The sequence below is a fragment of the Paramormyrops kingsleyae genome, chromosome 19, assembly GCF_048594095.1.
Source record: "Paramormyrops kingsleyae isolate MSU_618 chromosome 19, PKINGS_0.4, whole genome shotgun sequence".
NCBI lineage: Eukaryota > Metazoa > Chordata > Actinopteri > Osteoglossiformes > Mormyridae > Paramormyrops > Paramormyrops kingsleyae.
The window spans coordinates 29,237,748-29,298,695 of record NC_132815.1 but is presented as its reverse complement, the minus strand read 5'-3'; the positions used below and the strand labels follow the sequence as shown (position 1 = coordinate 29,298,695).

The following is a 60,948-nucleotide window of genomic DNA, read 5'->3' as shown; positions in this document are numbered from 1 at the left end:
ATTCACAATTCACTCCTAAAGAGACAAGGATAGATAGTAAATCCACAGGTTGTAGTACTGGGGTGGTAACAGATTTCTCCGGTAGATCCACAGGTCGTAGCATTGGGAATAGTTAGTCAATGAACAACCCCTAGGCAGAGTTGACACATACGGGCTGCTACTGCACTGGTAAACAGGTTATCGGGCCAGCGGCCAGGTAGTCATCAGATTAGTCCAGATCTGATCCGGTATGTCCCTTAAGCATGTTTGACCGGTTCACATATAAGTCGATATAAAAGCCAGTAATAATAAAATAATAATAAAATGAATAAAATTAATAAAAAATGAATAAAACAGTGTACTGACTTTAGATGCCTGCACATACAATGCATAAAATATTTAAGCGCAGTCAGACAACAAACAAACGCAAACGACTCCAGGGAGCAGCAGCAGCCAGAAAAGCTGCCTTCGAAAAGTAAACATATTGTGTGATGTGGATGAGACTTTGTGGCCTGACCCAGCCCAGAGACACGAAGCTGATGAATAATGTCTGTAATGTACAGTATTTACAGTAACATACATTTATGAACTTCATGCACATTTTCTTTTCTTTTATGTTCTTTGCAGCATGGATAGAACTTTTTTTTCATAGTTCATGAGTCTACATACTGTTGATTTTGGAGCAGTGCATTTGAGAAAAAGAAAATATTTGAAACATGATCATGCATGTGGTGTTTTTGTACACTTTCAATATTGTATGTTGAGTACTTTAAATGGAAATTTTGATACATTTGAAATATATGGTTCCTGGTTAACTGAGTAGTGTTCTGAATTGATCCTTGTGTTTTGTGATCATTGTGTGAGTGATCATTTTTGCTTTTTTGTGTGTGTCATCTGAGTGAAATATGTGCTTTAAGTGCCATAGTGAATGATTTTGAGTTAACTATTTGGTTTTGCACTGTAAATCTGGGATTTGCACAGTTGAGTGAGATATTACAATGTTGTGTTTCAACTTTTTAGAATTTGAGGGCACCTTCAGAGAAATATGTTTTAGCAGTTGGGAAAACTGTAAATGTGTTTCAAGAAATCTGCCAAAGAAGTTGAGAAAAACTGTATATTTATGTTATGTTTACAAGTGACTCAATGATTGTGGAAGTTGGTCAAGTAATTTTGAGAATTCCAATTCTGATCTGAGAAATGAACCAAAGCGAGTGAGAAAAAGTATACTGTGGCTTGAGGCATGTGTATGTGAGTGCATTCTCTTGCCACTGAACTTCTCATACTACAATGCAATGTTGAAATGGGTGTCTTTGACAAAAATAAGTATCTGTTTCCTAATGAAAAATTATCAATCCAATGAGAGTGACAGTGACAATGAGAAAGTGGGAACTGATTATCATTCAAAATTGTGGAGCTCAGGTGCATACTTACACTGACATTCTGACAATGATATAAGCATTTTAACTGTCTTAATTAAATGATGCTAACTGTACTTTTCATTTTGGTGGCATTCACTAATTCATTGGTGGAATTATTTGAGACAAGAAGTTCACCCCCGAAGCCTTTTGCAGCTAAACCATAGGGTTGTGTTATATGCATGAACTGTTCTGAGAAATGCTCTTACAGTTGTGATAATATTAAATATGTTTCATGAAATGTGCCAAAGTATTTGAGAAAAACCGTAATACAGAAGTTCTGCCTTCATTGATAGCTTGCTGCCAACGCAAAGCAGCAGCAGGCCAGACAAAGGAGTCAACAATTTACGTGACACTCATACTCAGGGTTAGACAGTGACAAGCACATGCACTCGACAGTAAAACATTACACAGGTATAACACTTTCCATTTACAGCATATTACACATACAGTATAAACACATTCATCAATCTGAATAAATAAGCATGACACTTGCAAGCCATAACTGTGGTTTCACAGTATTTTTACAAATGTCCATTAAAATGATGTAATAAACAAATGTATTGCTTTGAATTTATAATATAACATCATCATTTATGTACAAAATCCACTTCAACATTATCAAAGAAAAAAATATTTTTATATCCATCCATCTACCCACCCATCTGTCACATTGAGGGCAAGGACAGAAGTGAAGACAGGATTGGGGGAAAACCAATAGGGGCCACAGGCTTGGGGGAAAACCAATAGGGGCCACAGGCTTGGGGGAAAACCAATAGGGGCCACAGGCTTGGAGGAAAACCAATAGGGGCCACACGAGGGAAAGAACAAGGAGGGGGAAGAGATGCAGGGCATGACACCTCCTGTCCATCTTGGTTTAGCCACCGTGAGACAGTGGTTAAAATTTAAAAAACACAGGAAAAAAACATTTTATGGCTGTTTGAATAAGCATTAGTTACCTAGTGTTTACTTACACAATGTTCAGTGGAGACTGAGAGCGTCATGTGAGCCGTATTTTCCAGTGCCAATTAGATTTAGAGAGTAATTAGATAGTGAGGTTCTAATCCCATACTCTCTGTATCTGCTGTACTTCAGCATTCCTCACTGAATCAGCATTCCCACCCAGGCAGCTAGACAATTTATAATGCAATAATACACACACACAGACACACACACATCCACCCCGGGGTCTGGCCACCAAGGAGCTTTTTAACCACCTCAGCGACCTCCGCCCCTGAGATAGAGGAGTCCACCCCCGAGTCCCCAGACTCTGCTTCCTCATTGGAAGGCGTGTCGGTGGGATTGAGGAGGTCTTCGAAGTATTCCCTCCACTGACCCAAAACCTCCTGAGTTGAGGTCAGCAGCACCCCATCCCCACCATAAACAGTGTTGATGCTGCACCGCTTTCCCATCCTGAGCTGCCGGATGGTGGACCAGAATCGCCTCAAAGCCGTCCGAAAGTCATTCTCCATGGCCTCGCCAAACTCCTCCCACACCCAAGTTTTTGCCTCAGCGACCGCCGAAGCCGCATTCCGCTTGGCCTGCCGGTAACTGTCAGTTGCCTCTGGATTCCCACAGGCTAAAAAAGCCCGATTGGACTCCTTCTTCAGCTTGACGCATCCTTCATCACCGGTGTTCAGCAGCGGGTTCAGGGACTGCCGCCGCGACAGGGACCGACCACCTTACGGCCACAGCTCTCATCAGCTGCCTCCATAATGGAGACGCAGAACATGGCCCATCCGGATTCAATGTTCCCCGCCTCCCCCGGGACATGGGAGAAGTTCTGCCGGAGGTAGGAGGTGAAGCTCCTTCTGACAGGGTATTCCGCCAGACTTTCCCAGCAGACCCTCACTATGCGCTTGGGCCTGCCAGGCCTAACCGGCTTCCTCCCCGTTCAGCGGAGCCAACCCATCACCAGGTGGTGATCGGTTGACAGCTCCGCCCCTCTCTTCACCCAAGTGTCTAATACATGTGGCAGCAAGTCTGATGACATGACCACAAAGTCAATCATCGAACTGCGGCCTACGGTGTCCTGGTGCCAAGTGCACATATGGACTTATGTTTGAGCATGGTGTTTGTTACGGACAATCCGTGACGAGCACAGAAGTCCAATAACAAAACACCGCTTGGGTTCAGATCGGCGGGGGGGGGGGGGGGGGGGGCATTCCTCCCAATCACGCCACTCCAGGTCTCACTGTCATTGCCCACATGAGCATTGAAGTCCCCCAGCAGAACAAGAGAGTCCCCAGGAGGAGTGCTCTCCAACACCCCTTCCAAGGACTCCAAAAAGGGTGGGTATTCTGAACTGCTGTTTGGCGCATAAGTGAAAACAACAGTCAGGACCCGTCCCCCAACCTGAAGGCAAAGGGAGGCTACCCTCTCGTCCACTGCGGTAAACCTCAATGTACAGGTGCCTCTCCCCGCGAGCAACTCCAGAGTGGAAGAGGGTGCAACCCCCCTCAAGAAGACTGGTTCCAGAGCCCAAGCTGTGCGTCAAGGTGAGCCCGACTATATCTAGTTGGAACCTCACAACCTCGCGCACCAGCTCAGGCTCCTTCCCCACCAGAGAGGTGACATTCCATGTCCCTAGAGCTAGCTTCTGTAGCCGAGGATCAGACCGCCAAGGTCCCCGCCTTCGGCCACTGCCCAACTCACACTGCACCCGACCCCTTTGGCCCCTCCTACAGGTGGTGAGCCCATTGGAGGGGGGACCCACATGCCTTCTTCAGGCTGTGCCCGACCAGGCCCCTTGGGTGCAGGTCTGGCCACCAGGCGCTCGCCATCGAGCCCCACCCTCAGGGCAGGCTCCAGGAACATTTTAGGGGCCCGGTGACCTGCGTCCGAGCGAGAGAAATCGTGGATCCAATATGTTACTCTTCATAAGGGGTCTAATGAGCCGCACTTCGTCTGGTTCCTCACCCAGGACCAGTTTGCCTTGGGTGACCCTACCAGGGGCATAAAGCCCTGAGCAACTTAGCTCCTGGGATCATTGGAACACGCAAACCCCTCCACCACGATAAGGTGTCAGCTCCAGGAGAGGCTGTTGACTATTGTTATGGAATGAATCTTTTTCACTTAGAACCATTAATTTCAAGGTACAGTGGTGTCAAAAGGTATTTGGAAAACAAAGTTTCACAGCACTCTGAAACTGAGAAGTGAAGAGCAAGTGATGCAATTTATGATTATTTCACCTCATGTATTCATGTATTTCATCCTCATCACATGGAATGCTCTCCCTTTCAATGCAGGCTGGGACAAAGTATCTTGCATGGATCACCCAACTCAAAAAGCTTCTGCAGTTATGTCCTCACAAGCAGAATTCAATGCATCTAGCATCAGCATTTGATCATGAGGTCAAAAACTTCCCACCTCCACATTGAAAAGAGCTCCTCAATAGGACTGAGGAATGGAGAGTTAGGGAGGGGGTAACTCATCTGCAGTCTTGGGTGGGATATGTTGTGTGGAAACATTGACATTGTCCCAAACAATCGCAAATTATGGCAAGTCATTATTGACATTTCCTGAAATGGGATCTACACTCACCTAAAGGATTATTAGGAACACCTGTTCAATTTCTCATTAATGCAATTATCTAATCAACCAATCACATGGCAGTTGCTTCAATGCATTTAGGGGTGTGGTCCTGGTCAAGACAATCTCCTGAACTCCAAACTGAATGTCAGAATGGGAAAGAAAGGTGATTTAAGCAATTTTGAGCGTGGCATGGTTGTTGGTGCCAGACGGGCCGGTCTGAGTATTCCACAATCTGCTCAGTTACTGGGATTTTCACGCACAACCATTTCTAGGTTTTACAAAGAATGGTGTGCAAAGGGAAAAACATCCAGTATGCGGCAGTCCTGTGGGCGAAAATGCCTTGTTGATGCTAGAGGTCAGAGGAGAATGGGCCGACTGATTCAAGCTGATAGAAGAGCAACTTTGACTGAAATAACCACTCGTTACAACCGAGGTATGCAGCAAAGCATTTGTGAAGCCACAACACGCACAACCTTGAGGCGGATGGGCTACAACAGCAGAAGACCCCACCGGGTACCACTCATCTCCACTACAAATAGGAAAAAGAGGCTACAATTTGCACGAGCTCACCAAAATTGGACAGTTGAAGACTGGAAAAATGTTGCCTGGTCTGATGAGTCTCGATTTCTGTTGAGACATTCAAATGGTAGAGTCAGAATTTGGCGTAAACAGAATGAGAACATGGATCCATCATGCCTTGTTACCACTGTGCAGGCTGGTGGTGGTGGTGTAATGGTGTGGGGGATGTTTTCTTGGCACACTTTAGGCCCCTTAGTGCCAATTGGGCATCGTTTAAATGCCACGGCCTACCTGAGCATTGTTTCTGACCATGTCCATCCCTTTATGACCACCATGTACCCATCCTCTGATGGCTACTTCCAGCAGGATAATGCACCATGTCACAAAGCTCGAATCATTTCAAATTGGTTTCTTGAACATGACAATGAGTTCACTGTACTACAGTGGCCCCCACAGTCACCAGATCTCAACCCAATAGAGCATCTTTGGGATGTGGTGGAACGGGAGCTTCGTGCCCTGGATGTGCATCCCACAAATCTCCATCAACTGCAAGATGCTATCCTATCAATATGGGCCAACATTTCTAAAGAATGCTTTCAGCACCTTGTTGAATCAATGCCACGTACAATTAAGGCAGTTCTGAAGGCGAAAGGGGGTCAAACACCGTATTAGTATGGTGTTCCTAATAATCCTTTAGGTGAGTGTATATGAAGCACGTCCAAGGCGTTCTGGAGTTGATGCATATTGTATGGCCCAGTGATGGGAACATTACTAACTGCTCCGTTTTCTGATATAGTTGCACGCATTGTGATATTTTTTTCGAAATACATGATTTAGTAATATTATTTGATAATGTAAATTTTATAAATGTTACTGAGAGTCCTAATCAGCATTGAGATATGGGGGATTGAAAGAGGCTGAAGCTGAGAAAGCGTGGAAAAGTTCATGGGCTTGATAAAGGCTTATCCTGTTGGAGTACCTGTGCATAAATAGGTTTAAACATTCACCTACCTGCTAATCAGATTTGAGTATTTACCCAGATCCAAGTATAATGTCCTTATTTGTGACAGTTATTTGTGACTGTTTTGGTTAGCCAACCTTGGGATATTTTGATCTATCTATCTATTACATTTAGAAAATGTACATTATCAGACAAAATTACTGCATTATCCATTTGGAAATGATATTTTTTTGTAATGTCATAGCATTCATTTATCAATAATATTATATTACATTATTAGGCAAGTTTTTATTACTTATTAATCATGTTAAGGGCAGCATTTATTTTTTTGGTGTCATTGCATTATTGGGAAATTATTGGCTCCTTGTCTCTAAGCTTCTGTACATGGTCATCTCAGGGCATTTTGGGGGATAATGTTAGGAATGTGCTATGTGACGAAAATGAAGGGCTTTGGGGCGGAATTAAATTTATTCACTTGTACACTGTGATGATTCTAATGTGGCCTTTTCCCACATTTTGCTTTGAATTAAAGTCTCCTTGAACCACACAGTACTGTACCTGCACTCCACACTTCTTGCAGACCCCTGGCCCATAGTTATCATGCTCCTACATTTGTGCATGTGTGTGGATTTTGTGTGTGAGAGAACCTCAATGCCACGGTAACAGTTGCTTATGTATTATGAATGCTTGTGTTGTTGATCATGTGCATTTGTTTAAAGCCATACTTCATGTAGTGTCAGAGTGGTTCAATTAACATTGCTGGTATCTAGGGGAAAATCTGAAAAACCCTAATGGTATCTATAGTAACCGCGAAAGAAATTCCAATATGGCTAAAGACACAATTGATTTTCAGTCTGAGTAAGAGTCTTATGATTGTAATAAGACCAATTATGCAATAAACAGTAAATTGAGGACAAATGGTGCTGTTTATTTGGGACAAGTGTAGAAAAGGAACTATGCCTGAGTTCCTCCTATGACTCATATATCCTAAACAAGGTAAATATGCATTTCATAAAATGCTAATCCCCACAACAGAGAGAGTTATCTGAAAAAATGACATTTGATGGCATTTTTCAGTTCTTTCTAATTCTTTTTAATTTGTATGCCTGAATATATCCATGGATATTTTTGTTGAATTTTTTTTTCAATTAATTTTATACAGAATAAACAAAGAACATAGATCTTAAACAAAACACTTGTTGTTCTAACAAAAATTCTCTTCTTTTGGTGGATATATTTCAGCTGTATAAAGCCCAGGAATACGATTTTAGGTTGAGATGTGAGTATGATATCCCTGCTTACATAAGGGTATTATGAGGGTCATTTTTTTGGATAGAATCAAATTCATTAAATTTTAACTGATTATTTTCATGTACATTTGGAATTGAAAAGCATAAATGAACTGATACTCAGAGACAGCAAGTCGAACATTCTAATGTTAAAGTGAAACTACCCCAGATGCTATGTGTGAAAAATAGGCCTTTATGTCACTGGGAGTGGTTTTTTTCAGGGCTATAGGGAACTATAGGGAACAAGGAGGGGTTATGCATAACACTGGAATATAAGTGTGTTTTGGATTTGGACACTTTATGATTTGAACTGAAGACCACTACAGCAACAAGTAGGTAAATGCTTTTAGAAGAATTATTTTTATTTGAATTTTACGTTTTTCTTGATATGATGTTGAAAGCTTTAGTTAGACTTGTTTAAACGGCATGAGTACATATTATGTTGTCCTCTTACAGAATAAGAGTATGTCATTTTTGGTACTTTAGTACATGAATCAAGGAAAGAGCAAGTACCACAAAATGATAATTTATAAATTAATAGATTTGCTTAATTTTTTGAAGATAACAATGGTATTACTTAAAGAGAGCTATACAATCATAATTTGTGTATTGCATATGTCATAAATGTGAATATTATCTCTGTCCTACATAAAAGTATTGGCACTGAAATTATACATTCACCTGAAACACTGTTATTATAGCATAATTTACATATACACACAATACTGACATATTCCCATTCAACAATCACATCCCTCTGAACTATCAATTTCAGAAGCTGCAGACCACGTTCCAGTATGTTATCTTTTAATACTGGATTCGGTAGCTAATGTTGGCTGGTTGTCTACATCAAACCTGGCTGTCAGTGTTTCTGTTCTGCTGTGATGCTCTGGATACTCAGCATTCTGCACAAAGCTGGACCGAGACTGGCTGTCTGTAGTACTGTGGGTCTGCTTTTCACCCCCAGCTCTCTCCATGGCCACATGCTGACTTCCTCATTCTGTCTGGAGACTTGTGGTTTGGTTAACTGATGTAGTGTGCCTTTGAGATGGACAGACATCACATCCAAGGTGTTCTGTGCTTTCTGCTGGTCATTTTAATGTATTATGGAAAAGGAGTAAGTGATGTGTGTGTAGTTTACTTTCTGAAACATGGAAAGGATCTTAGTGTGATTACTGGCAGTCCCTGAGTTAAGAACATCTGACTCACAGACAACTCAATCTCACAAATGGATTGCCATAAAGCCTGTTACAGTCAACCCTTCTGCATCATTACTTTGCCCATCACTGTTTTCATACATCGTGGGGTCAGCAAAATGGAAATGGAAAATTTTTGGAAGTTTTGTTTAAGCTGAGGATGACAGATGAAGTTCAGCAGAGATACACAAACACTTTCACAGGGTGGCGAACTTCAGTCAGCTGGCTGGGGTGACATTTTCAATTCTACATAAGTCCGCACACACATTTACATGTATGTAACCATTTTATTACCTTGTAAATAGTCTGTAGGGTTGGTATTCTACCCCAACTCTTTTGATTTATCAATTTTTAGGTTGGTAGGTGCTGTATTATTACTTTTAAGAACTTTTAATTATTATATTTATGTGTTTCTTAAGTGTTTTATATGCATAGAAAGGTAAAATATATACAAATATTTGACTGACACTAAAGAAACATATGTACCTATTCCAACTTACGTGCAAATCTGACATAAAGACAGACTTAAGGAGTACATGTCCTTTATAACCTGGGGACAGCCTGTATTACATTACATTATGTGCATGTAGAGTAGTACGAAGAAGCTTTTTATGTTCTCCTTCTGGGTTCTAGGAATCCTCTGTTCCTAAATATTTCAAAAACTATATGAGAAATGTTTTATTTATAATCCAAGCAATATAAGCATTGCTTTGTAATATTGTGCAACACATTTTCCTTGCTTTAGGGAAAGGAGTGACGATCCATGGAGCAGGTCACGAGACACTAGGTTTATTAACAAACAGTACAACAAAGGGAAAAATCACAAAATAAAGAGGCCTCGAGGGGTCAATACCAAAAAAGGAAAAACAAGCAGTAAATAGAAGAAACTACAAAGTAATACTACAAGGGAACAGAGCAAAGCTACAACACGCAGTAACATAAACACAATGACTGACTGGGGACTTTCACAGTGTCCAACAAATTAAATGTGTAAGTAGTTTTTAGTTATTGTATTTATCACTTGAATGTAGTATTACATTTCATAAGAACATAAGAAATTTACAAACGGTCCATCAAGCCTGTTTCTTGAGAACTTAACTAATAGCTCAGAGTTGTTAAAATCTTATCTAGCTCTGATTTAAAGGAACCCTGGGTTTTAGCTTGCGCTACACTAGCAGAAAGACTATTCCATACTCTAACTACACGCTGTGTAAAGAAGTGCTTCCTCAAATTCATTTTAAAATGTTCTCCCGCTAATTTCCACTTATGGCCACAAATTCTAGTATTGAAACTAATACTGATATAGCCATTTGGCTGAACAGCATCCAGACCCGTTAGAATCTTATAGACCTGAATCATATCCCCCCTTAGTCTCCTTTGCCTGAGGCTAAACACATTCAACTCAGCTAACCTCTCCTCATAAGGCATTCCTCTAAGACCAGGAATCATTGTTGTAGTCCTACATTGCACCCCTTCCAAGGCAGTAATGTCCTTCTTAAGGTATGGTGACCAAACCTGCACACAAAATTCAAGGTGGGGTTTATCAAGGAATTATATAATCGTAGCCTCACCTCCCTTGACTTAAACTCCACACACCTAGCGATGTAACCCAACATCCTATTGGTCTTTTTTTTTTGCTTCCCCACACTGGCAAGAGTGAGACATGGACGCATCAACATACACACCAAGGTCATTCTCATAATCAGCTATCTTTATTTCAGTGGAACCCATAAAGTAACTGTACTTTATATTTCTGCATGGATTACCTTACATTTATCTATGTTAAATTTCATCTGCCAAGCTTCAGCCCAGTCGCTAATTAAATCAAGATCCCATTGTAGCCTCTGTGCTGCTAGTTCAGTATCTGCTACACCACCCACCTTGGTGTCATCTGCAATTTTAAGCAGTTTACTGTATGTATTGTTGTCAGTATCATTAATGTAAATTAGGAACAATAGTGGTCCTAAAATTGAACCCTGTCTGTTAACCAGTTTTCAATCCACCTGCTGTAATTCCTAAAATCCTTGCAGCTTTTATCTTAAGCAAGAGCCGTTTGTGTGGAACAACATCAAAGGTCTTCTGGAAATCTAAATAGATCACATCGTAGACCTTTTGTGATCAATTTCTCTTGTAGCTTCCTCAAAGAACTAAAGTAAATTAGTTAAACAGGATCTACCTCTTCTAAATCCATGTTGACTATCCCTCAGAATATTATTTGAATCTAGGTAATCTGTATTATATGAATCCAGAATATTATTTGAATCCAGGTTTTCACTTGGATTATAGCTTCCATTATTTTATAATGCTAGTTAAACTGATAGTTTGCTGGATTAATTATGTCCCCTTTTTTGAATATGGTGTTATATTAGCATGTTTCCAATCAGAAGTACCACACCAGTTAAAGGTTGGCTGATAATATCCCTCATCTCTTTTAAAACTATAGGTAAGATGCCATCAGGGCCCTACGATTTATTTATTTTGAGCTTAGCTAGGTTTTGTACCAGATCAGTGTCAGTTATACATATATTGGTCATAGACAATGCTGTATTCGTACTAAATGGTGGTAAGTTAATCGTGTTCTCTACTGTGAACACCCGTGTAAAATAATCATTAAACTCATTTACTATATCAATTTCATTTTCAATTATAAGGCCTTTACTATCCTGCAGATTAGTGGTTTCAGCTTTTAGAGCTCTTTTGGAGTTAAAATATTGGAAGAAACTGTCATCCTTAGCCTCCAATGCAATCTTTCTTTCTACATTCCTCTTGGAGTGTCTAATGTTATTTTTTAAGTCAACCTGTAGACTTAGATACTCCTGCTTTATTTTGAAATCATTAGTTATTTTCCATTTGTGGAAGAGAGCCCTTTTCCTCCTGACTTTATTCTTGATATCCTTAGTAAACCACCTTGGTTGCAGTTTCCTAGATTTAGTTTTGCTGGAAACAGGTATGAAGTCCTCTTGCACTTGCAACAATGTGCTTTTAAAAAATTCCCACGCCTCTTCAACTGTTTTGCTATTAAACTCCATCCAGTTTACAGTTTCTAGTTTCAGTCTCATACCATTAAAGTTAACCTTGTATAATTTTGTTTTGGACTTGTTTTGGACCTGGTAGGGGTATTAACAAACTGAGTACAAAAAAAACAATCCTGTACTAATTCCACCATCTCAAGTTCATTTACGGAAGAGCCGGAGACTATGTCCTACTGTATCCCAGGTAAATTAAAATCACCCATAACCACCACATCATTTTTATTACTCATTATCCTGATATCGACATATAACATTCTGCTTTCCTCTGCAGCTACATTAGGTGCTCTATAACAAACACCGACAATTAGGCCATTTGAGTTTTTAGCATCTGGTTTTACCCATACAGCTTCTGTACTTTATTTTTATCATTGAGCTCCCTTGCCTGCAAGTTTTTTTTTACGTATACTGCAACACCACCTCCCTTCTTGCCTATCTGGTCTCTGCGGAACAACGTATAACCATCCATATTATATTCTTCTGCATCATTGTCACTCATCCATGTTTCAGTTATTCCCATAATGTTGTGTCTGATGAAATTAAAGCTTTTTTTGTTTAATACTCCTAGCGTTTAAATACAGACTGCAAAGGGTAGGCCTTTTACAGTGCCCACTTTTAATAGTAATTGGGGCTTTCCGTCTCTCCCTACCTATATTCTTAACTAACCTCCCTGTCCCCCCAGTCCCTAGTTTAAACATTCCTCAACTACTCTAAACTTATGCCTCCCCAATATACTGGTTCCGATGCAACCCGTCCGGCTTGAATAGGTCCCACCTGTTCCAGAAGGTCTTCCAGTGCCCCATAAACCTAAACCCCTCTTTCCTACACCACCCTTTTAGCCACATGTTTAATCTCCTTATCTCAGTTAACTTAGCCCGGCTAAGTCCCCTTGGTCTGGCCACCATGGATGTTCTGCTTCTAAGCTTATCCGTGACTTCTATAAATCTATCCTGCAGAACAGCCCTCCTGCCCTTGCCTATGTTGTTGGTGTCAACATGCACCATGACCAATGGATCCACCCCGGTCAGGGCCAAAAGCCTGTGCACATGATTCGGAAGGTCCCCTACCTGGGCACCAGGCAGGCACGACACCATTCAGGACCCTCTATCACATGTGCACGCATAACTATCTTCACTTCTAATAATTGAATCCCCTACTACCACAACCTCCCTCCACCTGCGGGTAGGCGGCTCCTTGGTGCCCAAGGGCCCACCTGCCTCCCCAGTCTCTTCTGGCTCTAAAGCTGGAAGCACCTGAAAGCGGTTAGACACCGTCACTTCAGGTGATGCCACCTCTGTGAATTGTGTACACCCTTTTCTACGTCTACGACCTATGTTTACCCAGCTCTCTCGACCTATCTGTTCTTCATTCTCCCCCCTCTTCGCTGGTGATGTACACACAGTTTCCCTAAAAAGCGTATTAACTCTCTCCTGCTTGTTGTGTCAGATGAGAGCCAGTTGCTCCTTGGGGTCACAAACCTTGACCTTGAGTGAGTCCACTAACTTACATCGCCCGCAGATGAAGACCGACTGGACGCAAACAGCCAGGAGGGCAAACATCTTGCAAACACAATACTGAGCTAGCCCCATAATTAACTAGTTCACTATGACCCCGTCCTTTACTCCCAGACCAGTATATTAATATAGAGTATTTAACTTTTAGTTGATCTAATTAGCATATAGCTAAAACCAGTGCTTGAAGTAGGAAAAAATAAGTGCAGGAACTCTAATTTTCTCGGGCCACTGTCGCTGCGTCGGATCAGTTTCAGTAAGTACCGGAACGCAGAAAAAAGTGGCGGAACCTGTCACTACCGAAAATGTTACACCTACCGAAAATGTAACTTCCGCTACTACGCATGCGCACGCTTGCGACTTCTGGAAGGAGGCGTGCTATTTTTACGGCATCGCGTCACATTTCATCGTCTGTTGATTTTTGATAAGAATGTCGACAGCGAGAAGAAAGAGAAGATTTAACCGGATAATGATGGAGTCCTTCGACTTTAAAAGATTTTATTTCGCATAGGCCTTTAATGCCCAATGTGCTTCAGAAGGAGCAACGTAAAATACAGGTTATGGCCATCAATTTTACAGTCAAAGGTGACATTACTTTAATGTTACCATTATGTACTACTCCCAGTTCGATGTGCTGTGAAGTTACTTAAACTAAGCCTGCTTTTTTTCTCCTTAGTCATTTCATTTCTTAATTGTATCAGTGTAATTACCACACACTCGTGTCAGTTATGGCAGCTGTGTCTTGTGGTGCTAAATAAAGCAAATTATATTTGTTTCTGACAGACCACCAATTGTTTTTTCTTGGGCCAAACCGCACAACATAAACATTGTTTATGTTGTGCAAATAAAAGTTCTTAACTATTATTTTGGTGATTTTTTTTTTAGAAAATGCTGTACATATATCACAGCCCCTTGATAAGCAATATGGGTACACAAGATTGATATACACCCCAATTTTATTACGTTTTCTAAAGAAAAGGCATCTACAGTATTCAGCAATACCCTTGGGAAAAACCTTATGTAAGATTACTGTCAGGCACTACAAACAGCGCGCACACAGATGCAAATATTACAATCGGCAAAGCAATATGGTTTAAATACCACACTAAAGTGATGGCTGAACTACAAATATAAACATCAATGACCCATCTCACAATACAGTACGTGACTAATGAATGATGATACACGACGTCCACGCCCTGAATCACGCAATCACGGTCTGCCGCAAAATGTGAATACATGCGCAGTATCGGGCCTGTGGAAGTGTACATTACGCATGCGTAATAAAGAAGTGCCAGAAAATGTGGTTTCGTGGACGCATGCGTGATGAATGTGCGCATGCGTAGTAGCGGAAGTTACATTTTCGGTAGGTGTAACATTTTCGGTAGTGACAGAACCCAAAAGACGAAAATACAGAAGTTCCGGAACTGCGTTCCGGCCCACTTCAAGCACTGGTTAAAACAATAAATAAATAAAATGCGCCGAGTACAATAAAACACTAAATTAACACTTGCATTAAAACGGAACTTTTTAAATTATCCGACAGCGTCTGAGATAAGTACCTTTGAAAATAAACTTTTAAAATAACCAAATTAACAGTTAACTACCCGAGACTAACTTCCTGCTGAACCACGTTCAACTACAATAAAGCGAAGTTGCTACAGGGAGGCCAAAAAACCACAAAAAACCCTCCCATAGCAGGCTACTGCCGTAACAGGAAAAAAGTGGAAAATGTCCTCCCAGCTCCGACTGGTGACCGAGCAAATCTCAGGGGCACCTGTCCTTTTCCGAGTTTATATTACCAACGTTAGATAACATTACCTGGCAGTTGTTTGTTGCGAAGGTACGCGGACAGAAACGGCACTTGTGCAACACCCGCAGCTATCGATAACACCCGCGCTGTCTATTAACAAGGACAGACAAGTATTCACGCAGACTGAGGAAAAAAAATAAAACAACAACCACCCACGTAACCGTATTGGCACACAAACACTCAGATATACTTCCAAATAATTCCAGTCAACCACTTTAACAGGCCTACAACACAAGTGCACACAGCGTCTACACCACTGCCTCACAGTGCAGCAATCCCAGCAGCCCAGGAATCAGCAGTCCAATCAGCAGTTTCCAATGTTTCATTATTATCTTAACTGGTAAACACAACATTTCATTCATCTATATATATATATATATGGTGTGTGTTTGTTAATTTTATGCATATGAAAGGTAGGAAATCTTTAATATTTATAAAACATTCCTTTTGAAGCTAATAAGAAGAAGGCACACAAAACTTTTGGAAATTCTTGGTAATGAAAATATTACTGTGATTTAAAAAAAATTCTTTATAGAACTGTAATTTTATTGTGTATACATTACCTGCAATGGCATAAAACAACTCTTAAATTGCCTGCACTCGCAGGTGTCCGGGAAAGACAATGAAAACCCAAAGGAAATATTTCAGGCCCAAACAGTGCCGCTTGCAAAATATCTCAAGTCAATGCACATTGTCTGTGTTACGATTGGCGTGCGAGGCAAAAGGGGAATCAGATGAGAGAGCCGTGAATACTATAACACGGGGTTTATTCAGGGCAGACAGCAACGAATATCAAACATCAATGACAGATCTGGGGAATACTGACTCAGACGCAGACTAAATACACGGAACAAGTTGAACATAACAGGCAACAGATGAATACAATCGGGAATTAACACGAGGTAACGAGGGGGAGTGGCACACACTCGGATCGGACGAGCCGGGCGTGACACTGTGTGGCTGTGAGAGCCCGACTTCACCTAGTTGGACTTCTACTATACAGAGCTAATAAATCTTTAAGATATAATTAGGCCTGGACGATATGGCAAAAATTTATATCACGATATATTTCCTAATTTTGGTCGATACGATATAATTCCGATATCGATATGGACAATATTAAAAAGCCTCAAGAAAAAACTGCCGAGGACACGCACAATGGTTGTCTGCAAACTGAATTTGCAAAGTCTATAATACCTCCAGGCTCCTCCTATTAAAATTATATAATTTTTTTTTTAAATAAAAACAGTACAAAAAAAAAAGGTTCACTTTTTATTTGTATTTAGCCTTTACAAACAATAAATGTGAAATAAACTATCAAATAAATAAAACTCTCAGACTCAGCTTATTAACAATAATATATTTCCATTTAAACTAGAACAGGCTGATTATTCATATACAGTCGAATCCGGTTATGTCGCCGGCCTAGGGGGTTGCCAAAAAGCGTCGAGATAACCGATGATCGAGATAACCGAAAACCAATATGGCAGCAATATATTAGCATGTGCTTGAAATGTATTTATGTGCGTTAATAACTGAGAATGTACATGCATGGGTTTTTGGCATTGCCGCGATTTGTTTGACGCGATCGGCATGCTATAAATATGTACATACATCGGGGCCGGTTCTATACATGCATATATGAGGGGGCAGACAGAAATGTGAAGGGGGCACATGGTGGCGACAAAGGCGGGAAAGGGGTGGGGTGGTGCTCTGGATAACTGTTTTTGTCATGTAATTGGATTGCACTTTGTCAGGCCTCTGCCCTAAGACCTGTCCAACTTGGGTGTCCCACCTGAAGGCTAAGCTTCTGCTGGTGTAGCTCTTAGGGTCACTGAGGCACGCAAAGCCCCTGACCACAGTAAGGTGGCAATCCCTCAGGGGGAAAACTGAAAAGTAAAACAAAAAATAAAATAAAATATTCCTCATCAGATTAAAAACAAGACATTTACCTTAATTGGATGGCCTACATCAAACATATTTGAACCCAACAAAACACTTTTCACTATTGCCAATATTACCAAAACTAAAAAGGGTAGGCTAAGTTATGAAAAAGAAAAAAATCAATTCACCGAGTCTTGAAATATAAAACTGAAAAATAGGATCGGTCAGGGTTCATTTCACTACATGTTGTACTTGTTATAACTATGTATGTGACGAATAAAGAATCTTGAAATCACAACGAACAAGTCGCTCAATGAGAATGAATGACGTAACCGACTGGCTAAGCTGCTTCTAGCGCCAAGGTGGTTCAAATGGTACGATCCACACTAGGGGTGTCTAAAATCGTTTTACATAAAATTTTCCTACAAGGTGAGGTTCTTTCTTAAAAAAAAAAAAAACGACAAGAAAAATGTTAATACCCCCCCCCCAAACTGCTATTTTTGTCTATTTGGGGGGGGTCTTGATCGGGGGGTACTGGGGGGTACAGTACCCCCCGATCAAGACCCCCCCAAATAGACAAAAATAATTCGAACCATGATCTCACTAGTCACTATGATTGCTGTTTCCTCCAAACCTTCCGCAATCACGCAGCTCATTTCACTTTGCCCTGCCTACTGAGAAACTGGCTCATTTGCATACTAACAGTGATTGGATGTTTAGCTGGGGGGAGGGTGAGTGGGGGATCTGCCGAGTGCTGCGTGAGCCCGCGCACAAACAGAACGCGGAGGGAAAGAGCGAACAAGAAGTGAAACTTATCATCTCGTTTGTGCCTTTTTCAGTGGATTTTTCAGCTACTGTAGTAAATCTTGTCCATATTCAGTTTGTGGGTAATTATTATTTTCTTCCTCAACTTCTAAAAGTTTGATTTAAGGGGGCAGGACGTTTGCTTAAGGGGGCGTTGCCCCAGCGTAGAGCCGGCCCCGACATACATGTTGGCTAACAAAAGGCATACCACCAACTAACAGCAGAGATTTACCAGTATACAATAAAAACCACCGTCGTTTCTTGATACAAACCTTTAATTATATTCTCCAACATTGAAAACACAAAGATCGCTCACAAAATCACAAAAAACCTGCGGGGTGTACTGTAGTTCGTTTTCACAAAAAGCTAACCAGTGTCAAAATTAAATTCACGAGTCATTTCCCTCTGACGCAGCTCTGAAAAGTATCATACACGTGGTTACTATGGTTTCTTTACAAAGTCTAAAATGCTTTGTTGCTTTTGCTTTTAACAGTCTGCTTGAAAACAAATGCTTCAATATTATTTATGCTGTCTAAAAAAGTTTTACCTGGATCACGTTTCACAGCTGCGTTGTTCAGCAAATTACCATGCGAATGCGATTTGAATACGCGCTGTTTAGCACTTGTGATACATTTTTAAAAGCCGGTGAATATATATAATATTCAAATGTATATCAAAATATCGGAAATGTGTTTAAAAATCGTATCACCGTTATCGAAAAAAATTATATCGCGATATATATTGATATCGAATTATTGTCCAGCCCTAGATATAATATTCAATCTCAGCTGAAGCGGTATCTTTTGAAAAGAATATCATCCGGCAACAATAAAGGATCTTGCTGATCGTGCAAAACCCTCTCAATTTGAAATTCCCTTCTTGCAATCGGTCACTCATCCATGAATGGCGAGGCCATAACTGAACGGATTTCCATGCATGGATGCTGATTAAGTGTATGATCTAATCCTTGTTTACGTAGAACATGACAATACTATGACAATACATCCAGCAAGAGTTTCGTAAAACCGGCAGATCCAGGATCATGCCAAATCGTCAACAATTACATCCGGCTAAATGAGTAATCCACGTACGAAAAACACCCCCAGATACAAGTAAAATCCAAAAGCTAAGGATAAAACAAAATAAATAAATAAAAAAATTAAAAGTGAGGTCACCTTCAGTAGAGGCTTGAAGCCACAAGTGGCTTTTGTCTTTTATTTGAATACGCCTTTGGTAAAGCACTTTGAATTGCCTTGTTTCTGAATTATGCTGTATGAATAAACTTGCCTTGCCTTGCCTTGTCTTTTGAACCAGCCACGCAACCCATGAGCTACAGTACATCGCAGCCCAGAAAGCAGGGAAACATATGAGGGACGTAGGGCTACAAAACAGAGTGAACAGGATGGCCAGCAAGATCTGTTGGCCAAACAGAGACAAACGAATTGGACAGGGCCAAACAGACACCAAACCTGACAAAAGTCTTTTTATCCTTCTGAGTTGTTGTACGGTCCTATTGCATTGCAGGGTTCTTTCTATGTATATAAAAGTGATGCACTGTTCTCCACTTCTTTTTACAGATCGATGGATGTAAGTCTGTATTTTGCTTGTTTTTTTTTTGTATAAATTTGTCAGTAACTCTTTACTTGAGGGGGCACAAATAATACAGTTTTAAACTCCAACTTATGTATTAATTACCCAAAAAGTAAGTTTAAGTTACGTACTGATCTCATGCTTGTTCATCATTAATGAATCGCGACACATTTTTTATCCCAAGCAGTTACTATATTTGTTACTATATCTGTTAATTTAGTAAAACTTTGTGAACTAATGAAGGAACTAATTAATGAATAATGAAACATCTCATATTTGTTCATCATTAAAGGGGACCCATTTTCATTGTTCATAATTTTACTTTTGTGGTCTACTACAATAGATGTACATGATTCAATTAACATTATTAATCTCATACTGTACATCTCTGTTCACTCTAGCTGAAATGCTCTGTTAAAGCTTTAAGCCCACCCCTGATGAGTTCATTGTGCTGTGATTGGCCAGCTTGCCTGATTGGTCAGCTTGCCCAATTGGTCAGCTTGCCCTACGTATTCCGACCCTATCTTGCAGTCTGCAGACTAGGGGTGGAAAGGTCAGGTCCAGAAAGTACAATACAAATTCAGAACCAAGGTTTTGTTTCTACAACTGAGTATAAAGAGTCACAGTCTCTTTCTACTGGTCAGTAGAAACAAAACCTTGGATTTGTAATTTCTGGACCTGAACTTTCCACCCCTGCTACAGACAGAACGTTAAGGTAGGCAGCCAATAAGGATTGTGCTATGAGGTGACCTCACCATGTCATGGAATTCCAAGGAGGGGTTTCTGTGGTGAGAGTTATTCCCTTTGGCATGTACTTTGGACTTTAACGACTTAGCAAACCATTTACATGCACATGCAACTATATAACACACTAAAGGAAAGGGAAACACATAATAGGGCCCCTTTAATGAATCTTTTATCTTAAGCAGTTACTATATTGGTTACAGTAACACGTTACTTGAGGGGACACAATGTCATCACATTTACTTAATGCATTAATTAATCATTAAGTAAGTGTTAGTTTATCATTAATAAATTATGATAGTTTATGTATTCCATACAGGAACTGTCAGTTAATTAACTAACTTAACTAATAATAACTGTCATGATTGATTACTGGTGAAGAAGCATGGAATCAGTGCATAACTAACACTGAATTACTGATTATTTAATGCATTAAATAAGCATGTTCTACTACATTATTTGTCCTCAAGTAAAGTAAGTTACCTTTGTTACTTTATTCTCCTGAGACCCAAGGAAAAAAGTGTCCTTCAATTGTAGGTTATTTGTCTTTGGAGGAAATAAGACGTCTTGCAATTTAGATTTTTTCAAATTTATTCTTATTTGAATTTCACAGCATGTCCTCTTTAGTGCACAACAAGAATAAATACGTTTCCCAACATCAGTGAAAAAATAAATGCAAAAATACAATGTCCACTACAATGGACATAAATGAATAGGTCGGGTCACAGGAGGATATACAATGGTACCTTGGAACACAAACTTAATTAATTCCAGAAGGCTGGTTGAGTTGTGATTTGGTTACAGTCCAAGTCAAATTTCCCCATAAGAAATAATGTAAATTAATTTAATCTTTTCCAGACCCCCAAATGATTGTCTATTTAAAGCTATTTACCTACCTAACTAATGATAAAAGCATTAACAATCAATCTAAAAGTAGTACACATGAAAAACACACAAAAACACTAAACATGAAATAAATAATTTATGAGCACTTTACCTGTACTGAGGTGAACTGATGGCTTACTGGAAGTGGCAGGTGGAGAGGAGGAGGGATGGAGGGGTTATTGTTTGGAAGGGGAGATCCATCTCAATCTGTAAATGTTTCATCAACTATATCTATCTTCGTTTGTACTTCATTGGTAACTGAGTTACTAAGTATTTGTGCCCCCTCAAGTAAAGTGTTACCAGTATGTCTGTCTGTACTTCTTGTTGTAGATATTGATGTGTCTCTGTACTGTACGTGAGATAAAGAAATAAATGTCTTTTTCTAACTTCATCTACCTTGCTTGTTTTTGATTTGCAGCTGCTTCTGGGGGTGGCACGGGGCTTGGTGGGTAGTGCTGTCACCACACGCCTGGGTGTGGGTTCAGATCCTGCCCTGTGTGTGGAGTTTGCATGTTCTCTCTGTGTGGTGTGTGGGTTTTCTCTGGGAGTATTGAATTCCTCCTGTTGTCTTGAAGAAGTGTAGTTAGTCTAATTGATGTTGCTTAATTGCCCCTAGTGCAATTTTGCATGTGGCTTGTGATGGACCAGTCCAGGATTAGAAGGTAGATGGATGGATTGTTCTTAGGTTATAGGATTGTGGTTATCAGTACAAAGTCACCAAAAAGTTAGGAATACATTTGAAGAGCAAATTTCCAAAACTCATTCAGTCTGCTTTTTTTAAATGTTTAAAAAAATTCTGTGGGCTTTTTGTTTTGGAAATTTAACAAAAGATTTTTTACAAAAGGTAATCTGTTGTGTGTGAGCAGGTCTGTTTGTGCTAAGCATTACCATCAGTAGGTAACCCATTAATGTGTGTGAGCTGGCCTGTCTGTCATGCCCTGCTCATCCGATCCTCCTAAACTTCGTGTGAAATCCTGATCGTTTCCTGTTTTTTCCATTGAGTCCTGTGTATGTCAGTCCGCGTTCGAGTATGTTTCCCGAGGTCTGTCATTGAAGTCTAACTGTGTAGTGCTGCCTGTCTTTACCTGTCCCTGCTCCCTTTTTCCGTTAAATCCTGTGTTACCCCATCCTCTCCTGCTTCCCTGCTCCATGCACCGCGATCGGTCATGACAGGATGACAGACCTCCAAAAGAAGATGCCTCGAAACGGCAACGAAAAGGCTTCCATCCTCACCGATTAAGAATACCTCAACCTCACCGATGTCTCTACTGGCTACGGCAACCCGAGATCTGGGAGGATCCAGCTGCCCAAGCCCTAGCTAACAGGAGCAGGAACTATTGTCCCTGCCCGGCGATGTGCACCAAGCAAATGAGGTGCGCAAAAACCTTCGGCAGCTGAGAGAAAAGGCGTTTGAATTGATGATGCGGTAGGTAGCAATCAACAGCAGATTATCCCACAATCCGCTGCCTGAAGCACCCATGGTTTCGTCAAAAACAGGGCGAAGGCAGAGACGGCGGAGTTCCTGGAAGCAGGAATACACGCTGGGGATCCTCCTTGGGACTACCCTGGTTTCCTGTGTTTCCCCTGCCAGGTGTTGGAAGACGCCCCTTCCGATTCTGGACCCAGCAGTGTTCAGCTCTGACGTCTACACCGCCGCTTTGCGCAAGCGGGTGCCCGAAGCCTGCATCACCGCCGCAAGGAGCGCAGCGCACCCGCCTGCTCCTTCGCTGCCAGTGCCGGCAGCTCGTCCCTTTGCAGGGATGTGCCTGGCACTTAAGGAGGCCAGGTCGGTTGGGGACGCTATCCTGCGGGTTCCCAGGATCCCTAAATGGGCAGCGACCACTGCTAAGGTGCAAACCCCTCCAGAGGTTCCTGCGCGAGTGGACGATGTTTCACTCCTCGCGGTTCCTGCACCGGCGGTCAATGCTCTGCTCCCCATGGTTCCAGCACCGACGGTTGATGCTCGGCCCGTTCCTGATGTTTTTGCTCTGCCCATTTCTGATCTGCCCGACCTGCCTGTTCCTGGCCTGCCTGTACCTGGTGTTCCTGACCCTGCTCGGAGGCCCCTGCTGTGTCACCGCCCGGCAAGGTTCCAGTCCCGGTGGCTGTCATGCCACCCTGCGGGGTTCTAGTCCCAGCGGCTGATGCATCACCCTGTGTGGTTCCAGTCCCAGCGGCTGACGCGCCACCCGGTGGGGTTCCAGTACCACCAGCTGACATACCGTCCTGTGGGGTTCCAGTTCCAGCAGTTGATGCGCCATCCTGCAAGGTTCCAGTCCCGGCAGCTGACACGCCACCCTGTGGAGTTCCAGTCCCGGTCCCTGACCTGGCCCCAGAGGTTCCCGCTCTGCCTGTTCCAGACCTGCCCCCAGTGCCTCTGGTTCCAGTCCCTCCAGCTCTAGTTCCCACGGGTTCCTGAACCAGTTTGTGCACCACCAGCTCCCAAGCCCCCAGTTCCTGTCCCCGAGGAGGTTCCGGACTGCGCGACCACTGTTCCTTCTCCCTTTGAGGAGGAGGAGCTCGAATGGGACCCCTCAGGGGTTCCCCTGGTGGCCCCACTGGACCCCTCCAGGGGAGTAACCCCTCTAAAGCCTCCACAGCAGGGCAGATCCCAGCCAAGTCCCCATTTTTCAGTCTCCTGGAAGGGGAGAGGACATCTACGCCGGGGTTGTGTCCCACCCGCCCAGCACCCTGACTCAGCCTCAGTACCCCAGGCTTCTGCTCGGTGTTTCGGCTTGGGGGTCGCCTTCAGTCCCTCCTGCGGCACCTTGTCGGCCGACTATGGTCCTACCTCAGCCGCCTTATTGGTCGCCTTCGGAACTCCCCGCTCCAACTTGTCGGTCGCCTACACCTTCGTCAGCTGTAGCAGTGCCTTCACCTGCGGCGGCTCCTGCTCCCTCCTCCCCTCTGCTACTTTCCACTTCGTCTTCATCTTCCTCCTTGCCCAGTTCTCCTGCTCCTTCCTTACACTCGCCGAGGGTCCCTCCGGCTCCGACTTTGTGGTCATCTGCTGCCCCTGCGGCTTCCACCTCTTGCCCACTGGGGTTCCCTCAGGCTCCCCATTGTCCCCTGTCCTTTAGCTTCCGGCCACCTGTGTCTGCTCCTCGTCCCTCTTGCCTTCGTTCACTCCTGGTCCCTTCCTTCCTCCCGTTGGTGTTTCCCCTGTGTCTCCTTGCTTAGTGCCCCTGTGCCTGTTTGCCTTCCCTGTGGTTTGTCAGTGGTTGTCTGGCCTGTTGTTCCTGTGCCCATTCTGTATGTCCGTCCTGTTTCCGATGTCCTGTTATTGTTCTTGGTTTTGTTTCCCCAGGTCCTGTGCAGTTCCCAGTCTCGTCCGTCACTCCCCTTGGGGTGTGCCCAGAGTGCGCGCCTTTTGGGGAGGGGGGGTTCTGTCGTGCCCTGTTCGTCTGATCCTCCTGTGTGCCACACCCCCTCATTAACCTCTTGTGAAATCCTGATTGTTAACAGCTGTTTCCTGTTTTTTTCCCATTGAGTCTAACTGTGTAGTGCTGCATGTCTTTACCTATTCCATGTCCCTGCTCCCTTTTTATATTAAATCCTGTTTTACCCCATACAACCTGTTCCTCTCCTGCTTCCCCGCTCCGTGCACCACGATTGGTCACGACACTGTCTGAGCTGCACATTAACATCAGTGGCAAGGTTGTATCCAACTATGAGGTCACCGTGATCCAGACCTCAGTAATTTTTTAAGAGTTTAAAATTTAAATTGCCGCTGAATATTAACCTGAATAAAAACTTAGGCTAACTAATGTTTCACGTTACTAATTACTTTAGACAAAAAAAAACAGCTTATGAAGGGGACGGAATCGATAATGTGATTGATGAGACCCACCCCTCACCCCAGGGTCCTGGACCTCACTATTTTTCAAATCCTGGCTATGGCCCTGGTCAGTAGGTAACCCATTAGTGTGTGTGAGTAGGCCTGTTTGTGCTGAGCATTAGTGTTAGTAGGTAACCTGTTATTGTGTGTGTGGCTGATTCTGGTCCTCTCCCATCCCTCACAGCTTTCTGAGGCCATTAGTAACTGCCAATCAGTGAACAATTCCTGGACGGGCCAAAAAACTCAACCTTCTTCTGGGACAATGTGGTCTGGAGAGCCAAGCCAACCATGCTGGCCTGGAGAACAACCAGCGCAGTCAAACTTCCCCTATTTTCCTGGGCAACCAACCTCATCTACTGCCCCCAGCTGGCCTGGAAATCCAGGACAATCAGCTGGACAACCAGGCCAGGTGCTCTGCCCAGAGCAGCCAAACCCACCTGTTGTACTTGGCTGGCAAGGACAGTCCAGCTGGCCCACTCAGCCAGCCATACCCGCCCTGCACCCCGGCCAGCCCGGATGGCCCGGCCAGACCCCATCCACTCCATCCCAGCCCTGGCCCTGCCCACCCATTGCACCATTGGTGAGAAACCCTGCTCTTGGTTACAGTCTCCTTCAGGCAGTAATTCATCATATCACTTCGCACAGGAAATAACCCCTAGTAGGGCTGGGCTAGCAATGATTTGGCAGCAACATGAGGGCACACTGGCCTGCGGGGTATCCACATGTTATCAAGTATCTCCATGGTCTGTTATGCATTTCAAAGTCATCAATCCTATACCCTATAACATCCATGATCAAATAATCAAATAATGTTATAAGCATTTTCCTATTTCAACATATTTAGGGTCAGACTTACTTATGGTTTGTGCCAGCGCAAACCGTCTTTTTGAGTTAAAATTGTACTGTCAGGATTTACTAAAGATGCATATGGAAAAGTCAATGGTGGGCAGGCATTGACACAGTAAATTTTGCACCTGGCCATATTGCATTTGCATTTGTTGGAGTCCCCTTGTATCTTGTAATGCTTAATAGTTAATGTATGAAGCAGCAGTTAGATTGGCAGTCCTCTCTTTTTCTCTTTTTCTCTCATACAGGCAGTGCCATACCACATCGACCTCCCGAGAGGAATGTATGACAGGATGCTGATCACCATCCGCGGGCAGGTCAACCACAATGCTAACAAGTGAGCTGGCACTCTGGCAGTGTGTGGGGAAGGGACACTCACTATACTCACAGCTCATTAAAGATTAGAGGTCATTTGACACATGCTCTTTCTTGTTGATTCAATACAGTTTATTTTTATATAGGGCCTTTCACAACAGTGTCTCCCGAAGGTGCTTTATATGGGCATGTTTTGTTACATTACAACATCATTAAGAGCGAACAATACAAAAACAGGGAAAAGGAGAAATGAGAGAAAGGGAAACGAGAGAAATAAAGTCAGATGACAATGGAGGAGAGGAACCAAAAACTCCCAAGTGGGGAGAAAAAAAAACAGCAAAGCAGCCCCAAAACAAAACAGAGCTCCCTCCATGTTTCACAGTAGGCATGGTGTTCTTTTGTTTTAAAGCTTCATATTTGCTCCTGTAAACGTAGAGCTGATGTGACTGGACAAAAAGCTCCAGTTTTGCCTCATCAGTCCAAAGGACATTCTCCCAGAAACTTTGGGGCTTGTCAACGTTCATTTTGGTGAATTCCACTATGGCTTTCTCATGTTTTTCTGTCAATAGTGGAGCCCTCCTGGGTCTTCTTTCATGGAGCCCATTATTGTTCAAAATGCGACGGATGGTGCAATCAGAAAGTGACATACCTTGACCTTGGAGCTCAGCTTGAATGGTTTTGATTGGTTTCCTTGGCTCTTTTTCTACCATCCACACCATCCTTATGATCAAACTGGGGTTACATTTCCTCTTGCATCCACGTCCTGAGAGGTTTGCTACAGTCCCATGAACCTTACACTCACCTAAAGGATTATTAGGAACACCATACTAATACGGTGTTTGACCCCCTTTCGCCTTCAGAACTGCCTTAATTGTACGTGGCATTGATTCAACAAGGTGCTGAAAGCATTCTTTAGAAATGTTGGCCCATATTGATAGGATAGCATCTCGCAGTTGATGGAGATTTGTGGGATGCACATCCAGGGCACGAAGCTCCCGTTCCACCACATCCCAAGGATGCTCTATTGGGTTGAGATCTGGTGACTGTGGGGGCCACTGTAGTACAGTGAACTCATTGTCATGTTCAAGAAACCAATTTGAAATGATTCGAGCTTTGTGACATGGTGCATTATCCTGCTGGAAGTAGCCATCAGAGGATGGGTACATAGTGGTCATAAAGGGATGGACATGGTCAGAAACAATGCTCAAAGCTATCTTTGAAATGAAATTAAAGTGTTTTGGGAGCATATTTAGGGTTTAAACTATAGAAATAAGCATATATTACCATTTTTAGTGACTCTACCAAATATCCGGGAATCCTCCTCATTTGCAATGGGCTCTGGAACGTAACCTCACGAATATATCGTGTGTGTGTGTCTCAATAAATAACAGTAAGAAAATAATGAGTAGTAGTAGTATTACTACTACTAAATAATAATTCCACATATACCATCCACCAACTTATTAACAGAACAAACTGCACTGGACTTTTGGTGTGCTTCCTGGTGTGCTGTGGCTGGGAGTGTGGACAGTCTTTTAGTGGACGCCAGCGTAGCACACAAATGGCTCATTTATCTAGTGTGTATTAACATTTCTTAACATGTAGGATTACCATCAATTTGCTGCGGGGTAAGGACATTGCCCTGCACATCAACCCACGCTTTAATGAGGCTGGCAGGCAGGTGGTGGTGAGGAACCATAGGGTGGATGAGTGCTGGGGCCGGGAGGAGAGAGAGCTGCAGGCCCCCTTCCCATTCACCAGGGGCACGCCCTTTGAGGTGAGTCTGCATGGGATGACATAAACTAGGTAGATTTATGCTAAAATGGGTCTTTGCATTTTTAAGCTCAGAATTCAGTTATTGTGGAAAGTAAAGGGACACAAATGTATAGTTAATATGTGAATACAAAAATCATTCTTGCTTTTGAATTTTCATTCATATACATTTTTAATTTGCATTGCTTGTTTTGTTCAGAAAAATTAACAGGAAATTGAAAGTTTAAAATTACATTAAATGTTTTTTTTGTCAGACATTCTATTTGTTTTAGTGTAATTTCGCACATGCTTTAATTGTCATTTTAGATCAAAATCCTGTGCACTTACAATGAATTCAAGGTTGCAGTGAACAACACACAAGTGTTGGAGTTCAAGCATCGCATACGAGAGCTGAACCAGATCAACCGCATTGACATCTGTGATGACATGACCCTCGCATCCATCAGTGTGGATAACTTGCCCTGAGCCCCATCGCTTTAAGGGGGCCACTAACTTCATTGGCTTTTCCTGTCTCCGGTTCATTAAAGCCTGTGTACTAATATCTACCATTACTGTATGCTTTGTTGTAAATTTTAACATAAATTGCATGACTGTATTAAATTGAGGTATAATTTGCCCTTGTATCTAGGTTTCATATTAAAGAAATTGTGGTCCCCCAGATGTATTGTTGATGTCTGAGTTGATTCCTAACAGAGGCATTTTGAGTGGTTTGCGGGTATTAATAAAAATAACGATCAGTACAATAATAATAATAATAAACTGTGAAGTTTTATTTTCAAGATTGTTAATCAAATTTGGTTTCATCCACGTTATAGTACTTTTCATTATTACAGAAGCAAATTAGAAGAGTGTAATATCTCTTCCAGAACCTTTACCTAGTCATGTACACTTTAAAAATATGACTCCCAGGCCACAGACAGTACTGCCACACCTCCATACAGTTAATAATCACTGTCTGTAGAGTATGATTCATGCATGGCTTTTTCCAGGGTGCCCCCCAGCCTTGTACCATTAAGAGCTGATCTTTATGCTGGAAGATAATCAGTTAGAGGATGGAAGGATATTATGATTATGGATTTTATGCTTCACAATTCTGCTCATTTGTATAATAATAATTGACACTTTTATTAATCCCCGTGGGGAAATTCTTTTTACGCCTCCCTGAACTTGCTCTTTGTAGAGCAAGCTGTCTGCGAAGGGCCGCCACCTGTAGCGGCGCCCAGGGAGCTGGGGGTTGAGGGTCTTGCTCAAGGACCCGCAGACGTGCTGAGGCTGGGCTTGAACCGGCGATCTTGTGATTACAAGCACACAGGCTTAGCCCACTGAGCAACACGCTTGTATGTTTGTTGTACAGCTGTTCTCCGTTGTGTTTAGAAACTGCAGGAACAGTTTACTAGGAGATTTAATCAACTTCCAAAATAGTACAACACGGCAGAGTTTTTTTGGAACTGAACTTAGAACAAGTTTTATTCAGTCGCCATCTTCCCGTCCGCACCTCGTCTCTTTTTGCCCTGCACCAGGGTCTCCTCCCTCACACCAGGCAATAACATTTAGGCAACTTGCATGAAACTTGTGCTCGGTCCAACAAGCACCAATAACAGTACACCACATACATTTATGAGCAATACTTTCCCATTTGACATAGGTTAATTTATCTATTTTTATGTACCATGCACCACATTCTCTACTCAGAGTTGTTCTGTGAAATCTAGAAATGTTATTTCTTGTGATTCTGGTACAAATAAGATTAATTTTGATTCTGACATTGAAATGCTGCAAACAAATGATTGAAATACCTTGGTAGGATATAAGGATCCAGCAGCGACTACCTGGTGGACAAGCAGGCCATGCTGACTATTTGTATGTGAATACAGTAATATATCTTCATTTAATATGTGAAACTGCACTCAGAGAAATGATCGCAGCTTGTTTCATTAGTGAAAGTACCTGACAACAAAAACAAATTGCTCCAGGGACTGGCTGACCCTACTGTCTCCTCCACGCCATTTTCATGAGGTGGCCTCCTGGGATGCTTCTCCAGCTGTCCTGAAGGAGGTCCCACATATACTGAGCACTTATTGGCCACTTTTCCTTCACTCTCTGGTCAGACTCCTCCAAAACCATTTCTACTCTGTTTAGGTCAGGTGGCCAGGTCATGTGATGTGACACTCTATCACTCTCCTTTGTAGGTGGATTGGTATGTCCAAACTTTTTACTGGTACCCTACACATTTATTTATTTACAGGGATTTTTGTTGTGTGTTTGAAAGTCATTGTGTGGAGCATTCAATTAAGCAACATGATCAGAAGTGAAAAACAAATGTTTTATCATATAGTGATGCTGCATTATAGCCTTACATTTATAATTAATTGATCAACTTGGTGCTGGTGTTTTGTCTATTCTACTGGGGCTCACCTCAGCTAGGTTCAGTGATGTGATGAGAATCTAGTAAATCGGATCAGCAGTGCATAGTGCCCTAAGGGCCCTTTCTCATTAAAGACACCATTCACAGCAGGGCCTCTGGTGACCGTAAGTCCCAAACTCCCACAGAAGCAGTGTCACCCTTATCGCATGCTGTGCATAAGTTATCCTGTGAACAACAGGCTAATCTCCAGCAATGTATATAAAAATCCTAACTAGACAGAAGCTAAATGTCATCTCCTTTTTGGAAACTGACACTGGCCTTTAATGGGAATGTTCCTGATAGTAACTAAATGACTTCCTTTAATTTAATCTCTGTCAAACTCTGTCCCCTAATAAATATGAGAACAGCCAATCAATTTCTCCTTGCGTCTGTAGTCATTACTCAGCAGTTCCTGATCTTGGCATTCATTATATGTTCACCAGCACTTTCAGTCCCCTTTTCTGAACTGGCTTGCTGAGATTCCCACATCATGGAGCACCAGGAGTGGATGGGAAGTAATAAAAGCAGCTTTCCAGATCAAATGGATGGATTCAGAAAGCAGCTGCTAATCATCCAGTTCTTCTTATCCATAACTGGGATTCTGGGAAACGTCATTCTATTTGCATCTATCATCAGAATGAATCACATGAAGACCTTTGAGATCTTCTTGTTTGGACTAGCCACCTCAAACCTGGTGATGCTCATAAATGTGGAGGTTTATGATGTGACGCTCATCTTTTACTCACAGTCATGGTCTTTGCCTTTAAAGCATTGCAGCGCCATGAGGTTTCTCAAGGTTTTCGGGGTGACAGCTTCTATGTACTTCACAGTGCTGATCTGTGTTTTCCGCTACCAGAAGCTTCGGGATGCTGGGACACGCGGACAGATGCCGGTGCCTTTGGACAACATCCTTGTAGCCGGTGCGGCCAGCTGGGTTGGTATGCTGCTGGCTGCCATTCTGGCAGTACCCACTTTTTTCATAGATTTTGACGTGTCCACCTACACTGGCAACGCCAGCTGCTCCATGGATATCTTCCATTGTTTCCAGGGGCCCTGCCCAGTCGCCCATGCCATATATAAGTATGTGTTCCTCCTCATCCTGAATTTCCTGCCCTTCGTCATTGTCACTGGATGTAGCTGCCTTATCCTTCGGATCATTCTGCATCAGCAAAAGCTCATACATGACCATGAACTTGTTGAGGATGTTCATCACCACATGCACCATCATCATCATCATCATCATCACAACCTCCACAAGAGCACCATCGCAATCCTGGCTGCTATGGGAATCTGCCAGGTAACATGGACATCATACCTGACTTTGTACTTAGCCTTCGATTCATACACATTCCAGTTTTGGCCTGAAGCTGAATTCTACATCACCACCCTGTATGCCACCATCAGCCCATATGTGTACGGTATTGGAAATAACTTCTTCTCTATTAATCACTGCATTAGGTGAATTTGCTTCTTTTGTGTCAGATAATGAAGACAATTAGATTTGAACCCTTGTTTTGGAGAAACAATTTGCTGTAGTGTAGAGTAATAATGTATAATAATGTCAAGTCATTAATTTGGTCTGGTATATTCAGAAAAAGCTGGCAAATAAATAATGCAATTAGAAAAATTTCAGTTTGTTATTTTTTTTCAGTATTTTGTCATGCTTGATATGCAAATCTATCACGAAGGATTTTTCCTATACAGCTCCACAGAAAACAAGTTTTGCCTTCTTATATGACTTCATTTACAGAAAGATTTCTTCTTTCAGTATTTTTATAATATACTATAGATTAGTAGAAACCAAGTCTAAGTGCAAAACAGAACAGAACATTCAGTAGTGCCAAGTGAAACAATTTCAATGGACAGTCAACCAAAGACAGATAGCTAAGAAGTGTTAAATTCATAGGTTTAACTATATATTTTTAATTAGCTTCATAATGCTATGTTCAGCTTTTATTGGATGTTAATCACATAAACTGTCTCTGATATGTGATTGCATTACTAACAAAATTAAAATTAAATGAAATTAAATTAATTAAATTAAAATAATACTACTCATTAATGTATGCATTTAAAAAATAATTTAATCATGCATGTTGAGCTCATATATCCTATCGCCCAGAGAGCAGCACACTCATTGGCGAGCACTGTGCATCCACCCCCCCTCAGACTCTACTGTATGTATCTGTACCCCTCACCCACGGCTGTCTGTATCTGTGCCCCCCCCTAGTGGGGTGTGTGTATCTGTGCCCGTCCCCCCTCCTGGGCTGCTTGCATCTTCGGTCCCTCCCTCCCGGCTGTGTGTATCTGTTCCCCTCCCCTCAAGTCCATTTATCTGTGCCTCCCCTCCTCCCACACTGTGTGTATTTGTTGTGGCCACTATCCCCCCAGTTGCATATATTTGTGCCCCCCCAAGATCGTGTGTATCTGTGCCCCCCCTCTGGATTGCGTGTACCTGAGCATCCCCCATCGCCCCCACCACCCCCCACCGGCTGCATGTATCTTTCACCCCATCCCCCCAATGCTGTGTGTATCTGTGGCCCCTCCCCCCAGGCTGTGTGTATCTGTCCCCCCAGGCTGTGTGTATCTGTGGACCCTCCCCCTGGGCTGCATGTTTCAGTGCCCCTGCCCACCCTTCCCAGGCTGTGTGTATCTGCGTTTGTATTGAATTACACCCCATTTGCATCCTTCTTAATTACATTTATCCACATCATATTCCACGATAATGCTTATTTTTCTGAGTAAAGTGTAACACAGGATACACAATTTTCCAAAGAAGTGGCTCCCTCTAGTGGTAATGTCCCCACAATGTGATAAAAACCAGTTATGGTTTTGACGTCATGGGAACAATTTTTCAAGTCCCCACAAAGATCTGTGAGTGTAATCCAAAAACTAAAAATGCCTCGTAAAAAAGTCTCGTATTTTGTTTGGTTACTTATGGTTAAGTTTGGGCTGGATAACGGTTAATGTTGTCATGCTGGAATTAAAGTTTTCCCCATAGAAATAAATGGAGAGTATAAGAAAGATATTTATGAAAGATATAATTACAAACCTGGGTGTGTGTGTGTGTGTCTGTCTGTAATTTCCTCCTTGTGTTTCTCTTCTCCCAAGGGAATAGAATAGAATAGAAGTACAGAAATTATATTGTACTTGAGACTTATTTAATACTGGCTAGGATGATATATCAATAGCAGCAGAACTATCCCTTTTCTAGCCATTTTTTTCTTGTTAGGGTCACTGCTGCATGCAGCACTGGGCCAGTTATGCCAACGCAGGGCTAGGGTACACTATGGGGGGCAGCTGTCATACCATCACAGGGCTGTGGTAAATGGACTGCATTTATATAACGCCTTTTTACTCCTATGAGTACTCAAAGCACTTTACAATACATGCCTCACATTCACCCATCCAAACACACATTCATACACTGGAGGTGAAGGCTGCCATGCAAGGCGCCAACCTGCACACCGGGAGAAATTTGGGGTTCAGTGTCTTGCTCAAGGACACTTCGATGGGGTCAGGAAGAACCAGGGCTCGAACCTGCAACCCTCCAGTTGCCGAACGATAGCACTACCTCCTGCACCACCATCTCCCCTGTGGGGTACACTATGGGGGGGCGGCAGTCACGCCGTCACAGGGCCAGGGTACACTGAGGGGGGTGTCACGCCATCACAGGGCTGGGATACACTGTGGGGGGTGTCATGCCGTCACAGGGCTGGGGTACACTTGGGGGGGTGTCACGCCATCACAGGGCCGGAATACACTGTGGGGGGTGTCATGCCGTCACAGGGCTGGGGTACACTGTGGGGGGTGTCACGCCTGATGAGCCTGAAGGCTTTCCTGATTTCCTGAAGAGGGTTGCCTCTATGTCACTGTTGTTTGTGTGCAGTTCAGAGTACCCAGTCTCCTTAGAGACAGTGGAGGAGGTGCTCATTAGGATTCTGCCTACGTAATACTAAGAGCCGTCAGCGCTTACATGGGGAATTTTGGAGATACATACTGTACAGAGGTGTGATTGGGAAGAATGTCCTTACAGATCTAATGTGAATTGTTATTGGGCTTCTGAGGATTATTCATAAGAGACACCATGTTTGAACACAAGCATGTCTGTGGTATCATTGAACCCTAGGCCAAAAGTCAACAACAGACTTTTTAATTGGCCATCTGACCTGAGGCTCTGTTTTGGTAAAGAGAGAAGCAGACCAAAGTTGGATTTGGTGCCTGGGGAGGAAGCCAGATAGACCAGGATGACTCCGGTTAACAGTCAGGGTTTACTGGGAGTGTCTGGCTGAAGCTTCTATGCAAGGTTTATTCAGCTCTCACCTCTAGAAAAACTTTCAGACACTGGCCCTCATTTATCAATCTAACATAAAAACCAGAAATCACCACATGACATTGTTCACATATGTAGGATCACACATGCACATACGACAGAGCTTAGATTCCAGGTGGCCTGAGACAAGGCCTACCCTGGTACGAGAGGGACTCACTGGCCGAGGGGGGTTAGTGATCCCACACACACAAACACACTTAAACATACATACACACACACACATGCACACACGCACACACACACACACACACACACAAGTTGGTCTTCCTATCTAAATGGGGACCGTCCATTCATTTCTATGGGAAAAAGCATAATCCCAATCACGACACCCTTAAACTCCTATCCAGCCCTAAACTTAACCATAAGCAACCAACCAAGATACAAGACTTTTGGTATTCACGTGGATGCAGAGGTCTTCTAGAAGAGTCAGACCTGCCATCGCTGAGATTTGATGACTGTCAAGGTACTTGTTTAAATACTGTAGGTGACTGAATTTACATGTAAGTAATCACATTGTAAATCGCTTAAACTTCCCATACCTTTTAACTACATAATTTAAATTTGTTGTTATTGTAACCAGTAGCCAAAACCTAAAAAGAAACAAGTTTTAATTAGCTTCATAATGCTAACTCCAAAACTGTTAACCCCAGTAATTGCAATCAATTTGAAAAAACCCATTCATGTTATACAGTATATGACATATAGTCAATGCAAGCATTACAAAATATATTTTTCCATAGGCTACATACTTTGAAGTCTGAATATATGATAGATTTGCTATGTTGCATACCAGACCACTATGAATCGAAAACTTACGTACACCAGATGAGACTTGACATGAGATTTGATTATAGCCTCTGTTCACGGCCACATTGATAAATGGCAAGCTTTGCGCGGAAATGACTGTATACCCAATTTTCTGTCATATGTTCGTTTCATAAATGAGGGAAATTGAGTCTGAAAAAACGACCTTCAAGGTCTCAGTTGTTGCAGTGGCTGCAAAGACCTGTGGCCAGAATGCAGTCAGTGCCTGTCATGGTGGTACCTCAAGAACACATGAATGTAATTATTTGAGGGGTGGGAATCTGTCAAGATGAAGAAGGATGCATCTTATTGCCAATGTTCTTTATGATCTTCACTTACTTGATATCAAGGTGCAGATGTGGCTAAAAGGGTGCCCAGTATAAGTGGTGGGAGGTGACATCTTTGCTATATGTAGATGATGACATGCTTTTGGCCTCATCTGACCAGAACCTCCCAAACATGCTTAGGCAGTATCATGCTATTTGTGAAGTGGCAGGGATGAGCATCAGCACATTCAAATTCAATGTTATGGTACTGTCTGGGAAGAAAAGTGAATTGCTCCTTTCAGGTGAGAGTTTGGCCTTAATAAATGATTTTGAGGACCTTGCAATCTTTTTCTTGAATGATGATAAGAGGGAAAATGAGATTGACAGGCGGATTGGTTTGGTTTTATGGTGGCAAGTGCTGACATTTCCTGGTGGGCTGGTCTTTGCTCCCTAACCCCAGAATTATACAGCCGTTAGACCAGGGGTGCCCAACCAGGGGGTTGATCTCGGCATGTTCCCAGGTCAATCACAGGAGATGATTAATGGATTCATTCCACAACCCAAAAATATTCATATGAAAATGATACAAAATATAACGTAAAAATACATAAAACAAATTAACCTGTACTTCACCTTTGAAAAGAATCGTGGCTGGTGTGAGAGAGACGAGAGAGAGGAGAGGAAGACGACTTTCAGTTTAACTAACAGAATCACTGCTATCTGTTGGCTCACTGTAATCTTTTTCTTTTTGTGCGGCATTAACAAAGAACCTATTCAATAGGCGTGTAACGATGAATCACGAATCCGTTAAAAATCAATGTAAATGTATGACGATTTAAACCGGCTGATGTGGAAAATGAATCGCTACTTTAGGAGTACTTCATGGTACTTTACTTAACAGGAAAATTGGTGTAATATTACATTTGATTTCACGACATCAGTTCGACGTCAGATGTCACTGCGTATTCACGTCGACCTCATACGTTAGTTTTTTGTTTTGACCGAATGCGAGATGGCGAGCAAATTTGAAATTGATGACACACCCCTCAATCTTAATCACAAACGAAAACGATGAGAAAAGCACAGACAAGACAAAAACTGTGTGCAAACAATGTAAAAGACTGATAACATACACAAATAGCACAACGAACATGCTTCAGCACGTCCACCGGCACCACAGTGAACTCAATTCACCAACGCCAGAGCGAAGATTATTAAAAGGGCAAAACACGCTAAAAAGATCCACATGCAAGCCTTAGTTTACTTGGTAACGCTTTATATTAAGTGCACCTTCATAATGCATTCACATTATGCATTTATAGAACATTCAGTGCACCTTCATAATGCATTCATAGAACTAATTCTGCCCTCTCCGCTCCGTTTAAAAAAAAATCCCCGTCCACATGAACATTGTCTTCTAAAATATTTCCGTCCATATGAAACCGCTAAAATGCGCTGTCAAGAGCATGCCAAAACAACAGGCGGCATTACAGTATAACTCTAACCGTACTGCCATGTTAGCCAATCAGAAGCCTAATTGCCAGTCCTGTTAAGTTGAAAACCATGGTGCACATTCCGATGCCTGTGATCAATATAATGCAAGAGTGACTCAACATTTATCTGTACACATGTAAGAAGTCCTGTCAGCAAGGGTAGCACAAGCACTATTTCGGCTAAGTCCACCATTGCTCAAACTCGCCTTATGTATACAGCAAACAGCGCTGATGTTTCGAGCCAAAAACTGTTTTCCCTGTCTACATGTCGACGCTGAAGACGAAGTTTCTTAAAATCTTCACCCTGGATGGAGTTTTGCAAAAGCTCCGTTTTCAGTGACCTAAGAGAGCTTCAGAGCCCAAGACGTATAGAAAAAGGTACGTTTTTAAAAATACCCGTGTACGTGTGGACAAGGCATAAGTATTTAACCATAATCAGTATCACAGGTGCCTTCAAGCTTTTCATCAGCCATTCAGCCTATTTAAACTTAAAGAACATGTGACTGTGGTGTTGGGTATCATTGTGCACCACACTGAACATGGACCGGAGAAAGCAAAGGCGAGAGCTGTCTGAGGAGCTCAGAAAGAAGATTATACTGTAGATAACCATGTTAAAGGTAAAGGTTATAAGCAGGGTTCGAAATTAACTTTTTTGATCACCAGCCAAAGTGGCTGGTAACTTTCTGAAGTTACCAGCCAATCAGAATTTCCATTAGACAAATTTTTACGTGGTGAAAATAAGAGATTATGAATGCCACTGAATGAAAATTTGATCATTTTATTAACAGTGCATGAAAAATGCACAGAAAGTGCAATACACACAACAAACTGTACAGTTATAAACTGTTATAAACTTAACTATACATCCCCACCACGAAACTGTTAGTTTTATTTTTTTCTTTCGTGTACTCACGGCAAATCTGACAAAACATGACTGCATTTTTACTATCAAACACTAGCCAATGACGACCTGTCTGCCATTTACAATTAAACTTCCTTCTCTTTGTTTCACACGCTCTTTCAACATTTTCATCTTCTGCCTCCTTCCTCTTCTCACCTCTTCCTCATCCTGACGTCTGTCCTAACCACCACAGCATTTTAATTTTAGCTTATTTCGCTGTCCAGCTCAGTCCTCTTTGCTCATCCGATATTTCCTATTTCTTGTTTGTATTTTCGCGCTCTCGTCGTTGATTGGACCCGCAAACCGAAGCGTACAGTATCTGCGCGCTGCTGCCAAAGGTATCTAAAACGTCACCCGTAGTGTAGTGTTCATGTGAAATGTAGGACGGAGGGGACAAACGACCCAGAGCGTCTCTGACATGATTTGCATGATTGGTTCAAACTGGCTGGTAAGTTTTTATCAATACCCGCCAAAATGATTTTTAACCCGCATTTGGCGGGTTGGCGGGTGTTAATTTCGAACCCTGGTTATAAGACCATCTCTAAACAGTGATTGCTAAAATAGGTGGTGCCACAAAATATTAAATCAAGGGTTCCATCTTTTATTCTGTGCCATTTTCATTTGTATGATTATATAATATATTCAACGAATCAATTATCAATTGTCTGATTTGTGTTGAATTTGGAATAAACAATAAGGGATGCCATTAAACTTTTGTCAGTTTAAAGTTATTTCAGAGATATTTCTGGGTTTTTTTTGTGTGAGGGTACCAACAAATTTGTCCATGTCTCTAAAAGCATAAGCCTCAACCAAATCGCAAAGGTGGTGGTGTTGCTGCAATATTTCAATCTAACCTAGGAGTGTCTGAGAAAAGTGGTTATAGCTTTAGCACATTTGAAATTCTTGTTCTTCGTTTTGCTGGCTGATCTCCTTGTAGTCCTTCACCTCCAATCATCATTGTTATTGTATATAGACCACGAAGCGAGCTAACCTCAAAAGCCAGGCTTATTTCGACAATCCTGGCTTAATTTTTCCAAATTCAGATCCACGAACGAGGCTAACCTGAAGCTCCGCTTAGTTACTATGTCAACATATGCTCTTGGACAAGCCTGCGCCGTGGCAGGTTAGCTGTGAAGCTTAGTTTAGCTTGATGAATATGATTGGACAAGCCATGTGATGTCACAGCACGACATTTTGCGAAGCTGGGATTATTCTGCTGCTGTTCTCTTCCTCTCTCACACACATCGACCCTCCAATATAAAATTATTACAGATTACATGCAGGCGATTCCAATTACGCAGAAAGTATAAAATGGCAAGGACTGCATTGAAGGCTTTTACATGAATAACCATGGCATGCCCGTTTATTCATAATCTAGTTGATGAGGGAGCGCGGGTCATTCATAGAGCTTTAAGGCAACAGGTTCCACAAGTACTTCGGCCCAGGACAGATCCATTGCATTTTCCAGATGATTATTTGTACGAGCGCTTTAGATTTAGTAGACGCAGTATTACATATTTGTGTCAGTTATTGGAACCTTACTTTTTTAAGAACACACGTCACTCTAAAACCCTTACAGTTGCACAGTCTATGTGTATTGCTTTGCGTTACTTTGCCAGTGGTTCATTTCTGTACAGTGTGGGGGATGCTGAACATTTAAGCAAAGCTACAGTGTGCCGTGAAATCAGGAAGGTTTACATTACATTAAAGTCCTTTTTAAATATATTCATTACGTTTCCTGGCCATCGAGGCATTCTTGGCATTAAGGAAACTTTCTTTGGAATTAATTTGCTGAACAACGCAGCGGTGAAACGCGATCCAGATACATCCCCATCAGCGCCATAAAAGGGGGGAGGGATGTGGCCAGGTAAGGGTGGTTGACATAAAATATTTTAGGACACTATTTGGTTCAGAATCTTTTTTTTTCTTCATTTCCCTCCTCTAAAACTAGGTGCGTCTTATGGTCCGGTGCGTCTTCCGAAAAATACGGTACCTTTAACATAAGATTGCACATGACTGGAAGGAACAACATCTGAGGATGTTCCTCCCTCAATAATAGGCCATGCATGGTTCTGTAAAAGGGCCATCACCTTGGCTGGGGTACAGGCTGTTGGCGGTGGGCCCCCACCGGTTGCAGCAGCCGCAGCTCTCTTTTTGGTGGCTAAATTATACAATGCAATGTGGGCTTTAAATGAATTCTTTAAAAATGTAGTTCTAATTAGATTTACTTTTTACCATTCTGAAGAATATTTTTATGGGCCTATTCATGTAATGAAAGGCCCATATTGTTCTTCACCTAGTAAACTACATTTTGCCAATTTGCGCTGAGCCCGTGAAAGGCACGGAGCTCACTTTGGTGCCAAATCGTAGGGCTTACTTAGCTGCACGGATTGACATATCGATTGTCTCCGTACTTCTTACGGATTGCGTGCAATTGCCTCTCAAACACGAAAAAAAAACTTTATTATTATTATTCTTCCGTGATTTTCGGCAATTAATGCGGGTCGTACCGTAGCATGCAGCCAGGTAATCTATATATCAAAAGTGAGTCCTTCATGGTGTGAGGTGTGCTATTACTTTTCTGCGCAGAATATGTTACCATGGTGACGTTATTCACGTTAAAACACACTAAAAATCCCATAGGAATGCATTGAATGCTAACTTTTACCTAGCATTAGCCTATACCTAACTAACCATGTGAATAGTAGTAAGGATCGTCTTTTTTCATGGCAGTGAATGGCCCATTGACTTCAATGCATTTCAGTCAAAGTTGTCCCACTCGGCCAGCGTTCATACCACAGCAACAAGACTCGGTATTCAACCTTAGGCCTCACCACCCAACACCCCAAGTCCAACATCTTGACCCGCACTCGTCTTTCATCCCTCGTTCTCTCCCATTGACTTCAATACATTTTGGTCAAAGTTTTCCTACTCGGCCAGCGTTCATACCACAGCAACAAGACTAGGTATTCAACCACAGGCATCATCACACAACACCTTAAGACCACCATCCTGACCCGCACTCGTCTTTCATCCCTCGTTCTCTCCCATTGACTTCAATGCATTTAAGTCAACGTTTTCCCACTGGGCCAGTGTTCATACCACAGCAACAAGACTCGGAATTATACCATAGGCCTCATCACTCAACACCGCAAGTCCAACATCTTGTCCCACACTCGTCTTTCATCCCTCGTTCTCTCCCATTGACTTCAATGCATTTCAGTCAAAGTTGTCCCACTCGGCCAGCGTTCATACCACAGCAACAAGACTCGCTATTCAACCTTAGGCCTCATCACCCAACACCCCAAGTCCAACATCTTGCCCCGCACTCGTCTTTCATCCCTCGTTCTCTCCCATTGACTTCAATGCATTTTGGTCAAAGTTTTCCTACTCGGCCAGTGTTCATACCACAGCAACAAGACTCGGTATTCAACCTTAGGCCTCATCACCCAACACCCCAAGTCCATCATCTTGACCCGCACTCGTCTTTCATCCCTCGTTCTCTCCCATTGACTTCAATGCATTTCAATCAAAGTTTTGCCACTTGGCCAGTGTTAATGCCACAGCAACAAGACTTGGTATTAAACCTCAGGCCTCATCACCAAACACCTAGCAACTGCCTAGCAACCACCTAGCAACACCTTAGCAACTACCTACAATTTCATAGCAACACCTTAGCAACCATCTAGCTATGCCTAGCAACCAGCTACTGAGCCCATAGCAACACCTTCTGACAACATAGCAACCACCTAGCAACACCTTAGCAACCACCTAGAATTGCATAGCAACACCATAGCAACCATCTAGCTATGCCTAGCAACCAGCTACTGAGACCATAGCAACGCCTTCTGACATCATAGCAACCGGCTTGCAGCACCTAGCAACCACCTAGCAACACCTTAGCAACCACCTAGCTATGCCTAGCAACCAGCTACTGAGACCATAGCAACGCCTTCTGACATCATAGCAGCCAGCTTACAGCAACTAGCAACCACCTAGCAACACCTTAGCAACCACCTAGAATTGCATAGCAACACCATAGCAACCATCTAGCTATGCCTAGCAACCAGCTACTGAGACCATAGCAACGCCTTCTGACATCATAGCAACCAGCTTACAGCACCTAGCAACCACCTAGCAACACCTTAGCAACCATCTAGCTATGCCTAGCAACCAGCTACTGAGACCATAGCAACGCCATCTGACATCATAGCAACCCACTTGCAACACCTTAGCAACCACCTAGAATTGCATAGCAACACCATAGCAACCATCTAGCTATGCCTAGCAACCAGCTACTGAGACCATAGCAACGCCTTCTGACATCATAGCAACCAGCTTACAGCACCTAGCAACCACCTAGCAACACCTTAGCAACCACCTAGAATTGCATAGCAACACCATAGCAACCATCTAGCTATGCCTGGCAACCAGCTACTGAGACCTTAGCAACGCCTTCTGACATCATAGCAACCCACTTGCAGCACCTAGCAACCACCAAGCAACACCTTAGCAACCACCTAGAATTGCATAGCAACACCATAGCAACCATCTAGCTATGCCTAGCAACCAGCTACTGAGACCATAGCGACGCCTTCTGACATCATAGCAACCACCTTGCAGCAGCTAGCAACCACCTAGCAACACCATAGCAACCACCAAAAAATGCATAGCAACACCATAGCAACCATTTAGCTATGCCTAGCAACCAGCTGCTGAGACCATAGCAAGGCCTTCTGATGCCATTGCAAACACCTTGCAGCACCTAGCAACCACCTAGCAACACCTTAGCAACCACCTAGAATAGCATAGCAACACCATAGCAACAATCTAGCTATGCCTAGCAACCAGCTACTGAGTCCATAGCAATGCCTTCTGACACCATAGTAACCACCTTGCAGCACCTAGCAACCACCTAGCAACACCATAGCAACCACCAAAAAATGCATAGCAACACCATAGCAACCATTTAGATATGCCTAGCGACCAGCTACTGAGACCATTGCAACACCTTCTGATGCCATAGCAAACACCTTGCAGCACCTAGCAACCACCATGCAACACCATAGCAACCACCTATAATTGCATAGCAACAACATAGCAACCACGTAGCAATGCCTAGCATCCAGCTACCAACACACCTGCAATTCCTAATAACAACATTGCAACCACCTAGCAATGCCTAGCGGCACTTCGGTAACCACCTAGCAGCACCGTAGCAACTAATTTGCAAATCTTAGCAATCACCTAGCAGTACACAGACGAGCCATTTTAATAGTAGCACAGGCTATTCCACAGTCAGCGGAATAGGCCCATCTCAAAATTTCTTCAGGAATTTTCGTTTCTAGTTGTATTTAATCTTCACTTGCTGCCAGGACCTTTTCGTTCCACTCATGTTGCTCCTGAAACCAAGCATTATTAATAATTACAATTATATATCACTTTTTGTCTAAGATGGACCCATATAATTAACATGCTGTCCTGTTTACAAATGTGTTAAAATTGCCTTAAAGTACCTTACAACTGGTAACAAAATACATATGTAAAAGGAAATATTGTGACTATACAGTTTGAAGGCTTGAAACTGTTCTCATTTAGTGGTTAAATATTTTTACATCCTTAACACAAAGGTTACTTAAATCATGTTCTTACGCATTTAATCTGTTAGCTATTTTCTGCCATGCAGCCTCACGAGATTTGATGATGCAGCTCGTGTTCCCCTTTCTGGTTATTATGTCTTTGTAGTCCTCATAGGCTTGCAGTAATTCTTGCTCCGCTTGAGGGGGGAAATGCAGCTCTCCTTCCATTCTTACTTATCCAGCATCGATTAACAAGGCTGCCTTTTAAATTGCGTGGCGGCACACAAGCCTCGCTTGTCAAGCTTGGTTAGAATTAGCGGAAATTAAATACACCTGAATTTTGTTCGTGGAACTCAATGAGCCTGAAGTGAACTGTTAAGCTAACTCAAGCGAGGCTATTACAAATAAGCCTCGATTTTATAAGCTCGCTTCATGGAACAGCCCCCTGGTCCATACAGTAATTTTGAGTTTGCAGATCTCTCAACAAACTTGATGGTTTACTAACAAAGCTGTGGTTTTTGCCAATTTTTTATATTCACATGCATGGAGAATAACAGTGATCCTTTAACAGCAACGTTTGCTGCGACTCTTGACTCTGTAGGTGTATGTCAGAATGTGGTCAGTCCTACTCGTGCCTGTAAACATACCCTGGATTTGATTCTTGGCCATGGTAACCTGGCGGGTCATCCTGTCCCTCGTGTTGTCAGTCTTTGTGTTTTCCCCAGCTCCCTGTTGGCTGCATAGCTCAACTTGTTGAGCATGTGGTTGTCTATGAACTCTTCTGTCCCGTGTTTGAATCCTGTCTCCTCTGTTTTTGTATTTTGCTCCCTAGTGTTTTCATTGTATGGGTTTTTCTAGTTCCTGTGTCTTCTGATTTGTATTTGGTTTTGGTTAAATTATTTGTGCCTATGATTGTGTGTATCTGTCTAATTCCCCAGTGTTAGTTTCTGTTTCCTTGCTTAGTTCTTAGTTTCCCTGTTGTAGTTCCTTAGAGTTAATTAGTTTAATCTGTGCCCTGTTTTCCCAGTCTTTGTTAATTAGCCTCACCTGTCCAGTGTTAGTCTCGTTACCCCTTAGTATTTTAGTCCCAGCTTTTGTCCAGTTCCCCAGTGGTTCATTGTTTTTTTTTTGTTTTTTTTAATTTTTTATTATTGCCCACCACCACCCCTCCTCTTCGGAGGACAACTTTATTTTACATTACATTCAAGAGCAAAGAGTGTGGCCGCTCCGAACTCACCAGTACTGTGGAAAAAGGAAAAAAAAAAAAAAAAAACAGGGGGGGATACAGAAACAACAAGCGTAACAATAACAGACATCAATCAACATGGGGAGAGAGGGAGAAAAAAAAAGGTATACAGAAATAATAACACTAATAATGTAGGTGGGATGGAAAAAAATTAAGTATAGGGGAATACAGAATACAAACAATCATAAAAAACATAACACTCGTCAAACAACAAAAATTATAACAACATCAGTGATAATAATAATAACTAGAAACGAAAATTCCTGAAGAAATTTTGAGATGGGCCTATTCCGCTGACTGTGGAAGAGCCTGTGCTACTATTAAAATGGCTCGTCTGTGTACTGCTAGGTGATTGCTAAGATTTGCAAATTAGTTGCTAACGTGCTGCTAGGTGGTTACCGAAGTGCCGCTAGGCATTGCTAGGTGGTTGCAATGTTGTTATTAGGCATTGCAACGTGGTTGCTATGTTGTTGCTATGCAATTATAGGTGGTTGCTAAGGTGTTGCTAGGTGGTTGCTATGTTGTCAGAAGGTGTTGCTATGGTCTCAGTAGCTGGTTGCTATGCATAGCTAGATGGTTGCTATGGTGTTGCTATGCAATTATAGGTGGTTGCTAGGTGCTGCAAGCGGGTTGCTATGATGTCAGAAGGCGTTGCTATGGTCTCAGTAGCTGGTTGCTAGGCATAGCTAGGTGGTTGCTATGGTGTTGCTATGCAATTCTAGGTGGTTGCTAAGGTGTTGCTAGGTGGTTGCTAGGTGCTGCAAGTGGGTTGCTATGATGTCAGAAGGCGTTGCTATGCTCTCAGTAGCTGGTTGCTAGGCATAGCTAGATGGTTGCTATGGTGTTGCTATGCAATTATAGGTGGTTGGTATGGTGTTGCATGGTGGTTGCTAGGTGCTGCAAGTGGGTTGCTATGATGTCAGAAGGCGTTGCTATGGTCTCAGTAGCTGGTTGCTAGGCATAGCTAGATGGTTGCTATGGTGTTGCTATGCAATTCTAGGTGGTTGCTAAGGTGTTGCTAGGTGGTTGCTAGGTGCCAGAAGGCGTTGCTATGGTCTCAGTAGCTGGTTGCTAGGCATAGCTAGATGGTTGCTATGGTGTTGCTATGCAATTCTAGGTGGTTGCTAAGGTGTTGCTAGGTGGTTGCTAGGTGCTGCAAGTGGGTTGCTATGATGTCAGAAGGCGTTGCTATGGTCTCAGTAGCTGGTTGCTAGGCATAGCTAGATGGTTGCTATGGTGTTGCTATGCAATTCTAGGTGGTTGCTAAGGTGTTGCTAGGTGGTTGCTAGGTGCTGCAAGTGGGTTGCTATGATGTCAGAAGGCGTTGCTATGGTCTCAGTAGCTGGTTGCTAGGCATAGCTAGATGGTTGCTATGGTGTTGCTATGCAATTCTAGGTGGCTGCTAAGCTGTTGCTAGGTGGTTGCTAGGTGCTGCAAGCGGGTTGCTATGATGTCAGAAGGCGTTGCTATGGTCTCAGTAGCTGGTTGCTAGGCATAGCTAGATGGTTGCTATGGTGTTGCTATGCAATTCTAGGTGGTTGCTAAGGTGTTGCTAGGTGGTTGCTAGGTGCTGCAAGTTGGTTGCTATGATGTCAGAACGCGTTGCTATGGTCTCAGTAGCTGGTTGCTAGGCATATCTAGATGGTTGCTATGGTGTTGCTATGCAATTATAGATGGTTGCTAAGGTGTTGCTAGGTGGTTGCTAGGTGCTGCAAGTGGGTTGCTATGATGTCAGAAGGCGTTGCTATGGTCTCTGTAGCTGGTTGCTAGGCATAGCTCGATGGTTGCTATGGTGTTGCTATGCAATTATAGGTGTTTGCTAAGGTGTTGCTAGGTGGTTGCTAGGTGCTGCAAGTGGGTTGCTATGATGTCAGAAGGCGTTGCTATGGTCTCAGTAGCTGGTTGCTAGGTATAGCTAGATGGTTGCTATGGTGTTGCTATGCAATTCTAGGTGGTTGCTAAGGTGTTGCTTGGTGGTTGCTAGGTGCTGCAAGTGGGTTGCTATGATGTCAGAAGGCGTTGCTATGGTCTCAGTAGCTGGTTGCTAGGCATAGCTAGATGGTTGCTATGGTGTTGCTATGCAATTCTAGGTGGTTGCTAAGGTGTTGCTAGGTGGTTGCTAGGTGCTGCAAGTGGGTTGCTATGATGTCAGAAGGCGTTGCTATGGTCTGAGTAGCTGGTTGCTAGGCATAGCTAGATGGTTGCTATGGTGTTGCTATGCAATTCTAGGTGGTTGCTAAGGTGTTGCTAGGTGGTTGCTATGTTGTCAGAAGGTGTTGCTATGGGCTCAGTAGCTGGTTGCTAGGCATAGCTAGATGGTTGCTAAGGTGTTGCTATTAAATTGTAGGTAGTTGCAAAGGTGTTGCTAGGTGGTTGCTAGGCAGTTGCTAGGTGTTTGGTGATGAGGCCTGAGGTTGAATACCAAGTCTTGTTGCTGTGGCATTAACACTGGCTAATTGGCAAAACTTTGATTGAAATGCATTGAAGTCAATGGGAGAGAACGAGGGATGAAAGACGAGTGCGGGTCAAGATGGTGGACTTGGGGTGTTGGGTGATGAGGCCTAAGGTTGAATACCGAGTCTTGTTGCTGTGGTGTGAACGCTGGCCCAGTGGGAAAACTTTGACTGAAATGCATTGAAGTCAATGGGAGAGAACGAGGGATGAAAGACTAGTGCGGGGCAAGATGTTGGACTTGGAGTGTTGGGTGATGAGGCCTAAGGTTGAATAACGAGTCTTGTTGCTGTGGCATGAACGCTGGCCGAGTGGGACAACTTTGACTGAAATGCATTGAAGTCAATGGGAGAGAACGAGGGATGAAAGACGAGTGCGGGTCAAGATGTTGGACTTGGGGTGTTGGGTGATGAGGCCTGAGGTTGAATACCGAGTCTTGTTGCTGTGGTATGAACGCTGGCCGAGTGGGACAACTTTGACTGAAATGCATTGAAGTCAATGGGAGAGAACGAGGGATGAAAGACGAGTGCGGGTCAAGATGTTGGACTTGGGGTGTTGGGTGATGAGGCCTGAGGTTGAATACCGAGTGTTGTCGCTCTGGTATGAACGCTGGCCGAGTGGGACAACTTTGACTGAAAAGCATTGAAGTCAATGGGAGAGAACGAGGGATGAAAGACGAGTGCGGGTCAAGATGTTGGACTTGGGGTGTTGGGTGATGAGGCCTGAGGTTGAATACCGAGTGTTGTTGCTGTGGCATGAAAACTGGCCGAGTAGGAAATATTTGACTGAAATGCATTGAAATCAATGGGAGAGAACGAGGGATGAAAGACGAGTGCGGGTCAGGATGGTGGTCTTAAGGTGTTGGGTGATGATGCCTGTGGTTGAATACCGAGTCTTATTGCTGTGGTATGAACGCTGGCCGAGTGGGAAAACTTTGACTGAAATGCATTGAAGTCAATGGGAGAGAACGAGGGATGAAAGACGAGTGCGGGTCAAGATGTTGGACTTGGGGTGTTGGGTGATGAGGCCTAAGGTTGAATAACAAGTCTTGTTGCTCTGGTATGAACGCTGGCCGAGTGGGACAACTTTGACTAAAATGCATTGAAGCCAATGGGCCATTCACTCCCATGTAAAAAGATGCGCCTTACTACTATTCACATGGCTAATGCTAGGTAAAAGTTAGCATTTAATGCATTCCTATGGGATTTTTAGTGTGTTTTAACGTGAATAACGTCGCCATGGTAACATATTCTGCGCAGAAAAGTAATAGCACACCTCACACCATGAAGGACTCACTTTTGACATATAGCTTGCCTGGCTGCACGCTACGGTACGACCCGCATTAATTGCCGAAAATCACGGAAGAATAATAATAACTAGAAACGAAAATTCCTGAAGAAATTTTGAGATGGGCCTATTCTGCTGACCGAGGAAGAGCCTGTGCTACTAATAAAGTGGCTGGTCTGTGCTCTGCTAGGTGATTGCTATGATGTTGCTAGTTTGGTGCTATGGTGCTGCTAGGCGGTTGCTGTAGTGCCGCTAGGCATTGCTAGGTGGTTGCAATGTTGTTATTAGGCATTGCAATGGTGTTGGTAGCTGGTTGCTAGGCATTGCTACATGGTTGTTATGGTGTTGCATGGTGGTTGCTAGGTGCTGCAAGGTGTTTGCAATGGCATCAGAAGGCCTTGCTATGGTCTCAGCAGCTGGTTGCTAGGCATAGCTAAATGGTTGCTATGGTGTTGCTATGCATTTTTTGGTGGTTGCTATGGTGTTGCTAGGTGGTTACTAGCTGCTGAAAGGTGGTTGCTATGGCCTCAGAAGGTGTTGCTATAGTCTCAGTAGCTGGTTGCTAGGCATAGCTAAATGGTTGCTATGGTGTTGGTATGCATTTTTTGGTGGTTGCTATGGTGTTGCTAGGTGGTTGCTAGGTGCTGCATGTCGGTTGCTATGATGTCAGAAGGCGTTGCTAAGGTCTCAGTAGCTGGTTGCTAGGCATAGCTAGATGGTTGCTATGGTGTTGCTATGCAATTATAGGTGGTTGCTAAGGTGTTGCTAGGTGCTGCAAGTGGGTTGCTATGATGTCAGAAGGCGTTGCTAAGGTCTCAGTAGCTGGTTGCTAGGCATAGCTTGATGGTTGCTATGGTGTTGCTATGGAATTATAGGTGGTTGCTAAGGTGTTGCTAGGTGGTTGCTAGGTGCTGCAAGTGGGTTGCTATGATGTCAGATGGCGTTGCTATGGTCTCAGTAGCTGGTTGCTAGGCATAGCTAGATGGTTGCTATGGTGTTGCTATGCAATTCTAGGTGGTTGCTAAGGTGTTGCTAGGTGGTTGCTAGGTGCTGTAAGCTGGTTGCTGTGATGTCAGAAGGCGTTGCAATGTCTCAGTAGCTGGTTGCTAGGCATAGCTTGATGGTTGCTATGGTGTTGCTATGGAATTATAGGTGGTTGCAAAGGTGTTGCTAGGTGGTTGCTAGGTGCTGCAAGTTGGTTGCTATGATGTCAGATGGCTTTGCTATGGTCTCAGTAGCTGGTTGCTAGGCATAGCTAGATGGTTGCTATGGTGTTGCTATGCAATTCTAGGTGGTTGCTAAGGTGTTGCTAGGTGGTTGCTAGGTGCTGTAAGCTGGTTGCTATGATGTCAAGGCGTTGCTATGGTCTCAGTAGCTGGTTGCTAGGCATAGCTAGATGGTTGCTATGGTGTTGCTATGCAATTTTAGGTGGTTGCTAAGGTGTTGCTAGGTGGTTGCTAGGTGCTGCAAATGGCTTGCTATGATGTCAGAAGGCGTTGCTATGGTCTCAGTAGCTGGTTGCTAGGCATAGCTAGATGGTTGCTATGGTGTTGCTATGCAATTCTAGGTGGTTGCTAAGGTGTTGCTGGGTGGTTGGTATGTTGTCAGAACGTTTTGCTATGGGCTCAGTAGCTGGTTGCTAGGCATAGCTAGATGGTTGCTAAGGTGTTGCTATGAAATTGTAGGTAGTTGCTAAGGTGTTGCTAGGTGGTTGCTAGGCAGTTGCTAGGTGTTTGGTGATGAGGCCTGAGGTGTAATACCAAGTCTTGTTGCTGTGGCATTAACACTGGCCAAGTGGCAAAACTTTGATTGAAATACATTGAAGTCAATGGGAGAGAACGAGGGATGAAAGACGAGTGCGGGTCAACATGGTGGACTTGGGATGTTGGGTGATGAGGCCTGAGGTTGAATACCGAGTCTTGTTGCTGTGGTATGAATGCTGGCCTAGTGGGAAAACTTTGAGTGAAATGCATTGAAGTCAATGGGAGAGAACGAGGGATGAAAGACGAGTGCGGGTCAAGATGGTGGACTTGGGGTGTTGGGTGATGAGGCCTGAGGTTGAATACCGAGTCTTGTTGCTGTGGTATGAACGCTGGCCGAGTGGGACAACTTTGACTGAAATGCATTGAAGTCAATGGGAGAGAACGAGGGATGAAAGACGAGTGCGGGTGAAGATGGTGGACTTGGGGTGTTGGGTGATGAGGCCTGAGGTTGAATATCGAGTCTTGTTGCTGTGGTATGAATGCTGGCCCAGTGGGAAATCTTTGAGTGAAATGCATTGAAGTCAATGGGAGAGAACGAGGGATGAAAGACGAGTGCGGGTCAAGATGGTGGACTTGGGGTGTTGGGTGATGAGGCCTGAGGTTGAATATCGAGTCTTGTTGCTGTGGTATGAATGCTGGCCCAGTGGGAAATCTTTGAGTGAAATGCATTGAAGTCAATGGGAGAGAACGAGGGATGAAAGACGAGTGCGGGTCAAGATGGTGGACTTGGGGTGTTGGGTGATGAGGCCTGAGGTTGAATACCGAGTCTTGTTGCTGTGGTATGAACGCTGGCCGAGTGGGACAACTTTGACTGAAATGCATTGAAGTCAATGGGAGAGAACGAGGGATGAAAGACGAGTGCGGGACAAGATGTTGGACTTGCGGTGTTGAGTGATGAGGCCTATGGTATAATACCGAGTCTTGTTGCTGTGGTATGAACACTGGCCCAGTGGGAAAACGTTGACTTAAATGCATTGAAGTCAATGGGAGAGAACGAGGGATGAAAGACGAGTGCGGGTCAGGATGGTGGTCTTAAGGTGTTGTGTGATGATGCCTGTGGTTGAATACCTAGTCTTGTTGCTGTGGTATGAACGCTGGCCGAGTAGGAAAACTTTGACCAAAATGTATTGAAGTCAATGGGAGAGAACGAGGGATGAAAGACGAGTGCGGGTCAAGATGTTGGACTTGGGGTGTTGGGTGGTGAGGCCTAAGGTTGAATACCGAGTCTTGTTGCTGTGGTATGAACGCTGGCCGAGTGGGACAACTTTGACTGAAATGCATTGAAGTCAATGGGCCATTCACTGCCATGAAAAAAGACGATCCTTACTACTATTCACATGGTTAGTTAGGTATAGGCTAATGCTAGGTAAAAGTTAGCATTCAATGCATTCCTATGGGATTTTTAGTGTGTTTTAACGTGAATAACGTCACCATGGTAACATATTCTGCGCAGAAAAGTAATAGCACACCTCACACCATGAAGGACTCACTTTTGATATATAGATTACCTGGCTGCATGCTACGGTACGACCCGCATTAATTGCCGAAAATCACGGAAGAATAATAATAATAAAGTTTTTTTTTCGTGTTTGAGAGGCAATTGCACGCAATCCGTAAGAAGTACGGAGACAATCGATATGTCAATCCGTGCAGCTAAGTAAGTCCTACGATTTGGCACCAAAGTGAGCTCCGTGCCTTTCACGGGCTCAGCGCAAATTGGCAAAATGTAGTTTACTAGGTGAAGAACAATATGGGCCTTTCATTACATGAATAGGCCCATAATAAACTAGAAACGAAAATTCCTGAAGAAATTTTGAGATGGGCCTATTCTGCTGACCGGGGAAGAGCTGGTGCTTTTACTTATTGATTTAATTATTCAGTCTTGTAGCTGTGGCAGGAGCAGTGGCCAAATAATGAAACTTTGACCAAAATGCATTGAAGTCAATGGGAGAGAACGAGGGATGAAAGACGAGTGCGGGTCAATATGGTGGACTTGGGGTGTTGGGTGATGAGGCCTGAGGTTGAATACCGAGTCTTGTTGCTGTGGTATGAACGCTGGCCGAGTGGGACAACTTTGACTGAAATGCATTGAAGTCAATGGGAGAGAACGAGGGATGAAAGACGAGTGCGGGTCAAGATGTTGGACTTGGGGTGTTGGGTGATGAGGCCTGAGGTTGAATACCTAGTCTTGTTGCTGTGGTATGAACGCTGGACGAGTGGGACAACTTTGACTAAAATGCATTGAAGCCAATGGGCCATTCACTCCCATGTAAAAAGATGCGCCTTACTACTATTCACATGGCTAATGCTAGGTAAAAGTTAGCATTTAATGCATTCCTATGGGATTTTTAGTGTGTTTTAACGTGAATAACGTCGCCATGGTAACATATTCTGCGCAGAAAAGTAATAGCACACCTCACACCATGAAGGACTCACTTTTGACATATAGCTTGCCTGGCTGCACGCTACGGTACGACCCGCATTAATTGCCGAAAATCACGGAAGAATAATAATAACTAGAAACGAAAATTCCTGAAGAAATTTTGAGATGGGCCTATTCTGCTGACCGAGGAAGAGCCTGTGCTACTAATAAAGTGGCTGGTCTGTGCTCTGCTAGGTGATTGCTATGATGTTGCTAGTTTGGTGCTATGGTGCTGCTAGGCGGTTGCTGTAGTGCCGCTAGGCATTGCTAGGTGGTTGCAATGTTGTTATTAGGCATTGCAATGGTGTTGGTAGCTGGTTGCTAGGCATTGCTACATGGTTGTTATGGTGTTGCATGGTGGTTGCTAGGTGCTGCAAGGTGTTTGCAATGGCATCAGAAGGCCTTGCTATGGTCTCAGCAGCTGGTTGCTAGGCATAGCTAAATGGTTGCTATGGTGTTGCTATGCATTTTTTGGTGGTTGCTATGGTGTTGCTAGGTGGTTACTAGCTGCTGAAAGGTGGTTGCTATGGCCTCAGAAGGTGTTGCTATAGTCTCAGTAGCTGGTTGCTAGGCATAGCTAAATGGTTGCTATGGTGTTGGTATGCATTTTTTGGTGGTTGCTATGGTGTTGCTAGGTGGTTGCTAGGTGCTGCATGTCGGTTGCTATGATGTCAGAAGGCGTTGCTAAGGTCTCAGTAGCTGGTTGCTAGGCATAGCTAGATGGTTGCTATGGTGTTGCTATGCAATTATAGGTGGTTGCTAAGGTGTTGCTAGGTGCTGCAAGTGGGTTGCTATGATGTCAGAAGGCGTTGCTAAGGTCTCAGTAGCTGGTTGCTAGGCATAGCTTGATGGTTGCTATGGTGTTGCTATGGAATTATAGGTGGTTGCTAAGGTGTTGCTAGGTGGTTGCTAGGTGCTGCAAGTGGGTTGCTATGATGTCAGATGGCGTTGCTATGGTCTCAGTAGCTGGTTGCTAGGCATAGCTAGATGGTTGCTATGGTGTTGCTATGCAATTCTAGGTGGTTGCTAAGGTGTTGCTAGGTGGTTGCTAGGTGCTGTAAGCTGGTTGCTGTGATGTCAGAAGGCGTTGCAATGTCTCAGTAGCTGGTTGCTAGGCATAGCTTGATGGTTGCTATGGTGTTGCTATGGAATTATAGGTGGTTGCAAAGGTGTTGCTAGGTGGTTGCTAGGTGCTGCAAGTTGGTTGCTATGATGTCAGATGGCTTTGCTATGGTCTCAGTAGCTGGTTGCTAGGCATAGCTAGATGGTTGCTATGGTGTTGCTATGCAATTCTAGGTGGTTGCTAAGGTGTTGCTAGGTGGTTGCTAGGTGCTGTAAGCTGGTTGCTATGATGTCAAGGCGTTGCTATGGTCTCAGTAGCTGGTTGCTAGGCATAGCTAGATGGTTGCTATGGTGTTGCTATGCAATTTTAGGTGGTTGCTAAGGTGTTGCTAGGTGGTTGCTAGGTGCTGCAAATGGCTTGCTATGATGTCAGAAGGCGTTGCTATGGTCTCAGTAGCTGGTTGCTAGGCATAGCTAGATGGTTGCTATGGTGTTGCTATGCAATTCTAGGTGGTTGCTAAGGTGTTGCTGGGTGGTTGGTATGTTGTCAGAACGTTTTGCTATGGGCTCAGTAGCTGGTTGCTAGGCATAGCTAGATGGTTGCTAAGGTGTTGCTATGAAATTGTAGGTAGTTGCTAAGGTGTTGCTAGGTGGTTGCTAGGCAGTTGCTAGGTGTTTGGTGATGAGGCCTGAGGTGTAATACCAAGTCTTGTTGCTGTGGCATTAACACTGGCCAAGTGGCAAAACTTTGATTGAAATACATTGAAGTCAATGGGAGAGAACGAGGGATGAAAGACGAGTGCGGGTCAACATGGTGGACTTGGGATGTTGGGTGATGAGGCCTGAGGTTGAATACCGAGTCTTGTTGCTGTGGTATGAATGCTGGCCTAGTGGGAAAACTTTGAGTGAAATGCATTGAAGTCAATGGGAGAGAACGAGGGATGAAAGACGAGTGCGGGTCAAGATGGTGGACTTGGGGTGTTGGGTGATGAGGCCTGAGGTTGAATACCGAGTCTTGTTGCTGTGGTATGAACGCTGGCCGAGTGGGACAACTTTGACTGAAATGCATTGAAGTCAATGGGAGAGAACGAGGGATGAAAGACGAGTGCGGGTGAAGATGGTGGACTTGGGGTGTTGGGTGATGAGGCCTGAGGTTGAATATCGAGTCTTGTTGCTGTGGTATGAATGCTGGCCCAGTGGGAAATCTTTGAGTGAAATGCATTGAAGTCAATGGGAGAGAACGAGGGATGAAAGACGAGTGCGGGTCAAGATGGTGGACTTGGGGTGTTGGGTGATGAGGCCTGAGGTTGAATATCGAGTCTTGTTGCTGTGGTATGAATGCTGGCCCAGTGGGAAATCTTTGAGTGAAATGCATTGAAGTCAATGGGAGAGAACGAGGGATGAAAGACGAGTGCGGGTCAAGATGGTGGACTTGGGGTGTTGGGTGATGAGGCCTGAGGTTGAATACCGAGTCTTGTTGCTGTGGTATGAACGCTGGCCGAGTGGGACAACTTTGACTGAAATGCATTGAAGTCAATGGGAGAGAACGAGGGATGAAAGACGAGTGCGGGACAAGATGTTGGACTTGCGGTGTTGAGTGATGAGGCCTATGGTATAATACCGAGTCTTGTTGCTGTGGTATGAACACTGGCCCAGTGGGAAAACGTTGACTTAAATGCATTGAAGTCAATGGGAGAGAACGAGGGATGAAAGACGAGTGCGGGTCAGGATGGTGGTCTTAAGGTGTTGTGTGATGATGCCTGTGGTTGAATACCTAGTCTTGTTGCTGTGGTATGAACGCTGGCCGAGTAGGAAAACTTTGACCAAAATGTATTGAAGTCAATGGGAGAGAACGAGGGATGAAAGACGAGTGCGGGTCAAGATGTTGGACTTGGGGTGTTGGGTGGTGAGGCCTAAGGTTGAATACCGAGTCTTGTTGCTGTGGTATGAACGCTGGCCGAGTGGGACAACTTTGACTGAAATGCATTGAAGTCAATGGGCCATTCACTGCCATGAAAAAAGACGATCCTTACTACTATTCACATGGTTAGTTAGGTATAGGCTAATGCTAGGTAAAAGTTAGCATTCAATGCATTCCTATGGGATTTTTAGTGTGTTTTAACGTGAATAACGTCACCATGGTAACATATTCTGCGCAGAAAAGTAATAGCACACCTCACACCATGAAGGACTCACTTTTGATATATAGATTACCTGGCTGCATGCTACGGTACGACCCGCATTAATTGCCGAAAATCACGGAAGAATAATAATAATAAAGTTTTTTTTTCGTGTTTGAGAGGCAATTGCACGCAATCCGTAAGAAGTACGGAGACAATCGATATGTCAATCCGTGCAGCTAAGTAAGTCCTACGATTTGGCACCAAAGTGAGCTCCGTGCCTTTCACGGGCTCAGCGCAAATTGGCAAAATGTAGTTTACTAGGTGAAGAACAATATGGGCCTTTCATTACATGAATAGGCCCATAATAAACTAGAAACGAAAATTCCTGAAGAAATTTTGAGATGGGCCTATTCTGCTGACCGGGGAAGAGCTGGTGCTTTTACTTATTGATTTAATTATTCAGTCTTGTAGCTGTGGCAGGAGCAGTGGCCAAATAATGAAACTTTGACCAAAATGCATTGAAGTCAATGGGAGAGAACGAGGGATGAAAGACGAGTGCGGGTCAATATGGTGGACTTGGGGTGTTGGGTGATGAGGCCTGAGGTTGAATACCGAGTCTTGTTGCTGTGGTATGAACGCTGGCCGAGTGGGACAACTTTGACTGAAATGCATTGAAGTCAATGGGAGAGAACGAGGGATGAAAGACGAGTGCGGGTCAAGATGTTGGACTTGGGGTGTTGGGTGATGAGGCCTGAGGTTGAATACCTAGTCTTGTTGCTGTGGTATGAACGCTGGACGAATGGGAAAACTTTGACTGAAATGCATTGAAGTCAATGGGCCATTCACTCCCATGAAAAAAGATGCGCCTTACTACTATTCACATGGCTAATGCTAGGTAAAAGTTAGCATTTAATGCATTCCTATGGGATTTTTAGTGTGTTTTAACGTGAATAACGTCGCCATGGTAACATATTCTGCGCAGAAAAGTAATAGCACACCTCACACAACCAAGGACTCACTTTTGATATATAGATTGCCTGGCTGCACGCTACGGTACGACCCGCATTAATTGCCGAAAATCTACGGAAGAATAATAAATAATAACTAGATGGTTTCTATGGTGTTGCTATGCAATTCTGGGTGGTTGCTAAGGTGTTGCTAGGTGGTTGCTAGGTGCTGCAAGTGGGTTGTTATGATGTCAGAGGGCATTGCTATGGTCTCAGTAGCTGGTTGCTAGGCATGGCTAGATGGTTGCTATGGTGTTGCTATGCAATTATAGGTGGTTGCTAAGGTGTTGCTAGGTGGTTGCTAGGTGCTGCAAGTGGGTTGCTATGATGTCAGAAGACGTTGCTATGGTCTCAGTAGCTGGTTGCTAGGCATAGCTAGATGGTTGCTATGGTGTTGCTATGCAATTCTAGGTGGTTGCTAAGGGGTTGCTAGGTAGTTGCTATGTTGTCAGAAGGTGTTGCTATGGGCTCAGTAGCTGGTTGCTAGGCATAGCTAGATGGTTGCTAATGCGTTGCTATGAAATTGTAGGTAGTTGCTAAGGTGTTGCTAGGCGGTTGCTAGGCAGTTGCTAGGTGTTTGGTGGTGAGGCCTGAGGTTGAATACCAAGTCTTGTTGCTGTGGCATAAATGTTGGCCCAGTGGGAAAACTTTGACTGAAATGCATTGAAGTCAATGGGAGAGAACGAGGGATGAAAGACGAGTGCGGGTCAAGATGGTGGACTTGGGGCGTTGGGTGATGAGGCCTGAGGTTGAATACCAAGTCTTGTTGCTGTGGTATGAACGCTGGCCCAGTGGGAAAACTTTGACCAAAATGCATTGAAGTCAATGGGAGAGAACGAGGGATGAAAGACGAGTGCGGGTCAAGATGGTGGACTTGGGGTGTTGAGTGATGAGGCCTACGGTATAATACCGAGTCTTGTTGCTGTGGTATGAACACTGGCCCAGTGGGAAAACTTTGACTGAAATGCATTGAAGTTAATGGGAGAGAACGAGGGATGAAAGACGAGTGCGGGTCAAGATGGTGGACTTGGGGTGTTGGGTGATGAGGCCTAAGGTTGAATACCGAGTCTTGTTGCTGTGGTATGAATGCTGGCCGAGTGGGACAACTTTGACTGAAATGCATTGAAGTCAATGGGAGAGAACGAGGGATGAAAGACGAGTGCGGGTCAAGATGGTGGACTTGGGGTGTTGGGTGATGAGGCCTAAGGTTGAATACCAAGTCTTGTTGCTGTGGTATGAACGCTGGCCCAGTGGGAAAACTTTGACCAAAATGCATTGAAGTCAATGGGAGAGAACGAGGGATGAAAGACGAGTGTGGGTCAAGATGGTGGACTTGGGGTGTTGAGTGATGAGGCCTACGGTATAATACCGAGTCTTGTTGCTGTGGTATGAACGCTGGCCCAGTGGGAAAACTTTGACTGAAATGCATTGAAGTTAATGGGAGAGAACGAGGGATGAAAGACGAGTGCGGGTCAAGATGGTGGACTTGGGGTGTTGGGTGATGAGGCCTAAGGTTGAATACCAAGTCTTGTTGCTCTGGTATGAACGCTGGCCGAGTGGGACAACTTTGACTGAAATGCATTGAAGCCAATGGGCCATTCACTCCCATGAAAAAAGATGCGCCTTACTACTATTCACATGGTTAGTCAGGCTAATGCTAGGTAAAAGTTAGCATTTAATGCATTCCTATGGGATTTTAAGTGTGTTTGAACGTGAATAACATCGCCATGGTAACATATTCTGCGCAGAAAAGTAATAGCACACCTCACACAACCAAGGACTCACTTTTGATATATAGATTGCCTGGCTGCACGCTACGGTACGACCCGCATTAATTGCCGAAAATCTACGGAAGAATAATAATAAATATACTAGAAACGAAAATTCCTGAAGAAATTTTGAGATGGGCCTATTCCGCTGACCGTGGCAGAGCTGGTGCTTTTACTTATTGATTTAATTATTTAGTGTTGTTGCTGTGGCAGAAGTATTGGCCAAATAATGAAACTTTGACAGAAATGCATTGAAGTCAATGGGAATGAACGAGGGATGAAAGACGAGTGCGGGGCAAGATGTTGGACTTGAGGTGTTGGGTGATGAGGCCTAAGGTTGAATACCGAGTCTTGTTGCTGTGGTACGAACGCTGGCCCAGTGGGAAAACTTTGACTGAAATGCATTGAAGTCAATGGGAGAGAACGAGGGATGAAAGACGAGTGCGGGTCAGGATGGTGGTCTTAAGGTGTTGTGTGATGATGCCTGTGGTTTAATACCGAGTCTTATTGCTGTGGTATGAACGCTGGCCGAGTGGGAAAACTTTGACTGAAATGTATTGAAGTCAATGGGAGAGAACGAGGGATGAAAGACGAGTGCGGGTCAAGATGGTGGACTTGGGGCGTTGGGTGATGAGGCCTAAGGTTGAATACCGAGTCTTGTTGCTGTAGTATGTACGCTGGCCGAGTGGGAAAACTTTGACTGAAATGCATTGAAGTCAATGGGAGAGAACGAGGGATGAAAGACGAGTGCCGGTCAAGATGTTCGACTTGGAGTGTTGGGTGATGATGCCTAAGGTTGAATACCAAGTCTTGTTGCTCTGGTATGAACGCTGGCCGAGTGGGACAACTTTGACTGAAATGCATTGAAGCCAATGGGCCATTCACTCCCATGAAAAAAGATTCGCCTTACTACTATTCACATGGCTAATGCTAGGTAAAAGTTAGCATTTAATGCATTCCTATGGGATTTTTAGTGTGTTTTAACGTGAATAACGTCGCCATGGTAACATATTCTGCGCAGAAAAGTAATAGCACACCTCACACAACCAAGGACTCACTTTTGATATATAGATTGCCTGGCTGCACGCTACGGTACGACCCGCATTAATTGCCGAAAATCACGGAAGAATAATAAATAATAACTAGAAACGAAAATTCCTGAAGAAATTTTGAGATGGGCCTATTCTGCTGACCGAGGAAGAGCTGTTGCTTTTACTTATTGATTTAATTATTCAGTCTTGTAGCTGTGGCAGAAGTAGTGGCCAAATAATGAAACTTTGACAGAAATGCATTGAAGTCAATGGGAGAGAACGAGGGATGAAAAACGAGTGCGGGTCAAGATGGTGGTCTTAATGTGTTGGGTGATGAGGCCTAAGCTTGAATACCGAGTCTTGTTGTTATGGTATGAATGCTGGCCGAGTGGTAAAACTATGACTGAAATGCATTGAAGTCAATGGGAGAGAACGAGGGATGAAAGACGAGTGCGGGTCAAGATGTTGGACTTGGGGTGTTGGGTGATGAGGCCTAAGGTTGAATACCAAGTCTTGTTGCTCTGGTATGAACGCTGGCCGAGTGGGACAACTTTGACTGAAATGCATTGAAGTCAATGGGCCATTCACTCCCATTAAAAAAGATGCGCCTTACTACTATTCACATGGCTAATGCTAGGTAAAAGTTAGCATTCAATGCATTCCTATGGGATTTTAAGTGTGTTTTAACGTGAATAACGTCGCCATGGTAACATATTCTGCGCAGAAAAGTAATAGCACACCTCACACTATGAAGGACTCACTTTTGACATATAGCTTGCCTGGCTGCACGCTACGGTACGACCCGCATTAATTGCCGAAAATCACGGAAGAATAATAAATAATAATAATAAATAATAAAGTTTTTTTTCGACTTTGAGAGGCAATTGCACGCAATCCGTAAGCAGTACGGAGACAAACGATATGTCAATCCGTGCAGCTAAGTAAGCCCTACGATTTGGCACCAAAGTGAGCTCCGTGCCTTTCACGGTCTCAGTGCAAATTGGCAAAATGTAGTTTACTAGGTGAAGAGTAATATGGGCCTTTCATTACATGAATAGGCCCATAACTAGAAACGAAAATTC

The 60,948-nt window shown here is 43.5% G+C and overlaps 2 protein-coding genes across 5 annotated transcripts; both read left to right on the top strand.

Moving 5' to 3' along the window:
- Nucleotides 1-7,709: 7,709 nt before the first annotated feature.
- On the top strand, nt 7,710-28,583 carry LOC111833688 (galectin-5-like). Of its 4 annotated transcripts, XM_023792205.2 has the most exons (6): nt 19,512-19,521; nt 21,572-21,598; nt 25,176-25,571; nt 26,086-26,174; nt 27,758-27,929; nt 28,232-28,583. In XM_023792205.2, the coding sequence occupies exons 1-6, from the start codon at nt 19,516-19,518 to the stop codon at nt 28,388-28,390; spliced, it is 849 nt and encodes a 282-aa protein (XP_023647973.1). In that variant the 5' UTR covers nt 19,512-19,515; the 3' UTR covers nt 28,391-28,583. The 4 variants fall into 4 exon arrangements, with proteins under 4 accessions (XP_023647979.1, XP_023647978.1, XP_023647973.1 ...); XM_023792211.2 differs by lacking the exons at nt 19,512-19,521; nt 21,572-21,598 and adding an exon at nt 7,710-8,029; XM_023792210.2 differs by lacking the exons at nt 19,512-19,521; nt 21,572-21,598 and adding an exon at nt 7,711-8,033.
- A 146-nt stretch (nt 28,584-28,729) lies between these two features.
- On the top strand, nt 28,730-31,939 carry ora6 (olfactory receptor class A related 6). Its single transcript, XM_023792201.2, has one exon. It carries the CDS (start codon nt 30,820-30,822, stop codon nt 31,789-31,791), a length of 972 nt encoding a protein of 323 aa, XP_023647969.2. The 5' UTR covers nt 28,730-30,819; the 3' UTR covers nt 31,792-31,939.
- The last annotated feature ends 29,009 nt before the right edge of the window (nt 31,940-60,948 follow it).

Excerpts from the sequence above, each read along its gene's own strand:
- LOC111833688 (XM_023792204.2), top strand. The coding sequence starts at position 24,993 with ATGAGACCCACCCCTCACCCCAGGGTCCTGGACCTCACTATTTTTCAA. Across the intron at positions 25,059-25,175 it reads AAATCCTGGCTATGGCCCTG|CTTTCTGAGGCCATTAGTAA; the intron begins GTCAGTAGGTAA and ends CATCCCTCACAG. Across the intron at positions 26,175-27,757 it reads GTCAACCACAATGCTAACAA|GATTACCATCAATTTGCTGC; the intron begins GTGAGCTGGCAC and ends CTTAACATGTAG.
- ora6 (XM_023792201.2), top strand. The coding sequence starts at position 30,820 with ATGGAGCACCAGGAGTGGATGGGAAGTAATAAAAGCAGCTTTCCAGAT.